The sequence below is a fragment of the Sphaeramia orbicularis genome, chromosome 12 (genome assembly GCF_902148855.1).
Source record: "Sphaeramia orbicularis chromosome 12, fSphaOr1.1, whole genome shotgun sequence".
In the NCBI taxonomy this organism is placed as follows: domain Eukaryota; kingdom Metazoa; phylum Chordata; class Actinopteri; order Kurtiformes; family Apogonidae; genus Sphaeramia; species Sphaeramia orbicularis.
The window spans coordinates 13,542,142-13,614,230 of NC_043968.1; the positions used below are offsets into that span (position 1 = coordinate 13,542,142).

The following is a 72,089-nucleotide window of genomic DNA, read 5'->3' on the forward strand; positions in this document are numbered from 1 at the left end:
GTTCCTCGGTAAAGACCAAACTGAGGAATCTGGGTGTCATCTTTGACCAGGACATGTCTTTAGAATTCTACTCCAAACACCTAGTCAAAAACTGTTTCTTCCACCTACGCAACATCTCCAAACTCAGATCTATGGTGTCCACAAATGAGCTAGAGATGATCGTTCACGCTTTTGTATCTTCTCCCTTAGACTACTGCAACAGCCTGTTTACATGCTTAAACAAGAAGGAGCTGGCCCGTCTACAGTTTGTCCAGAACTCTGCTGCCAGGCTCCTGACCCGCACAAACAGGAGAACCCACATCACTCCATCCTTAAATCTCTCCACTGGCTCCCTGTTCTATATCGTCTTCATTTCAAAATTCTTGTGCTAACTTTCCGGGCCCTACATGGCCAGGCCCCTGCATACATTGCTTCCCTGATCCAGCCCTACAGCTCGACTCGTAGCTTGAGGTCTTCAGGACAGCACCTGCTGATGGTTCCACACACCTGTTTTAGCACACTCGGTGACAGGTCTTTTAAAGCTGTGGCACCACGTTATGGAATGACCTGCCTCTACACCTACGGTCCATGGACTCTGTAGAGAGCTTTAAGAAACACCTAAAACCCTCCTGTTCAAAAAGGCTTTTTAGTCTCCCACCTGACCCAGGACCACCACAGACTGATTACACTCTATGTATTCATCATAACGTACTCCATGTCACCCCCCCCCAGTCTCTCTATATCTCTATCGCTCTCTCTTTCATCCTCCTTTACTCTCTCTCTCTCTCTTTAACCCCAACTGGTCCAGGCAGACGCCATCCTTCAGGAGTCTGGGTCTGCTCCAGGTTTCTGCTGTTAAAGGGAAGTTTTTCCTCGCCACTGTCACCAATCACAAGTGTTTGCTCCTGAAGGATTCTGTTGGGTCTCTGTAAACTTAATTTGATTCTGATTTGAATTGATAAAGCACTTTGTGACTCTGTCTGTGAAAAGTGCTCTATAAATAAAATTTACTTACTTACTTACTTGCTTATTTTTTGTGCTAAAACATTTGGAGTTGCCATTATTTACTGATTATCATGCTATTATTTCACTGGTCCGGCCCACTGCAGATTAAATTGGGCTGAATGTGTTTGACACCCCTGACCTAAGCCAATGGTGAACCTGATCAACGTCATGATATTTGTACACTTGGTCCAATGATTTATCACTTAATGAAGATAAAACAAAATTTATGGGTTTTGGTGGTGCTAGAGGAAATGATGATATAAAACTGAAAATTAATGAAATTGATACTGAAAGGGTGTATGAAACAAAATTTTTGGGAGTGATTATTGACCATAAACTCTGTTGGAAACCACAAATAGAATATATCAAACGCAAAATGTCCAAAGCTGTTGCGATCCTTTATAAAACTCGAGACTTGTTAAGCAAAAAACGTTTGCATATGTTGTATTGTTCACTTGTAATGCCATATATGTCATACTGTGTGGAAATATAGGGCAATGTGTATAAAACTAATTTAGACCCAATAATTAAACTCCAAAAAAAAAGCTATTAGAGTCATAAACAAAGCTGGTTATCTCCAACCAAGTAATCCACTTTTTGTAGAATCTGGTTTATTAAAATTTCTTGACATTGTATATTTAAAAACAATGGAATTTATGTTCTGTGTTAAAAGTAAACACCTTCCTTTTTGTATTCAGAAAATTTTTAAGTTAAGAGAAGGACATTATAATTTAAGAGGGATGTTTGTGTTTGAAAAATGTAAAGTAAACAAACGTTAAATATCACAGTGTTTCAGTTATTGGTGTCAAGCTATGGAACGAACTGAAGGATGAAGTGAAATTGTGTAGCTCACTGTTGAGTTTCAAAAAGAATTTAATTTGTCAAATTATGAAGGGCTATGAAAGTAATATGATTACAAAATGACTTATTACACTGAATGTAGTATAATTTAAGTTTAAGTATTTATCTGCTGCAACTTAAGGTGTGGACGTGGACTAAGGATGTAAATAGGAGAAGCAGAAATAAGCCTCCGGCTTCAGCTTCTTCCTTTTTCAGTTACAAAATGTGTTAATTTTATGTTTGTTTGTTTTTTAATATGTAGGTGTTTTGTTTTGTTGTTTTTTTTAATATGTATGTGTTTTGTATTTTTTGTATTTAACTGAAATAAACATTCATTCATTCATTCATTGTAATACTCATGTTCTTTCATAAGATCTTATGCTTCCTGTTGATAGTCAGTCAGCTTCTGCATCTCACTGTATGTACTTGACTCCTTGCAAGTAAAATCTTCTGATTCCAGAATCCAGTGACTCCGTCTTTTGTCTCACAGTATATCACAGAATTTTTCTATCAATGGGCCTTTGAGTCAGTATGTGGAACTTTTAATTTGAGTCTGTTCCCCAGTGAGTAATTTACAGTGGGACACCGCCCGCTATAACTAGTGTTTTCGCGCCTTTACCTCTTCCCTTTGGTTCCGGATCTCTGTGAGAGAGATAAGCAGCCATGGTCTAGCCTCTGCTAATTTAATTTTTCACTGAACTGGCTCGTTCAAACTGTATGAGGTGCTTATGATGTGCTGAAACACATTTCTGTATCATTTGATTTGTGTAAGAGCTTGTTTTACGGGGGTCGCTGACCGGAGGTTTTTGTGTCTTATGCCACTTTCGTCAGGTATGCTGTATTTGTTTTTTTTTAATAATTTAATGTATTAGCCTTTTACCCTTGGTCAAGGCAGACGGCCATCCTTCAGGAGTCAGGGTCTGCTCCAGGTTTGTGCTGTTAAAGGGAAGTTTTTCCTCGCCACTGTCACCAGTCATAAGTGTTTGCTCCTGGAGGATTCTGTTGGGTTTCTGTAAACTGGCTTAAAATTTGATTTGATTTGATCTATCTCTCCTTTATGTGAAGCACTTTGTGACATGTTGTTTTAACCCTTTCATGCATACTGGTCACTACAGTGGACAGCTATTCTACAGCTGTTCCCTTGTATATTCATGGATTTTGTTGTTCTTTTCGTTTTTTTGTTTTTTTTTTTTTTTTTTCACATATCTTTATTAAAGTTTTAAGACACTACTTATCTTTCTGACATGAATTGGTAACATTTTGTAGATCTCTCCTGAGCATAAACCCCCAGAATTACAAGCCCTCCCCATAGTTTTCCACATAATTTATCAGTAAATACATGTTTTTGTGCGTCAAAAATTAAACATGTGGTGTCCAGCAGAGTGGACATTTTTGCAACTTCATGATTTTTTTTTTTTTTTTTAATGTATTTTTCACATTTTAAAAATTATTTTATTATTATTATTTTTTTTTTTTTTTTTTCCAGAAGAAAATTTTTAATCGCATTGGTTGTTTTCATGCCTAAAGAGGAATAAAAACACTCAGGAAAAAAATTTGATTAAGGTTCTCATAATTCGTGCATGAAAGGGTTAAATAGTGCTATATAAATAAAGCTTTACTTCACGGGTGTCAAACTCATTTTAGTTCAGGGGCCACATACAGACTAATATGACACAAACTGGGCCTCCAGTAAAATATAAATAATAGGATAAGAACTTATAAACAATATCAACTCCAAAGTTTTTTCTTATATTTTTGGGTGAAAAAGTCAAATTCTGTAATGAAAATGTTTACATTATGAACTGTACTCAAACACAACACAAGCAAATATGAACAACCTGAAAATTCTTAAGAAAAATAAGTGCAATTTTAAGAATATTGCGCCTTAGTTTATCATTTCCACATGCACATCTCAGCTTACAGATCACAGTGGGTCTACAAAACACAAAACATTTAGTAAAAGGCAAAATGTTGGTAAAATTTCACATACTTCTCTTAAGACATTTCAGGTTGTTCACATTTTTTTTGTAAAAGGTTAGTCTGTAAATGTAAATATTTGTGTAATTTTACCTTTTTTACACTAAAATAAGGAGAGAAATTTGTGGTTTTCTTTATTATAGGTTATTATGATAGTATTTTACTGGTCTGACCCACTTTAGATTGAACTGACCTAAAATGATTTTAACATCATTGATTGTTAATAACTTCAGTGTAAATTTTGCATTTCACAAATTCATCCCACAGGCTGCATTGGACCCTTTGGCGGGCCAGTTTTGGCCCCCGGGCCACATGTTTGACACCTGTGCTTTACTTACTTACTTACTTACCTTTTGTTCCGGATCTCTGTGGGAGAGGGGCATGTTTTACAGGGGTCACTGACCAGAGGTTTTTGTGTCTTATGCTACTTTTGTCAGGAGCCGAAAAACAATAAACGAGACTGCCTCCAAAGTCATACGTGTGGGTCTCGTCCTTCAAAAAACACAACGCAGAGTCCGACATCACTGGTCACACAGGCCAAGTCAGGGTTCGGGTTCAGGTTAACCCTAACCCTAAAAAAAGATGTAAACAAGATGGATGCCCATTGGCCCCTCCTATGACCTCTGATTGAATTTAAATCCCACCGCTACTTCGCGCGAACCAGTTTTAACTCTGATTACGCAATTTGCCCCTGCTCACTCATGCATGAAAACCCGGGTCTGTAAATTTGGACAAATATCCACCAATCCCCTACCTACTGACATCCATACAAGAAAATTCCAAAAATTATCAAATGCGGAACTGGGGGTAATTTTTGAAAATGTATAGTTTTTTGTTTTTTTTTTATACACCCTGTAGATCAGGGGTGTCAAACTCATTTTAGTTCAGGGGCCACATACAGCCTAATATGATTTAAAGTGGGCCGGACCAGTAAAATGATATAAATAACAGGATAAGAACTTATAAATAATGTCAACTCCAAAGTTTTCTCTATGTTTTTGAGTGAAAAAAGTCAAATTCCATTATGAAAATGTTGTACTTGAACATAACATGAAAAAAATATGAACAAGTTGAAAATTCTTAAGAAAAAAAGTGCATTGTTAACGATATTACACATTATGTGCATCACAACTTAAAGATTTATTTTCAGAATAAGATTCATAAGATTTATTTTTCAGAATATTGTTAAAATTCCACTTACTTCTCCTAAGACATTTCAGATTGTTCATATTTGTTCAGGATATTCATTATTTTTTTGTAAAAGGATAGTCTGTAAATGTAACTTTTTTTTTTTCCTAATTTTAATTTTTTGCACTAAAACAAAGAGGAAAATTGGCAGTTTTCATTATTTATAGGTTACTAGGATGGTATTTTACTAGTCTGATCCACTTGAGATTGAACTGACCTAAAATGATTTCAACATCTTTGATTACTAACCCATAAAGACCCACTGCTACTTTTGTGGCAGTTTCCAAATGAGTTTTTCTCTATTTCTACCTTTCTTAAGTGATTTATCACAAATTTTTTTCATAATATTATCCTTTATATTTTGCATTTTTTGGTGTAAATAGTGTATTTTCCTATATTTAATTCACAGATCATATAGATGTTCATGAACTCTCAGAGTAAATTCAAAGTTAATTATATTAAAACTGGGAAAAATGTAGAAAAAGTGACTTTTTCAGCAAAGATATTACTAATTGACTGTAAAAACATGCATGTCCATCCACTGTCATTGATCCAACTCCATGGGTTTTACTGGTGAATCAATGCTGTAAAGGATGACGGTGTTTCCATAGTAACTACGGAGCCTCTGAATGTCCAAATGGGTCATATCTGATGACCATGAAAAGACGAATAACTGTATTTTACACCAATTATTTACATGTATTGATAGGTTTAATGGATCAGCAGGTGTTAGACAGTTTAGATCTGTAGATGGTTTGTGTCACCAGTGGGTGTTTGGGTCTTTATGGGTTAATATCTTCAGTCTAATTTTTGCATTTTACAAATTCATTCTAGGGGCCAGATTGGACCTTTCGGCTGGCCGGTTTTGGCCTCCGGGCCACATGTTTGACACCTGTGCTGTAGATCATTCTTTTTGGCCTCTCAGATTCCTATTTAGAATGCGGTGTTTATAATAGGATCGGTGAAACTTCAAATGAAAAATCATGTTTCAGAAAGCAATTCCTCTCTCCTTTTCATTCACGCTTGCACATATACCCCTTCTCCCACTCGTCTCCATCAAGTCTCCACCGTCATCCTCCACTTTACTGCCTGCAGGCACTCTAACTTGGAGTCTGAACTTATTATGCTTCTCCCCTCGCTGAAATTTTTTGGTGCACTCAGCTTATGAATGGAGAGGGAATGAGCTCATTCTACCTGCGTCAGCACGAGGAATGGAGGATGTTGCAGACGACTCGGTGAGCAAAGTGTAATGAGGAAGCCCAGCAGCTGCAGAGGTGGCCCCCCCATACTGTGGGACCAGCTTCTTCCTTTCAACCAATCAAGCATGACGTGATTTAACCCCCCCGCTGCTGCAGGTGAACTCCGTGAGAGCAGATTTATGAAAATGTTTAACTTTTCCTGTAGGACTGCTCAAGGCTGTCTGCCCACTCTCAGAGCCAATCAACCAAAACACTTCATCCCCCCCCTTCGTTTTTGTCTCTGAATATTATTCCTTTTCTCTCTTTTCTCCATTTTGCACACTATCACACCTTTGTCCTCGCCTCTGAGGACTAAGGAAATGGGGTTGACAAATCTTTCTTCTTAACAGGGATTGCTAGAGGGATTTTTTTTTCATTGATGGCTGCTGATTCTTTCATGCTGTGGTCAGGTAAGGCAATGTTCCTATATTCTGCTTTCTCCTCGCGGCAAATATCGAAGCTTAAATGCTTACCCATGGTTCTGGATGTGAACAGTGTGCTTATATTGCTAAACCAACATTATGCTCTATATGGCTTCTTAAATTGCTCACATTTTTCAGGTGTTTTTCTGGTAAGCAAGAAAAAAAAAACATCAACACCACACAACAGGTCTGTTTTCTGATAAATGGGCCTATGTGATGAGGTAGTTCCAACACAGAGAGCTAAAAACAAAGAAGATTGAGCAAGAGAATGGGGGAAAAATGACAAGATATGGTGTTTGTCTGATCCTCGAGAGGGGAGAGGTTTCATTACCTGGGGGACTTCAGACAGGGGTCCGTCTTGGCGGCAGCGGCGGCGGGTGTTATTCTTTCCTCTCACTGTTCACTGCTACATTCGCTTTTATGTTTAAGTCACTCAGGGTTTCAGCATTGGCACTGGGAGCTGGACAGCTAAGGAATCAGGGCTGATGGATGGGCTATGTCTGTCCAAGAGGATGGAGGGGTCACCGGGGTTCACGACGGTGGAGACACTTCCCTGCTCGGCCCCCATGACTTTTTAATTAACCTCTTTGGGAGGGCCAATCTCTTTCTTTAGAGGTAATCACAGTCTGGAAAGTCCCTTCATTAGGATTTCTGACCTCTGTGTGTCCACTACTGTCCACACTTTCTTTCCTTGGCTCATACGCCTCCGGTTCGGGGCCGTAATGTCACCGCCGCACAGGGCGAGGGCAGCAGCAGTGTATAGGGAGGAAATCTACCTGTCTGTGACTCAGAACCAAGATCTTTGGAAGTCTCACCACTTCTAAATTCTATTTCTATTTAAAAATTCTATTTAACCCATAAACACCCAAACCTCCGCCAGCAACCCAAACCATCGACTGATCTAAAATGTTTAATAACTTCTGATCCACTAATCCTGTCAGTCCATGTAAATAATCGGTGTAAAATACAGTTTGTCATGTTTTCATGGTCATCAGATATGACTCATTTGGATGTTCAGAGGCTCCGTAGTTACCATGTAAACACTGCCATCTTCAACTACACTGATTAAAGATAAATTTCGCTGAAAAGTCACTTTTTCTTCAGTTTCTCTATTTTTCATATAATAACCCTCAACTTAAATCTGATCTTTTATGAACATCTACATGCTCAGCAAATTTAATGTTGGGAAATAGTATATTTTCAGTGTAAAAAAACAAAAACATAAAATACAGAAGATAATATTGCAATAAATGGTGATAAATCACTTACGATGGTTAAATATAGAGGAAAATTCATTTGAGAATGGCCACAAAAGTAACACTGTGTCTTAATGAGTTAAAATAATTGCATAAGTCATTAAGTCAGTGTTTTGTCTAAATCATCAAATACTTAATTTCTCGTTTATCCACTAATCCGATCAATCCATGTAAATAATTGGTGTAAAATGCAGTTTATCATCATTTTATGGTCATCAGATATGACCCATTTGGACGTTCAGAGGCTCCGAAGTTACTATAGAAACACTGCCATTTTCAACAACATTGATTAAGGATGGATGTTGCTGAAAAGTCACTTTTTCTTCAGTTTTCTCTATTTTTCATATAATAACCCTCAACTTAAATCTGATCTTTTATGAACATCTACATGCTCAGCAAATTTAATGTTGGGAAATAGTATATTTTCAGTGTAAAAAACAAAAACATAAAAACAGAAGATAATATTGCAATAAATGGTGATAAATCACTTACTGATGGTTAAATATAGAGGAAAAATTCATTTGAGAATGGCCACAAAAGTAACACTGTGTCTTAATGGGTTAAAATAATTGCATAAGTCATTAAGTCAGTGTTTTGTCTAAATCATCAAATACTTAATTTCTCGTTTATCCACTAATCCGATCAATCCATGTAAATAATTGGTGTAAAATGCAGTTTATCATCATTTTATAGTCATCAGATATGACCCATTTGGTTGTTCAGAGGCTCCGAAGTTACTATAGAAACACTGCCATTTTCAACACATTGATTAAGGATATGTTGCTGAAAAAGTCACTTTTTTCTTCAGTTTTCTCTATTTTTCTTATAATAACCCTCAACTTAAATCTGATCTTTTATGAACATCTACATGCTCAGAAATTTAATGTTGGAAATAGTATATTTTCAGTGTAAAAACAAAAACATAAAATACAGAAGATAATTTACAATAATGGTGATAAATCATGTAAGGAAGTTAAATATTGAGGAAAAATTCATTTAGAATAGCTACAAAAGTAACACTGTCTTAATGGGTTAAAATAATGCATAAGTCATTAAGTCAGTGTTTTGTCTAAATCATCAAATACTTAATTTCTCGTTTATCCACTAATCCAATCAATCCATGTAAATATTGGTTTAAAATGCAGTTTATCATTTTTCATGGTCAGATGTGACCCATTTGGATGTTCAGAGGCTCCGTAGTTACTATGGAAACACCGTCATCTTCTACAACATTGATTCACCAGTAAAACCCATGGAGTTGGATCAATGACAGTGGATGGAGACACTTTTTTTATGTCTAGTTATTGATATCTTTGCTGAAAAAGTAACTTTATCTTGAGTTTTCTCTGTTTTTGATATAATAACCCTTACCTTTACTCCGAGCTTTAATGAACATCTACAGTCCATCTAAATCTACACTAAAATAGGAAAATACATAATTTACACTGAAAAATGCAAAACAAGGAAGATAATATTACAATCAATGGTAATAAATCACTTACGAAACGTTTAATATAGAAATAAATTAATTTGGGACCTGCCACAACAAAAGCACTGGGTCTTTATGGGTTAAATATTCTATATAAATATTTAAATTCTATTTAAGGCAAGGCAGGTTATTTGTATAGCACATTTCAGCAACAAGGCAATTCAGGGTGCTTCACACAGGACATTGAAATACAACGACAGGAAAAAAGAAACGCATTTAAAACATTATAAAAGAAACATGTAAAGGTAATTAAAAACAGCAAGTAAGAAAAGAAGACATAAATAAAAAAATTGAATAAAATTAAAAATAAAATAAAATAAAACACACTATTAAGAATTGCAGTGCAGAGTTTCGAAAGAGAATATAAAATTTCAAAAGTCAAAAGCCTTTTAGTCAAAGGCAGCAGTGAACAGGTGAGTCTTTAACCTTGACTCAACAGAACTCAGACTCTCAGCAGACCTGAGATTTTCTGGTAGTTTGTTCCAGATATACGGCGCATAGAAACTGAACACTGATTCTCCATGTTTAGTTCTGACTTTGGGAACACAGAGCAGACCTGCACCAGATGACCTGAGTGGTAATTCCTTACCTTACAATATTACTGTCTCAGAATTGTAATGGGTTACATGACTCCTGTATTACTTTTGAGTTACATACAGACTCTCGTCATAAATGGCGCATGCACAGTAGACCCCCCCCCCCCCCAATACAAGAGATAGGAGAGCCTTGGGATGCATATATTTGCGACCCGAAGTGCATGTGGATGGATAGCTTAATAAGTAATGCTATGATCTACAATGTTCGAATTCCAGCAGGAATGCTTGCACTGGTAGATAAATCCACAATTGATACAGAATTCTAACTAGTCATAGAAACGTTAGCTTACCTTGTCATGGCTGATCACATGGATCGTGCTAACTAGCTTCTGTAAAGCAGGGTTAGGGTTAGTAATGAACATACGTCCAGTGGACAATGGGCTGTCTTCTGCCGTCTGCACCTATTGGCTGAACACCAACAGGAAATAGAACTTTGATGCTACATTTTTTATTCCTTAAGGTCTCATGGTCTTGCTGTTTTTTTTTTATTTTTTTATTTTTTTATTTGAACAGTTGAATGAATTTTGAATTATGAGAACCTCAGACAATATTTTTTTACTAAGTGCTTTTATTCCTCTTTAGGCATGAAAAAAACAATGCAATTGATTTTTTTTTTTTTTTTTAATCAACGTATTTTTCATGGAGTTACAAAAATGTCCAATCAGCTGGACACCATGCATTTAATTTTTGAGGCACAAAAACCCACATGTATTTAAAACCTATCATCAGAAAGTGAAAACTATGAAATAAAACCTTTTTTTTTTTTTTTTCAATTATCTTTATTAGATTTTATTACTTTTTTTTTTTTGCAACAAATGGCTCAGTACAACACCTGGTCTATAAGAAAATTTAAAAAAAAAAAAAAAAAGGTATACTAATCCAAGATAAAGCAATTAGTCCACAGTCTGGAGTCATTATGAAGATAAACAAAGATCGACAATCAAGCAGTGACAGGTGAGATCAGTAGTGATCTAATTGTAAACAGGCACCAAAGATTTTCAGTCATTGATGAGTCTGAAAGCATAAAACCATTTTTTATGCAGCTAATCTGATGTTTTATCACATTTTAACATACTCTAGTACTAGTTATACTCACTTCATGGAGATAATATGCAAAAAAAAACCCAAAAAACTTTGATTACAAAAACTTTTAAATTACAGTTTAATAACAATTAGCTATTTATTTACACTAAAACATATTTCTGCAGATCAGGTTATGAATTGCAGTGTATGTGATGGTGTTGTGTTGGATGATACGAAACTAAATCAACAAAACCCATGAAAATACAAATGAACAGCTGTAGAATAGCTGTCCACTGTAGTGACCAGTATGCATGAAAGGGTTAAATAACGGGTGAAAAGTATGTTGTATACAAGCGCTATTGAACATGTCCCGAGTAAAATATTACTGAAAATTGATTAGTAATGCCTTACACTACTGTGTTACTGCAAAAAGTAATCCAGTACTGTAATGCATTACTTTAAAACATGTTATCTCACTGATCGCCGCACAAGGAGAGGGTTGGCAGCAGTGTATAGGGAGGAAATTAATTTGTATTTATTTATTTAGTTACAGGACAGTGTGTATTGGCATTAGTTACACAGAACAAGATGCAGGCACCAGATTTGCAGAGGAGCTCATTTCCATCTGTTGTCCTGAACAAACGATCAACATAATAAAACATCAAATGGTAACAAAGTACTAATATACAGGAGGAAAACCATTAAACAATGACAGATATAGGAAAATATGCTGAGGCGGAATGGTTACAGCCAAGTACATAGAGAGGGGCTTACATCTAAAAGTACAATAAGATGTCCCTAGAGCACAGGTGTCAAACATGCGGCCCGGGGCCAAATCCGGCCCACCAAAGGGTCCAGTCTGGCCCCTGGGATGAATTTGTAAAATGCAAAAATTACACTGAAGATATGAATCATTTTAGTTCAGTATAAGTAAGTAAGTAAGTAAGTAAGTAAGTAAGTAAGTAGTAGTAAGTAAGTAAGTAGTAGTAAATTTTATTTATAGAGCACTTTTCACAGACAGTCACAAAGTGCTTTACCAATTCAAATCAGAATCAAATCAAGTTTACAGAGACCCAACAGAATCCTCCAGGAGCAACACTTGTGATTGGTGACAGTGGCGAGGAAAAACTTCCTTTAACAGCAGAAACCTCGAGCAGACCCAGACTCCTGAAGGATGGCTGTCTGCCTTGACCAGTTGGGGTTAAAGAGAGAGAGTAAGGAGGAGAAAAGAGAGATAGAGATATAGAGAGACTGGGGGGGGGGGCACATGGAGTACTTTATGATGAATACATAGAGTGTAGTCAGTTCGTGGTGGTCCTGGGTCAGGTGGGAGACTAAAAGCCTTTTTGAACAGGAGGGTTTTGAGGTGTTTCTTAAAGCTCTCTACAGAGTCCATGGACCGTAGGTGTAGAGGCAGGTCATTCCATAGACGAGGTCCACAGCTTTAAACGACCTGTCACCGTGTGTGCTGCGTGTGCTAAAACAGGTGCGTGGAACCATCAGCAGGTGCTGTCCTGAAGACCTTGAAGTTCAGGTTCCACATACAGACTAATTTAATCTCAAGTGGGTCAGATCAGTCAAATACAATCATAATAACCCACAAATACTCACAACTCCAAATTTTTCTCTTTGTAAATGTAAAAATTTTCATGTCATTTTATTGTATTTACACCAGAACAAACTAACATTTCACAAAAACACGAAAAACCCAAGACATAAACATTTTGAAATGTCTGAAGTGTAATTTTAACAATATTCTGCCTGTTATTAAATGTTTTGTGTATTTGTGGATCCACTGTGATCTGTAAGGTAAATGATAAACTGAGACATAATATTGTTAAAATTGTACTTAGTTTTCTTAAGAAATTTCCGTTGTTCATGTTATTCACGTTGTTTTAAAGGATAGTTGGTAGATGTAAACATTTTCATCACATAGTTTTACTTTTTTGCTCTAAAACATAGAAAAAAGTTTGGAGTTGACAGTATTTATATTTTTATGTTATTATTTCACTAGTCTGGCCCACTTCAGATCAAATTTGGCTTAATGTGTCCCTGAATGAAAATGAGTTTGACACCCCTGCCGTGGAGTAAGAATAAGATATGAAAGAAAGAAAAAGAGGCAGAAAAAAAAAAAAAAAAAAATATATATATATATATATATATATATATATACACACACATGCATGACTCAGACCTTTGAAATTGTTGCCATTTCTAATCTCTGTTTTGTTCACTCAACTATTTCTTTGTTCTATCTATTCATCTCTGTAATTATCCCTGCTAGAATTCATTTCATTTCGCAGCGAGGTAACTTCATTGATCCCACTGTGAGACAGTCACAGTTTTATTCCAAATAAAGCCAGGGAGGTCTTGTCAGATTCCTTGGTACCTCCTTCCTGTTCTTTCATTTTCTCTCCTCTGCTTTTACTGTAGACCGTGTGGACTCATTATATACAAACAGCCAAGAAGCAGAGACAGAAATAAAAATTATTCAATTTCTCACATTAGACTTCTAAGGGACAAACAGTTCCCAGTGCCCCCGTTGGGGATACAATCCCCCTCGAAGTGATGCCCCAGAACTAACTGATCAAACGCTTCTCTTCTGGCTCTTCGCCTTTCTTCCTATCACTCTATTCTGGTTGCTTTCTTTCATGTTGGGGAACAGTGGCTTAAGTGGCTCTATTGGAGCTCTCTGATGGGCTCTCGAATGAAGCCTGTGTGAGCTTGGGAAATAAATTGCTCTGAAGCTGTAACTCCAGTGGCGCCCCCTGCTGTCCACGCTCCCATCTGTAAGGGCTTCGGTTGCGAGACAGGACAGACCAGTAAAAGCAAAAAAAAAGTACACAAGGCCGGCAGGGAGAGGTCAAGGAAAAAAGAGAACGGGATGAGTCGTGCAACATTCTCTGTTTGGAGCATTTACATTTTATTTCAGTCGATATGATGTTATTGGAGAGTCTTATACATGCTAAATGAACACTCAACATTTGATTTATTCACAGCGGAAGGAGGGGATGAACCAGAGACATGCATGAAGCCACAACTCCCCCATGTGGACAACCTGCAGAAAAACACCCTTAGACAATCCAACTCTTCCCCAGTGCTTGCCTCATCAGATCCATAATATGCAACCGATTTTCCTCTGGTATTAATATTTAATGCTTCATAATAGCTTTCTTTGGCTACACATCGTTCACGTATGCGCTTACATTCCAAGCAGGTAGTGTCACTGTTTTGTTCTCACAACGGCAACTCACATCTGAATTATTCATAATTCTTTAAGATTCTTGTTTGTCTGTGTCTTCTTGATACAAATGCAACCCAGCAGAGTCCTTGGGTTTTCCGTTCCACTTATCAGAAAAGGCCGGTTACGTTTGCAGAGTGTGCAAAAAACACTTGCATGCATCTGTGTGATTGCATATGGCTGCTTTTGTTTCCCTCGTAGATAATCTCAGAATCACATTTAGGTATTTGTCACAGCACCAGGAACTTAGTTTAGTATTTTCTGCTTATGTCATCATATCTTTGCATGTTTTTTTTTAATCGGGGTTTGGCTTCAGATCTGGTCTTCCCTACAAGGATTACGACTTCTAACATAAAACTGAAATATTACTGTGTCTTAATGAAACATATTTACTTGTGGAGGGTTTAATTTACACTTAAACATTATTTTCCCCGAGACTCACAGTTAGATTATGCAACATTTTCTTGTGTGCTGATGTATAGTTTGTGTTGGAGTGTGTTTTTTTAGGGTGTTATTCATGTATTGGTAACAGTGGTCAACAACAATTCATTGTTAAAGTTTTTTGAGCTGATTTAGGATCATTTTGGTGTGCTGAATCCAAAATCACATTAATTTTGCTCAGTCATGTCAACTTTCTGAACTATGCTACATATTGGCTTTTTAACATTTTTGCTTACATTTATGGGCATTTTCACATCATATGATACAAAATTCTTTCATATTTCTTGCAATAAACGAGTTCTGAAGATTTTACTTTTGCCGATTTATGATTAATGTTTTTTTTTAATATTACAGGTGAATGAAATGGCTTCGACTAGAAGATCTTGCAAAATAAGCCTACGTATTCTGCTACATCTGCGGTGAATACACCATCGTACCTAACAGGAATCAAGTCACAAGTTTCATAAGTGTGCTTACCAATCTTATTTTGGTATTAATTATTATATTTTGTGAGAAATCAAATTTTTCAAAATCAAATTAGCAAAAAAAACCTGACCTGATTGAGAAAAACAGATGTCATTTTTGGATTTAGCGGTGCAAAATGGTCCTAATTCAGTTGAAAAAACCTAGACAACTTGCAAAAAACATTTTTTTGTAACCCAGTGTAATTTACAAGCTAAAGGTATAGCCAGTGTTGTGCATGGTTGCTGCTGTAGTTGTCAAACATGCGGCCCGGGGGCCAAATCTGGCCCGCCAAAGGTTCCATTCTGGCCCACGGGATGAAAGTGCAAAAATGAACCTGAACAGTCCAGGTCGTCCAAATCATTTTGGTTCAGGTTCCACATACAGACCAATGTGATCTATAGTAAAAATAAAAACACAATAACCCATAAATAATGACAACTACAAAGTTTCTTTGTGAAAAATTCTGTGGAAAAAATTGAAGTGAAAAAATAATATTACACTGTGAAAATATTTACATTTACAAAACTGTTTTTTCACAATAAAATGCAAATAAATACATAATATAAACAAATCTGAACAACTCGAAATGTGGAATTTTAACAATATTCTTACTGTTACAAAAGGTTTTGTGCATTTGTGGATCCACTGTGATCTGTAGTTGTGTTAATAATAAGAGATGGAATATTCAAATTTTAGTTCCAAACTCCAAAATTTTAACAATATTCTGCCTGTTACCAAGCATTTATATAACACTGTGCGTAAATGTGCATGTATAAATAATAAGTCGAGGCATAATATTGTTAAAATTGCACTAATTTTTCGAATGAAATTTCTGTTTTTTCAGGTCACATCTTTTTTTAAAATCTAAACATTTTCATTATTTAATTGGGTTTTTTTGCACTAAACAAAAACAAAACTCGGATTTGTCATTATTTATAGGTTGTTAAGTCATTATTTTACTAGTCTGGCCCGCTTGAGATCAAACTGGGCTAAATATGGCCCCTGAACCAAAATGAGTTTGACGCCCCTGCTGTAAGGAACAAAAAGAACCAAATATAGACGCTGTCCTTTGAGTTTTTGTGGAGAAATCAAATAGTTATCATGGATGTAGGTATCCTCGTTTTCCTTGTTTTATTTCACACATAAAAACATAAAATAAAAAATAAAAGATGAATTTAAAAAAAAGAGACTTGGCCTAATATGTATTATATCACAGGTGTCAAACATGCGGCCCAGGGGCCAAAACTGGGCCGCCAAAGGGTCCAATCCGGCCCTTGGGATGAATTTGTGAATGCAGAAATTACACTGACGATATTAACAATCAAGGATGTTAGAATCACTTTAGGTCAATTCAATCTAAAGTGGGTCAGAGCAGTAAATTATCATAATAACCTATAAATAATGAAAACTACAATTTTTTGTCTTTGTTGTAGTGTTAAAAAAAAAAGTAAACTTACACCAAAATGTTTACATTTACAGACTAGCCTTTTACAAAAATGTGAATAACCTGAAAATTCCTCAGAAAAATAAGTGCAATTTGAACAATAGTACGCCTTAGTTTATCATTTATACATGTGCATCACAACTTACAGATCACAGTGGATCTACAAATACACAAAACATTTAATAAGAGGCAGAATATTGGTACGATTCCACATACTTCATATTTGTTTATGTTATGTTCAAGTACGGTTCATAGATGTCAATATTTTCATTACGGAATTTGACTTTTTTTCACTCAAAAACAGAGAAAAAAAACTTTGGAGTTGACATTATTTATAATTTCTTATCCTATTATTTATATTATTTTACTGGTCCGACCCACTTTATATCATATTAGGCTGTATGTGGCCCCTGAACTAAAATAAGTTTGACACCCCTGATCTATATTATCACCTTATTAACCCATGAAGACCCAAATATCCAACGGCAACCAAAATAATTTACTGATATAAAAAGTTAAATCACTGTTGATCCACTAATCCTATCAATCCATGTAAATAATTGGTGTAAAATACAGTTTGTCATCTTTTCATGGTCATCAGATATGATCCATTTGGACGTTCAAAGGGTCCGTAGTGAACGTGGAAACACCGTCATCTTCTACAATATTGATTCACCAGTAAAACCCATGGAGTTGGATCAATGACAGTGGATGGAGACACTTGGTTTATGTTCAGTTAAGGATAGATTTTGCTGAAAAAAATATCACTTTTTCTTCAGTTTTCTGTATTTTTTATATAATAACCCTCAACTTTAATTTGATCTTTTATGAACATTTTCATGATCAGTAAATTAAATGTAGGAAAATAGTATATTTTCACTGAATAAAACACAAAATACAGAAGATAATATTACAATAAATGGTGATAAATCACTTAAGGATGGTTAAATAGAGAGAAAAATTAACCATAAAAGTAACAGTGTCCTTATGGGTTAAAAAAAAAATGCATAAGTCATTAAGTCAGTGCTTTGCCTAAATCATCAAATACTTAATTTCTTGTAAAATTTTTGTGTTTCCTGTGTTACCTTTAACATATTAATAACAGACGGATTTTGCAGAGATTTCCACCAATGCACATTAGTTAATTAAACACATGTACCTGCAGTAATTATTCGATAGTATGTTTGAAAAGACTGTGGGTCAGTTTCTCCACATCTCCTTTTCACCTCATACATAATATATGTGAATCCGTCACATTGTGGTATCATTGATTTGGTCTGTTTCAAACAAAAGGCAATTAATATAACAAACTCTGATGTTGCCAATAAGTCCTAATAGGAATATCATTTGCATTTATGAACAGGATGATTGATTTTACTTGTAGAAAATACAGTTTCCACAATAGTGTGAAAATCTTGTATTCAAAATTATTTAGAAATACAAAGTAGGCCTGGTATGAAAAAATGTAAGGAAAGCAAACTCTGGCGGCAACAGATGAAATCAGATCAAATATATATATAAACGTGCCATTGCTTTACGCTGTCATGGAAAAGCGAAGCCACTTTTCAAACTTCTATGTTTTTACCCAGGATGCATCTGACAAAATCTGGTCAGCAACTGGCAATTACAGTCAATCAACCTCCCTGCCGCGGTGAAAACACCTGTGATCAGACGACATGTGGGCGTCACAGTGCAGATTTTCAACAGCACACATGTCAAACATCAGCCCATGGGTCAAAACCAGCCAAAGGCTCCACTCTGGGATAAATATGTGAAATACAAAAATTACACTGAAGATATTATCAGTCATTTGAATCCAGGTTCCACATTCAGCCCAATTTGATCTCAGGTGGGTCAGTTTGTAAAAATACTAGCTTAATTGCCTATAAAAACTGACAACTCTAAATTTTTGTCTTTGTTTTAGTGTTAAAAAAAAAGCAACATTACATGAATGTATTTACATTTACACACTAGAAAAGCACTTGGAGAGCGCAGACCTCCGCCAAGGCAGATCAGTGCCCCCCACCCCCCCATCACCACCAAAATTTAATCATTTGTCCCTTGTGCCAGTATCAACATTTCCATACAGGGTGGGGAAGCAAAATTTCCAATATTTTGAGGCAGGGATTGAAAGACAGTGTATGACCAATTAGTTTATTGAAAGTCATGAGAATTTATTTGCCACAAGAAAATTGACATAATAGAAAATGTTTTTATTCTATGTGTCCTCCTTCTTTCTCAATAACTGCCTTCACACGCTTCCTGAAACTTGCGCAAGTGTTCCTCAAATATTCGGGTGACAACTTCTCCCATTCTTCTTTAATAGAATCTTCCAGACTTTCTCGTAATAGTTTTGCTCATAGTCATTCTCTTCTTTCCATTATAAACAGTCTTTATGGACACTCCAACTATTTTTGAAATCTCCTTTGGTGTGACGAGTGCATTCAGCAAATCACACACTCTTTGACGTTTGCTTTCCTGATTACTCATATGGGCAAAAGTTTGTGAAAAGGTATGGATAATAGTGTTAGGTATGATTATGACATCAATATATGTTTGGTTTCAAAACAATTGACGTAGTGCCTGCTGAGAAAAAACAACTAAATGTTCATTGTAAATTTTGCTTCCCCACCCTGTAGGAAAGCAGTCCAAAAGGATTTTATGCCAAGTTGTTTTAGTGGGAGGTTTGTCATTTATTCAAGACATGAAAATATTGAATGAAAGTTTATTTGAAGTGTATTTTGTTGTCTTATAAGTTTGCATTGATTTTATCATATTTCAGACAGTTACAAAAAGGAAACTAGAAAAGCACTTGGAGAGCACAGACCTCCGCCAAGGCAGATCAGACCCCCCACCACCACCCCACCACCAAATGTAATCATTTGTTCCTTGTGCCAGTGTCAACATTTCCTGAAAATTTCATCCAAATCCGTCCATAACTTTTTGAGTCATCTTGCTAACAGACAGACAAACAAACAAACAATGCCAAACTCAAAAAAACTCAAAAAGCAGTTACGTGGTCAAAATTCAGTAAAAACACGATAAAAAAAAAAAATAAAGGAAAATTAACACAACACTGTAAACAACAGTAAAAAAAAATAGGACCAATGGCCCTGTAGCTTACCGGCCAAATTAAAAGCTTTGGGAAATGTATCCAGATGCCATTTATTATCGCCCAGTTATGTGTGTTTTTACATTACAGAAATAGCCCATGTTTTGGTCATATTCCAATCAGATCTGTAAAAAATTCAAATTCCAACTTGATATCATTGATACTGATTTATTGGATCAATCCACTTCCTATCTCTTACAATGGGAAAATTTTTCAAAGTCCACCAAATCCAGAATCAGATCCGGATCGAAATAATAACAATACCTTGTGTGACATCATCATACAGAAGCTGTATACCAAGTTTGAAGTCAATCAGAACTGGAGTTTCAGAGAAAAAATCGATTGAAATGTTTTCCCCATAAGAGCCCATGTTAAATTTTCCGTCAGTTCCCGGATCCAGAAGAAGATCCTGATCAGCATGTGGACGTTATGTTTTGGTCATCTCCCCATCAGGGGTTTACTGTAGAAATTTACACTGGATATCATTTATATTTACTGAGTTATTGCATCCATCCACTTCCTATCTCTTATAATGGGGAAATTTTTCAAAGTGGCACCAAATCCAGAATCAGATCTGGATCCAAATAATTTCACTAACTTTTGTTGACATCATCATAAAGAAGCTGTATACCAAGTTTGAAGTCAATCGGAATTGTAGTTTCGGAGAAGAAGACGATTGAAATTTTTGTAACGGACGACGACGATGACAGACGACGCATGACGACAATAGCTTACGGTCTGTCGGGCGGTAAGCTAAAAATGATACGATATACAGTGTAAAAACTAGAAAAGCACTTGGAGAGCGCAGACCTCTGTCAAGTTAGATCAGCCCCCTCCCCAAATCCTAAAAACTTCCTGAAAATCTGTCCATAACTTTCTGAGTTATCTTGCTAACAGACAAACAAACCCTGATGAAAACATAACCTTCGCCGTTACACTTAGCGGAGGTAACTATGCTTTCATAAAAATCGGAATAACCTGAACAAATATGAACAACCTGAAATATCTTAAGAGAAGTAGTGCAATTTTAACAACCTTCTGCCTGTTACTATATATTTTGTGTATTTGTAGATAGAGTGTGATCTGTAAGTTGTAATGTAAATGTATAAATGATAAACTGAGGCATAAAATTGTTAAAATTGCACTTATTTTTCTTCATAAATTTCAGTTTTTTTTATGGTTGTTCATGTTATTCACATTTTTTCCAAATGATAATGTGTTGATGTAAACATTTTCATTATATAATTTTACTTTTTTCTCTCTAAAACAGGGGTCTCAAACATGCGGCCCGGGGGCCAAATGCGGCCCGCCAAAGGTTCCAATCCGGCCTCTGGGATGAATTTGCAAAGTACAAAAATTCCACAGTCTTGAATTGAATTAAGCAAAAAATAAAATTAAATAAAAAAAAAAAATAGCTTGAATTAAGGAAAAATCTTGAATTAAGCAAAAAAAAAAAAACATCTTCAATTTAGTAGAAAAATCTTGAATTAAGCCCAAAAAATCTCAAATTTAGTAAAAATATTTAACTAAGCCAAAAAATCTTGAATTAACAACTTCAAATTTTTGTCTTTGTTTTAGTGCAAAAAATAACATTAAATTATGAGAAAATATTTACATTTACAAACTATCCTGAAACAATTAAATATGAACAACCTGAAATGTACAAAGAAAATTAAGCAGGTTGTTAACAATTTTCTGCCTGTTACTAAGTGTTTAGTGTCTTTGTAGAATCAATCCATAATGCACATGTAGAAATGATAAGTTGAGGAAGAATATTTTTAAAATTGCACTTATTTTTCTGAAGAAATTTCAGTTTTTTCAGGTTTGGATAGTTATAAAAGTAAGTATTTTCAGAATTTAATGGGGGTTTTGGCACTAAAACAAAGACAAAAATCTGAGTTGTCATTTCTTATAGGTTATGCTACACTGTAAGAAAAAAAAAAAAAAAAGTAAAAAAATGGTATTATTCCGGCAGCTAGGGTGCCGTTTGTTGTAATTTTTCCAGGTTATTATGCTATTATTTTACTGGTCCGCCCACTGGAGATCAAATTGAGCTGAATGTGGCCCCTGAAAGAAAATGAGTTTGAAACCCCTGCTCTAAAATATAGAGCAGTGGTTCTTAACCTTGTTGGCGGTACTGAACCCCACCAGTTTCATATGCGCATTCACCGAACCCTTCTTTATTAAAAAATAAAATATGATTTTTTTCAAATTCAAGACACAGGTATATGTTTTACTGGTGCACAAAATGAACTGTGCATTAACGTCACTGTGTTCAAAGAACAAAACCAATACACTGCATGAATTCACAACAAATTACATACCTTTTCACAAAGACATGACCTTTTTTAATACTACCACACTGAAATGGTTTTAATTTTTAACCTTATGTATTCCAATAATGAACTTATTGTATTTATGCTATTTATCATTTTTAACATTTTAACACACACCCATCACCTAATTTCCATCAAGCTACAGTAATAATGAATATTTACTGCAAATCAGTGTATCAATAGTGTATCAAAAAAAAGTTCTCATTATACCCCTTCAGTATTTTTGTGATCGTTGTTTTATTACGGCACTAGCTCGGCTTTAGCGTAATACGATTTCTCCATCCGTGACGGTGCGTCGGTTGTCACATGATTGCAGCTGACCAGTGCGGTGACCGAAAAATGTAAACAAACGCTACACATGGCTGCCTCCGTGGTTAACAGGAAGTAGCAAAAGTCATAACAACGATGTGGAAAATACTCAAATAATTCATCGTCAGACGAGTGGAAGAGATTATAAACATTTCTGGATGTGTTGTAGTGCTATAAGCAACAACAATACACCGCGTATACTGGATGTCAATCAGAGAAAGAGTCTCCGAAGCTGTTTGTTTACATACACGGACCTAGCCCGACACACACTCGACTCATTAGTCGGGTGTGTGTCCTGACCTCCGCCGAACCCCTGAGACTGACTCACCGAACCCCTAGGGTTCGATCGAACCCAGGTTAAGAACCACTGATATAGAGAAAAGTTTGGAGTTGACATTATTTCTAGGTTATCTTATTGTTTACTGGTCCAGTGCACCTAAGGTCATGTTGGGCTGTATGTGGCCCCCGAACTAAAATGAGTTTGACACCCCTATTCCACAGGATGAAAATTCAGTGTATTGTTTTAGTGGTCTTCTATATATATGCTTTCTTTCCCTGTGTTTGCAATCTGTAGAAAAATTACTCCATGTCACATATTTGTGTCTAATCATAAATGCTTTCAGACAAGTAGGGGGTTAAATATGTGATTAGTAGCTGTAATTACCAACAGATTCTACTTTGTGTCGTCTCTTTAAAAGGCATGAAACAGCATTAAGTTAGCAATCTTTCTACTTAAATTTTGTGAGATTCTATGAGTTTTTTTCCTTATAGTTTAACTCTGATCCACACTTAAACATAGTGGGTAATGGTAGTGCACTATGATGCTCCCGATGCTGAATAAAATGGAAACAAGAAGAAGAGGAAGGAAGGAAGGAAGGAAGGAAGGAAGAAGGAGGAGGAAACCCAGTCTGAGGTGTCCAAGAACAGAGACATGCTTCCTCTGTCGGCCATAAACACATCATCTAGGGGAGTTATTTTCATTTTCATATATGCACGGTAAAAAATAAATCAATCAATCAAAAAGCATGAAGGCGTCATTTCACTCCAATCTTTTCATTCCATCTTATTGACTAGAATCCTTTGCACAGGGCCTTTGTTTTTAAATGTTGTTGACCTCAACTATTGCACTTTAACGATCTGTCATGCTGTTTATTTCCTAACTTATTGTCTGTTTTAATTTATTGTTATTGTACCTATCTTTTGAACTTGTATTTATCATGTGTTACTGACCTCTTGGCCAGGTCGCCCTTGTAAAAGCGTTCCCAGTCTCAATGGGACTTCATCTGGTTAAATAAGGTTAAATAAAATAAAAAATAAAAAATAAAACCATCCATTTCTACAGCATTCTCTAGGTCATCCTAACCCTGCACATTAGTACCAAGGACTGAGAATTACAGCTAGGTTTTTATTATTATTATTACTATTATTATTATTAGTAGTAGTAGTAGTAGTATAGCAGTAGTAGTAGTAGTAGTAGTAGTAGTAGTAGTAGTAGTAGTTAGTAGTAGTAGTTAGTAGTAGTAGTAGTCATAGTAGTAGTAGTAGTAGTAGTAGTATAGTAGTAGTAGTAATAGCAGTAGTAGTAGTAGTAGTAGTAGTCGTAGTAGTAGTAGTAGTAATAGCAGTAGTAGTAGTAGTAGTAGTAGTCGTAGTAGTAGTAGTAGTAGTAGTAATAGCAGTAGTAGTAGTAGTCGTAGTAGTAGTAATAGCAGTAGTAGTAGTAGTAGTTAGTAGTAGTTAGTAGTAGTAGTAGTAGTAGTAGTTTAGTAGTAGTAGTAGTAGTAGTAGCAGTAATAGTAGTAGTAGTAGTAGTAGTCGTAATTGTAGTTAGTAGTAGTAGTAGTAGCAGTAATAGCAGTAGTAGTAGTAGTAGTGGTAGTAGTCGTAGTAGTAGTTAGTAGTAGTAGTAGTAGTCAGTAGTAGTAGTAGTAGTAGTAGCAGTAATAGCAGTAGTAGTAGTAGTAGTTAGTAGTAGTAGTTAGTGGTAGTAGTAGTAGTAGTAGTAGTGGTAGTAGTCATAGTAGTAGTTAGTAGTAATAGTAGTCGTAGTAGTTAGTAGTAATAGTAGTAGTCGAAGTAGTAGTTAGTAGTAATAGTAGTAGTAGTAGTAACATAACCCATACTTAGGACATTGCACTACTCACTTCACTTGAAAAGACTTGACATTATAGTTGTTATTGTCATGTGTACATCCTTCACATTTTGAATAATGGACAGGCTTTTTTGTGTCTTTTTTGCTTGACTGTTTTTATTTATGTTTTTATCCCGCCCCCAAAGGGGAGGCAAGGGGTGTTGTTTTCAGTTCGGTTTGTTTCTTTGTTTATTTTTTGTCAACATTTTAGCAGCAAAACTATTGGTTCAGTTCATACCAAATTGGGTTTATAGGTTGCCAGTGACCCAGAATAGATGTCATTACATTTTGGGAAAGTGAGGTCAAAGTTTACATTTTTTAGGAATTTTTACCTCCTCCAAGGAGGTTATGTTTTTGCTGGCATTGGTTTGTTTGTCTGTCTGACTGTCTGTCTGTCCGTGTGCAAGATAACTCAAAAGGTTATGGACGGATTTGGGTGAAAATTTCAGGAAATGTTGATACTGGCACAAGGAACAAATGATTGAATTTTGGCGGTGAATGGGGGGGGGCACTGATCTGCCTTGGCGGAGGTCTGCGCCAATCATCCCCCCCCCCCCCCCCCCTTTACTTATAATACAAAATTTCAAATGTCTATAAAAACATACAGTTTGTTTCAATTTACTTCAAACTTGGCACATAGGTAGAAGTAAGTGATATGCTGATATCAGCACATGCATAGATATGATGACATCAGCTGGACGATGCTAAAATAAGATACAATACCTGTGAGGGGCGGGGTTTGTTGTGTCTGGCACCACTTGTTGAAGTGTGTATTTTACCTGAGGACCTTACAGAACATAAAACCAAATTTTGTGGCACTGTACAATGGTATGTTACAATTTCAATTAAGCTTATTGAATAATAATAAATTATTATTATTATTATTTTTTTTTTTTTTTTTTTTTTTTTTTTTTAGCATCATTGTTATTGTTATTATCATCATTATTATAATCATCGTTATCGTTCTTATAATCGTCGTTGTTGTTATCATCGTTGTTGTTATCGTCATTGTTGTCATGATTATTATCACTGTTATCATTATTACCTCCACCAGGAGGTATTGTGATCACTTTGCTTTGTGTGTTTGCGTGTTTGTTTGTTTGTCTGTTAGCAAGATAACTCAAAAATTATGGATGGATTTTCAGGAAATTTTCAGGAAATGCTGATACTGGCACAAGGAACAAATGATTACGTTTTGGTGGTGATGAGGGGGGGCAGATCTGTCTTGGCGGAGATCTGCGGTCTCCGAGTGATTTTCTTGTTGTTGTTGTTGTTAGTAATTCTTCTTCTTTTTAATTTTATTATTATTATTATAATTATAGTTGTTGTTGTTGTTGTTGTTGTTGTTACCTCCGCCAAGGAGGTTATGTTTTTGCCAGGGTTTGTTTGTTTGTCTGTTTGTTTGTCTGTCCGTTGTGCAACATAACTCAAAAAGTTATGGACAGATTTTGATGAAATTTCAGGGTTTGTTGGAAATGGGATAAGGAAGAAATGATTAAATTTTGGTGGTGATCGGGGTGGGGGGCCCACGGGGGGGGCGCAGACCAGAAAATTTCATCAAAATCTGTCCATAACTTTTTGAGTTATGTTGCACACTAACGGACAGACAAACACACACAGACAAACAAACCCTGGCAAAAACATAACCTCCTTGGCGTGGGGTGGCCCACGGGGGGGGGCACTGATCAGCCTTGGCGGAGGTCTGCGCTCTCCAAGTGCTTCTAGTTATTATTGTTATTGTTGTTCTCGTAATTCTTCTTCTTTTATTTTATGTTATTATCATTATTATTATTGTTGTGCTTGTTGTTGTTGTTACTGTAGTTCTTTTTATTTATCATATATTATTATTATTATTATTATTGTTGTTACTGTAATTTTTTTATTTTATTATTATTGTTATTATTATTATTATTATTATTGTTGTGTGTTGTTACTGTAATTCTTTTTATTTTATTATTATTGTTGTTACTGTAATTCTTGTTTTTATTTCATTATCATTATTATTATTGTTGTTGTAATTCTTCTTTTTATTTCATTATCATTATTATTGTTGTTGTTATTGTAATTCTTCCTCTTCTTTTTTTTTATCCTTCTAGGTGCTGTGTGTGCCTAGGCCTTGTGTTTATTTGGTAAAGACACTAAAGCCTCTTATGTGACCCAGGCCCTGGAGGCAGGGCAGCCCGGAGGTGAAGCGGGGATTTCATTGGTCGAGGCCGTGTCAGGAAGTGTTGAACGACCAATTAGAAGGACGCAGGGATTTGTCAGCTGCCTTTGACCATCCCGACCTCACATATCCAGTCGGATACCTGTCAACACAATGCGCTCCCTCTGCAAATGTAATGACTTTAAGCAGCCTTTCCCTGACGCGCAGCAGCTGCTTAGTTGGGCTGAAACGCTGATTGAAATGACCTAGCACTAGTTATCCCGGGAGAAAAAAGTCTCTATTAAAGGTTTTATGTTCAGCGAAGTGAGCACAGTTCGTCCCTCCTATTATCTGCAGCAGACGGACACTGGGAATGACAGTTGGTGCCGGTAACAGGATGGAGTGGCTGCTCCAACGGTGCCATAAAGAGGCCGTGTCCAACTCTGCCTTTCGGTCGCTGCTGCTCATATCCTGTATGGTAAGGCTGTTATTCCTCATTAAAATGTTTCAGTGAAAACTTTTAAAAGAAAATAAAAAAAATGAAAAAAACGCCCAAGCCATCAGTAACAAAATCCTGGACTATTAGTTGTTTTTTTAAGCGTTATTTGTTTGGATTTTACACGCATCCGTGCCTGTGTGTTGTGATGGTGCGCTTGTGCAGAAGTAGGACAGATTATAAATTGGTCACTGCTTCCATGCCAAGGCCTAGTATACTCATTTATCTGTGACAGACAGCGCCAAATAATAAGAGGATAAATACTGAATCCAGTCCAATTCAAACATGGCAATCCCTTCAGGGTCTAGCAGATAATTAAATTGAGTTAACTTCCTCTCATCCAAACGCAAAATAACAGAAAACAGCCCAATGTCTGCAGAGTTTACTACAAACAACACACAGGGATGCTCTAAATATACTGTGGAGAAAAAAAAAAAAAAAAAACCCACTGCAAAATGATTACTTTTTTCTGATTTGATTTGAGTGTCAGTTTAACTCTTAGAGAGTTAAATTTTACTGTTTCACGCTTTGTATTTACTAAAATGCTTAATGCTTAATTACAATGTACTTAAATGATTTAAGTTTATTACATTGCTATAAAATGTTCAGTATATGCTACTAATTTGTAGACATAGTCGAAAGTACAAAAAAGTTTAGTTTAATGGAATTAAATCGCTCAGGTTTAGTCATGACCACACCTTTTTATCTCTGCATTGCATTGTGGGGATTGGGCATGTTGTTGAAAATGTGTTCTTTTTATATGCAGGGGTTCAGTGGGATTGTGATGTTAGTGTTAATTTGGACTTAATGTGTATGGCAGTGTTTATTGGCCTTTTTGTGTTTGTTTTTGTATTTTTGTAGAGCTGCACCATGAGTCAGAGCCATAGAAAGAACAATAGTGTTATTGTTCATTTCTAAAGGTTCTGCAGCTTCACAAGAGTGTATTCCCACCTGAATAATCCTCTGGTCCACTTATTTGATGTGGATCAAATGGGGATTGTATTTTGTCATTTGGATTGGATTGCATTCACATTGTACTTTTGGCAAGTGAACCAAAATGCGTGAACTCAAGCATGCGTGTAAGGAGCTGCACTAGCATTGGACAGGAAAGTCAGGGGCGGGGTTAACCAGAGACGGCTGGTGTTGATGAAAATAATCGTGGTACTCTTATATACAGTTATTGTTTTCAGAATATAAATTGCATTTTTACTGACACAAATTTTCAAAATAATGTTAACACTCAAGAAAAGCTCAGTTGGAGCCAGTTTCATAATACAGGCATTTCACCAAATGTCAATGGCACATTCAGTTTCCTCATTGCTCCACGTCTGTCCACAGCTCATGTCTGCTGCTGTTAGCTCTGATCACCCGTAAACCTCGGCTACTTCCAGCGGCTACGGTGGCTCGTCAAGCACAAAAAGGTGCAAGTTTCCTTGGTTTGGTTTCGAGGTCGGTTATATTCACACCAGAAGTGAACCGGCCCAGAGTCCGTTTGGAAGTGGTCCGCTTGTTTGGTTCGAATCAGAGTTTGCATGTTTGTATTCACACCTAAAAAAAAGTCCGGACTTTCTGGGGAAACAAACTCTGGTCCGTTTTATGTTTATGTTTATGTTTACGCATTTGGCAGACGCTTTTTTCCAAAGCGACTTACAGGGGAAAACCAATTAAATCACTCAAATTTTATTTATATAGCGCCAGATCACAAAAAAGTTATCTCTTGACATTTTATATATAGAGTTGGTCAAAACCAGACTCTAAGTCAATTCTACAGAAACCCAACAGAATCCTCCAGGAGCAAACACTTGTGACTGGTGACAGTGGCGAGGAAAAACTTCCCTTTAACAGCAGAAACCTGGAGCAGACCCAGACTCCTGGAGGATGGCCGTCTGCCTTGACCAGTTGGGGTTAAAGAGAGAGTAGAGAAGGGGAAAAAGAGAGCATAGAGATAGGGACTGGGGGAGAGGGGGAGAAGGGGGGTAGACACATGGAGGCGTTGAGGATAAGTGAGTGGTGATGATGAGGGCAGGGAAGAGGCCGGACCACCGCAGCAGGTCCAGAGATAATCGTGAAAGAATCTGTGGTTGTCCTGGGAAAAACCTTATTAATATTTAAAATGGAATGTTTGAAAGTGCTAGGACAGGAGTGCTCTCGGAAGAGCTGGGTCTTCAGGAGCTTCTTGAAGATAGGCAGGGATGACTCTGTTCTTGTAGCACTTGGTAGAGCGTTCCACCAACGTGGAACGACCCATGAAAAGAGCCTGGATTGTCTTGTACAAGGTCTGGGGACCACCGACTACGTTCCCCAGACGAGCGGAGTGGTCGTGGGGCGACATAAGCTTTTATTAGTGCACCTAAGTAGACAGGAGCAGACCCACGGAGAATTTTGTAGGCTAGGATTAAAGATTTGAATTTGATGCGGGCAGCTATGGGTAGCCAGTGTAACTCAATGAGTAAGGGGGTGACATGTGCCCTTTTAGGCTGATTGAAGACCAGACGCGCTGCTGCATTCTGGCATTCTGCATTCAGTTTTAAACAGACCAAACGTGGTAGGTGTGAATACACCCTAAGTTTTTATGCTTCACTTAATTAAAGTATGTAGGTGATGGCAAATTACACTGAGTTAACTTCTTGCCTAATTTCCATCAACGTCACAATGTATTAAGTTAAAGAATTATATAAAGCCATTTGTATTGCATAAGATTTTAATTGGTGATGGGACTTTTGGCTCTTTGAAGGGAGCCGTTCAAGCAGGAGCTGTTCACTGAAAAGAGCCGTTCAAAAACTGGCTCTTTATGTTTTTGCATTATTTTGAAACACCAATGTTTTAACCCTTTCATGCATACTGGTCACTACAGTGGACAGCTATTCTACAGCTTTTCTCTTCTATATTCATGGATTTTGTTGTTTTCGTTGTTTTGGTTTTTTTCACACATATCTTTATTATAGTTTTAAGACACTACATATCTTTTCTGACATGAATTGGTAACATTATGTAGATCTCTTCTGAGCATAAACCCTCAGAATCACAAGCCCTCCCCATAGTTTTCACACAATTTATCAGTAAATACATGTTTCTGTGCATCAAAAATTAAACATGTGGTGTCCCTGAGTGGACATTTTTGCAACTTCATGAAAAATAAGTCCATAAGAAGTTATTTATTTATTTATTTTTTTAATTTTTATTATTTTTATTTTTTTTTTTTTTTACATTTTTAAAATTATTTTTATTTTATTTTTTTTATTTATTTTTTTTTTTTCAGAAGAAAATTCTCAATCGCATTGTTTTTTTTGTGCCTGAAGAAGAATAAAAACACTCGGGAAAAAATTTTGATTAAGGTTCTCATAATTCATGCATGAAAGGGTTAATGACTAAATAGGCTACATGTGATGATTGACATTACATTTTAAAGGTGTTTAATTGGCGCGGCAGTAAGTTCAAATGTGTGGGCTAAATCCATGACATGAGAGGTGACATTAGGCAAATGCTGGAATTTGACCAAAAACATCAAGGTACATTATGTGGACTAGTCTGTAGCCTAAAAATGAAAAGAAATAAAACATTTTCTTATGAATAACATTTTATTCTCCTCAAAACCAGAACAATAAATGTGTGTAAACATACGGAAAAAATGGCACAAAACACAACAGTGATTAATCACTGCAGTTACTTAAATACCTGAACTATAGTGCAATTCTCCTCAGAACAAGAACAATAAATGTGTGTAAAAAAAAACGGAAAAAATTTGCACAAAACACAACAGTGATTAATCACTGCAATTACAGTACTTAAATACCTAAAAAAAAAACACTCCCTCCTTAAGAAAAAAAAAAATGAACGGCTCTTTACAAAGATTCGGTTCCCATTGTTCATTTCAAAGCCGTTCAAAAGATTTGATTCGTTCGTGAACGTCACATCACTACGAATGAATAATGGGTCAACAATGTAAAGTGCCTTGGGTGTCTAGAAAAGCGCTATAAATCTAATCCATTATTATTTGAAAATTTTAATTAAAATCAACTTGGAAATGAGTCCAAAGAACTGATGATATTAAGTCTAATGATTATACAAGTAAATGACATTGCAACAAATTTTAAGTTAATTTAACTCTGCATTGAGTGTGTTGTACTTAAATAGCAATTCCATTCAAATCAAGCATTTCAGTTTAATACACTCAAGTTTTCATGACTTACATTTTTTAAGGCAACCGGTTACCTCAGAATTTTTAAGTAAACTCAACTTATCCAGTCTTACAGTGTAAATATTCTCTAGGAAAAAAAATAAAAGAAACCACTGCAAAATGATCACTTTCTCTGATTTGACTCTTTATACACAATAAAAACAGTGTCAGTTTAACTCTTAGAGAGTTGAATTTAACTCTGATTTAGATAACATTTGGTCCCACTCAAAATTGATACTGATACAGAAATCAATCATTCCGCACAAGAACAGTTAATTTTATACGTTTCATTCTTGGTTGTATCTTCAAGATACAACTGCAGCATGAAATAATGAGTAAAATTTACTCTATGGCCAGTGTCAACACACATGATATGCAAGTCATTTTCAAAATCAAATTAGCAAAAAAAAACCTGACCTGATTGAGAAAAACAGATGTCATTTTTGGATTTAGCGGTACAAAATGGTCCTAATTCAGTTGAAAAAACCTAGACAACTTGCAAAAAACATTTTTTTGTAACCCAGTGTAATATTTGACCACTGAGACCTGCTGTATCAATATGGTACAAAGTTGAAACTCATATAAATAATGATATAATAATAATAATAATAATAATACACTATATTTATAGGCACCTTTCTTGGAACTCAAGGACACCGTACAGTAAAACAGGAGAATATAAAACAGGGGTGTCAAACTCATTTTAGTTCAGGGGCCACATACAGCCTAATATGAAATAAAGTGGGCCCGACCAGTAAAATAATATAATAATAGGATAAGAACTTATATTATCAACTCCAAAGTTTTCTCTATATTTTTGAGGGGAAAAAAGCAAAATTCCAGAATGAAAATGTTTACATCTACGAACCGTACTTGAACATAACATAAACATATGAAAACCTGAAAATTCTTAAGAAAAACAAGTGTAATTTAACCATGTTACACCTCAGTTTATCATTTATACATATGCATTACAACTTACAGATCACAGTGGATCTACAAATACACAAAACCTTTAACAGGCAGCATATTGTTAAAATACTACATACTTCTCTTAAGACATTTCAGGTTTTTCATATTTTTTGTGAAAGGCTAGTCCGTAAATGTAAACATTTTTGTGTAATTTTACTTTTTTGACACTAAAAAAAAAGAAAAATTAGCTTCTTTTCATTATTTATAGGTTATTATGATATTATTTACAGGTCTGGCCCACTTTAGATTGAACATCATTGATTGTTAATATCTTCAGTGTAATTTTTACATTTCACAAATTCATTCCAGGGGCCGGATTGGACCCTTTGGAGGGCCGGACTTGGCCCCCAGGCCGCGTGTTTGACACCTGTGATATAAAACAAGCAATAAAACAGAGTAAAAATGAAAGGCAGGTTAAAAATTGGTTCATTTTTCCATTTTTTTTTGCACTGTCCACTTCAAATTGGACAGTGGAATTGTGGTCATAAAGAGAAAGAGGTCCTAAACAGATATGTTTTGAGTTTGGATTTGAAGAGAGGAAATTGATATTTGAAAAAAAAAAAAAAAGTTTTGTTGCTCAGAAGACCCATTAAAGGCCCCATTTTCAAAGAACTGGAATTTTCTGTCATGATTTCATGGTTCAGGCTTTACAGGGTTATTTTTTCCAGATCTTACTCTGGAAATCTGTCTGGTATCTTAAATGCACTGAGATGTGTTTTTTGTTGTTTGTCTTGTTGTTGCTCCCATACATCCTCACCCCACCCTGGTCTGTGAAGCTCCTGGTCCTGACCGTGTCCATATATCTGGACTGTGGTCTATCGGGGTCCAGCTTTATTCAGCCTTCACAGGGAGCTATGTACCGGGCCACCACTCTGTCCTTCTCATTACAGTCCCAACGAGCAGGCGGCCAAGGACATTGGCAGGTAAAGTATGAACTGCTGGCTGCACAGCGCTCCAAATTGTAAACCAGAGGCTATCATTGCGAATGTATTGTACCCCCTTTTTAACCCAATGCCATTAATCTGTCCAGCCTGTGTGTGCACGGCCTGCGATATGAGTAAACATGATGTATAAACGCATTATGTCAGTCAGTTTGGGATAAGTTTGACGCTTCTGTCCAGAGCAGAGATACAATCTTGTCAAGCAGCAGACTAGTGGAGCGCTGTGTCTGCACTCTCATCTCCTTTGTTGGCATTTTAGCTGCATGTAAATGAGCTCCATCTATTTACCACGTGTCAAGACGGAGAGTAACCACAGTGCGGGTGCCAGATATGTAACACCTCCCTCAGAGCCACTGGTTAGAGATGGGGGCATATCTGGGCTGATAATAAACTATAACATTAGCATAGCTGCAGCTGAAGGTAAAGTTTATTATCGGAATTCTCCTCCAGTTTAACCCATAAAGACCCAAACATCCACCGTCGACCAAAACCGTCTACTGATCTCAACTGTTTAATACCTGCTGATGAGTAGGATGGGCAAACTCACTTCCTGGATCAAACCAGAAGTGACAAGTCTAGGAGTCATTATAGACTCAGACTTTAACTTTAAGTCCCACATAAAGAAAGTCACTAAAACGTCATTCTTCCACCTCAGAAACATAGCCAAAATAATGCCGGTTATAAATCGAAAGGATGCTGAAAAACTGGTCCATGCTTTTATCTCCAGCAGACTGGACTGCTGTAATGCACTCCTTACAGGTCTCCCAAAAAGCAGCACAGACAGACTTCAGCTGATTCAGAACTCTGCAGCTAGGTTATTAACCAAAACCAAGAAGAGAGAGCACATTACTCCAGTGTTGGTTTCCCTGCACTGGCTACCGGTAACCTACAGAATTGATTTTAAGATACTACTCCTCAGTATAAAGCTCTAAATGGAACCGGACCAAGTTACATTGCAAACTCTCTGATCAATTATGTACAAACTAGAACACTGAGGTCATCAAACGCAGGTTTACTAGCGACTCCCAGAAATATTACAAAGAAAATGGGGGACGCAGCCTTCTAACTATGCACCAAAGTTATGGAATACAATTCCAAAAGACATTAGAGAAGCCAGTTCACTGAATATATTTAAAACCAAATTAAAAACATTTTTATTCTCATTAGCCTTTGAAAGGAGATAAAAATGGGGTCACAATTCAGTAACCAGGAATGTGCGGTTTTTCATTTTTATTTTATTTTATTGTATTTCTGTTTTTATTTTTTTATTTTACTGTATTTCAAATTTCATCTTATTTCTTGCACTTCAAAAATTCTATGTATAATCAAATATTTTAATGTGCGCTGCTTTTATTTTTATTTATTGTATTCTCTCTTTCATCTTATTTCTTGCACTTCAAAAATTCTATGCATAATCAAATATTTTAATGTGCGCTGTTTTTATATTTATTTTTATTTTATTGTATTTCTAATCAAATCTAAATGTATTTTAATATTGTATTTTTTTCAATCAATGTGAAGCACTTTGGGCTACAATTTCTGTATGAAAGGTGCTATACAAATAAAGTTTATTTATTATTATTATTATTACCTGCTGATCTATTAATCCAATCAATATATGTAAATAATTACTGTAAAATATGTAATATATAAATATTCGGTGCCATAATGTCACCACCGCACAGGCCGAGGGGCAGCAGCAGTGTATAGGGAGGAAATCTACCGTTCATGACTCAGAACCCAGACCTTTGGAATTCTCACCATTTTTAAATCTTATTTTTATTTAAATATTCTATTTAACCCATAAAGACCCAAACCTCCACCAGCGACCAAAACCATCTACTGATCTAAAATGTCTAATAACTGCTGATCCATTTATCCTATCAATACATGTAAATAACTGGTGTAAATGCAGTTTGTCGTCTTTTCATGGTCATCAGATATGACACATTTGGACGTTCAGAGGCTCCTTAGTAACCATGGAAACACCGTCATCTTCTACAACATTGATTCACCAGTAAAACCCATGGAGTTGGATCAATGACAGTGACAACATATCAATAACAAAAGTATTTTGAAGAGATTTCCACAAATGCACATTAGTTTAACTAACACATGTACCTGCAGTAATTATTCTATAGTATGGATTTGAAAAGACTGTGGGTCAGTTTCTCCACATCTTCTTTTCACCTCATAATATATATGTGAATCCGTCACATTGTGGTATCATATTGATTTGGTCTGCTTCAAACATATAAAAATTGGTGTAAAATACAGTTGGTCATCTTTTCATGGTCATCAGATATGACCCATTGGACGTTCACAGTTACCTGTTACCGTAATTACCATGGAAACACTGTCATCTTCTACAACATTGATTCACCAGTAAAACCATGGAGTTGGATCAATGACAGTGGATGGACACACTGGGTTTATGTCCAGTTAATGCTATATTTTACTGAAAAAGTCACTTTTTCTTAATTTTTTTTCTTTTTTGATACAATGATCGTAAAGTTTACTCTGAACTTTTATGAACATCTTCTGATGAGTCAATTAACCTAAAAAAAATAGATGATTTTCACTGGAAAAATGCCCAATTCGGAGGATATATTATTATAAATGGTGATAAATAACCCTAACCCAAATGACAGTGGATGGAAACACTTGAGCTTAAGTATAATTATTGATATATTTGTTAATAAGTCACTTTTTCTTCATTTTTTTCTGTTTTTAATGTCCTCCTGAGACCCAGTAAGTACAACTTTGTTTTTTTTTACATTACATAATTGCCTTGATGGAAACTGTATGATGCCACAGTTTTTTCAGATCTATATAGTTTTTCATTTAATGAAATGTCCTTTGCAGCTGGACAGTTTTTTTTTTGTTATTTTTTTAATAAAGCTGTGAAACTCTTGTCCACTACAGAGCACAAAATGCTTTGCTGGGTCTCAGGAGGATGTAAGTAATCTTCAACTTCAACATCTGAGCTTCTGTGAACATCTATATAATTCAGTAACTTAAATATAGAAAAATACACAAATTTTCACTGGCTTAATGCTCAACTGCAGCTAAATATTATATCAAATCAAATAAATTACACTTAACCCATAAAGACCCAAACATCCACTGGTGAACAAATGCATCTACTGATCTAAACTGTTTAATACCTGTTTGATCCAGTAATTCTATCAATACATGTAAATAATTGGTGTAAAATACAGTTGGTCATCTTTTCATGGTCATCAGATATGACCCATTTGGACGTTCACAGTTACCATGTTACCGTAATTACCATGGAAACACTGTCATCTTCTACAACATTGATTCACCAGTAAAACCCATGGAGTTGGATCAATGACAGTGGATGGACACACTGGGTTTATGTCCAGTTAATGCTATATTTTACTGAAAAAGTCACTTTTTCTTAATTTTTTTTCCTTTTTGATACAATGACCGTAAAGTTTACTCTGAACTTTTATGAACATCTTCATGATGAGTCAATTAAACTAAAAAAATAGATGATTTTCACTGGAAAATGCCAAATTCGGAGGATAATATTATTATAAATGGTGATAAATAACCCTAACCCAAATGACAGTGGATGGAAACACTTGAGCTTAAGTATAATTATTGATATATTGTTAATAAAGTCACTTTTTCTTCATTTTTTTTCTGTTTTTAATGTCCTCCTGAGACCCAGTAAGTACAACTTTTGGGTTTTTTACATTACATAATTGCCTGGATTGGAAACTGTATGATGCCACAGTTTTTCAGATCTATATTTTGTCATTTAATGAAATGTCCTTTGCAGTGGACAGCTTTGCTTTGTTTTTTTTTAATAAAGCTGTGAAACTCTTGTCCACTACAGAGCACAAAAATGCTTTGCTGGGTCTCAAGAGGATGTAATAACCTTCAACTTCAACATCTGAGCTTCTATGAACATCTATATGATCTGTAAATTAAATATAGAAAAATACACAATTTTCACTGGCTTAATGCTCAACTGCAGCTAATATTATATCAAATCAAATAATTACACTTAACCCATAAAGACCCAAACATCCACTGCAACCAAAAGCATCTACTGATCTAAAATGATTAATACCTGTTGATCCACTAATCCAATCAATACATGTAAATAATTGCTCTAAAATACAGTTTGTTGTCTTTTCATGGTCATTCGGATGTTCAGAGGCTCCGCAGTTACCGTGGAAACACCATCATCTTCTACAACATTGATTCACCAGTAAAACCCATGGAGTTTGACAAATTACAGTGGATGGACACACTTGAGCTAAAGCTTGATTGATATATTTGTTAATAAAGTCACTTTTTTTTCAGTGTTTTCTGTTTTTGATATAATAACCCTCAACTTTAGTCTGAACTTCTATGAATGTCTACATGATCAGTGAATTAAATATAGAAAAATACACAATTTTCACTGTCTTAACCCATAAAGACCCAGTGCTACTTTTGTGACACTTCCTTTGTTTCTTAAGTGATTCATCACCATTTATTATAATATTATCCTCTGTATTTTGCGTTTTTTCAGTTTAAATCATGTATTTTCCTATATTTCATTTAATGATAATGTCGATGTTGATAAAAGTTCAGATTAAAGTTGAGGGTTATTATATCAAAAACTGAGAAAACTGAAGAGAAAGTGAGTTTTTTTTGAGCAAATATATCATTAACTGAACATAAACCAAGTGTTTCCATCCACTGTCATTGATCCAACTCCATGGATTTTACTGGTGAATCAATGTTGTAGAAGATGACGGCATTTCCATGGTAACTACGGAGCCTCTGAACATCCAAATGGGTCATATCTGATGACCATGAAAAGATGACAAACTGCATTTTGCACCAAATACTTACATGTATTGATAGGATTAAAGGATCAACAGATATTAAACAGTTTAGATCAGTAGATGGTTTTGGTCGATGGTGGAGGTTTGGGTCTTTAAGGGTTAATGCTCAACTGCATGAAAACATATCAAATCAAATGCAGACATTAACCCATAAAGACAATAAAAGACAATAAAAATTGTTTGTCATCTTTTCATGGTCATCAGATATGACCCATTTGGACGTTGAGAGGCTCCATAGTTATCGTGGAAACACCATCTTCTACAACATTGATTCACCAGTAAAACCCATGGAGTTTGATTCAATACATTTGCTTTTACTTTCAGCTATTGATATCCTCCTGGGACCCAGGAAAGTGAAAGTTTTGTCTTTTTCTGTTCCTTTTTTTTTTTTTTTTTTTACATTAAACTGCACAATGGAACAGTTTTTTCAGATAAATTTTTAAAATGATTTTTATTCATTATTCATTTTTAATGGAATGTCCCTTGCAATGGACAGCATTTGTTTTTAAGGTAAAACTGTAAACTTTTGTCACTGGGTCTCAGGAGGATATATTTGCTGTAAAAGTCCCTTTTTGCTCCATTTTAGCTTACCGGCCAATAGGCGTAAGCTATTGTCGTCATCCGGCGTCGTCATCGTTGTCTGTCGTCTGTTACAAAAATTTCAATTGTCTTCTTCTCCAAAACTAAAATTCCGATTGACTTCAAACTTGGTATACAGCTTCTTTATGATGATGTCAACAAAAGTTAGTGAAATTATTTGGATCCAGATCTGATTCTGGATTTGGTGCGACTTTGAAAAATTTCCCCATTATAAGAGATAGGAAGTGGATCGATGCAATAACTCAGTAAATATAAATGATATCCAGTTGTCAATTTCTACAGTCCAGCCCTGATGGGGAGATGACCAAAACATAATGGTCACATGCTGATCAGGATCTTCTTCTGGATCCGGGAACTTATGGAAAATTTAACATGAGCTCTTATGGGGAAAAAATTTCAATCATCTTTTTCTCTGAAACTCCAGTTCTGATTGACTTCCAACTTGGTATACAGCTTCTGTATGATGATGTCAGCACAAGGTATTGAAATTATTTCGATCCGGATCTGATTCTGGATTTGGTGCGACTTTGAAAAATTTTCCCATTACAACAGATAGGAAGTGGATTGATCCAATAAATCAGTATCAATGATATCAAGTTGGAATTTGAATTTTTTACAGATCTGATTGGAATATGACCAAAACAGGGCTATTTCTGTAATGTAATAAACACACATAACTGGGTGATAATAAATGGCATCTGGATACATTTCCCAAAGCTTTTAATTTGGCCGGTAAGCTACAGGGCCATTGGTCCTATTTTTTTACTGTTGTTTACAGTGTTGTGTTAATTTTCCTTTTTTTTTTTTATCGTGTTTTTACTGAATTTTGACCACGTAACTGCTTTTTGGAGTTTTTCGGAGTTTGGGGGAGGTTGTTTGTTTGTTTGTCTGTCTGTTAGCAAGATAACTCAAAAAGTTATGGACGGATTTGGATGAAATTTTCAGGAAATGTTGACACTGGCACAAGGAACAAATGATTACATTTTGGTGGTGGTGGTGGTGGTGGGGGTCTGATCTGCCTTGGCGGAGGTCTGTGCTCTCAAAGTGCTTTTCTAGTTTCCTTTTTGTAACTGTCTGAAAATATGATAAAAATCAATGCAAACTTATAAGACAACAAAATACACTTCAAATAAACTTTCATTCAATATTTTCATGTCTTGAATAAATGACAAACCTCCCACTAAAACTGATTGGAATATGACCAAAACATGGGCTATTTCTGTCATATAATAAATACACATAACTGGGCAATAATAAATGGCATCTGGATACATTTCCCAAAGCTTTTAATTTGGCCGGTAAGCTACAGGGTCATTGGTCCTATTTTTCTGTTTTTGATATAATAACCCTCAACTTTAATTAGAGCTTTTTATAAAAATCTACATGCAGTAAATTCAATATGGGAAAATACCTGACAATCACTGGGGGAAAAAAAGCAAAATACATAGAATAATATTGTAAGAAATGATGATAAATCACTTAAGGGAAAAAAAAAAATGCATTTGGGAACTGACCCAAAAGTAGCTGTAGGTCTTTATGGGTTTAAAAAGCTCCATAATGAAGGCTTCAGTTTCATGTTGCAGTTGATAACAGCTGGTAGCTTGTAGGCATTTCATTCTAATTTTCGTCTTTTTTAATCTCCCTTTCTTTTCTGTCCACATTCCTAACTACTGTCCTTTTTTTTTTTTTTTTTTTTTTTTTTTGCAGGGCGATCATGGAGAGGAGACTGGCAGCCAGTATTAACATTCTCTCCAGGACTTCCACAATGTAAATCCTATTTGACCCTGAACTTGACATTACTTAGCACTCATCTTGCCACATCCGCTCATAGGAGTTAAAATATTCCTCAAATGTACAGACACACACATACACGTACATTTCCGTCTGTTTTTTTTTTTTTTTTTTTTTTTTGTGTGTGTTCCGGTTACCTAGGAAACAACAACAACCGAAGGAAATGGGCTGCATCTGAACACCTTATCAGTTTTCCCCCATCACTGCAGCGTGAACGGCGGATAGCATTTAGAGCAGTCATATGTTTGTATGCACCGATTAACCTCCCCCTGCTAATGCATAATCACAAAGGGAACAAAACTAACAGGCCATGGAGGATAGAGAGGAAGCCGAATAGAAAATGCAGCGTTAAACCTGTTAACCAAACAAAGGTTTAGCCTAAAAATAGAGGAAGCGCTTGGATTAGTTTTTGGAACGAGGGTGGCGTCGGAGGCAGTCGAGGGTTTTATGTATGGGGATCGCAGGTGTGGAATGGATCCGATTCAGTCAGAACCAGACGTTAAACATAGACGTTCATGCTTAAATTTGGGTTATTAGTTTGTTTTTCTGGCATATTTCACAACCCACGAGGGAAATGTTCAAAGCACACAAGCAGTTTTACACTTCATACCATAAAAGCCTGTCGGGAACAGTTTGACAATATTGCTTTAAATCACTAGGGCCACAATCACTGCTAATAACAAACTGTTGTAGAAGGTTATATAGCTGTGTTCCTTTTAGAAAATATTGTTTAGTTCTTTTTAAAGACAGCTTCTTTGTGAGAAAACACACCGACACATGCTGGTATTTGAGGGCGTAAAGCAGGGGTGTCAAACTCATTTTAGTTCAGGGGCCACGTTCAGCCTAACATGATGTAAAGTGGGCTGGACCGGTAAAATAATAACATAATAATATATAACTAATATGAACTCTAAACTTTTCTTTATCTTTTAGAGTGAAAAATGTAAAATTACATCATGAAAATATTTACATCTAGAAATTATCCCTTTAAAAAAATGCAAATTACTTGAACAGCTATGAACAAACTGAAATTTATGAAGAAAAAAAGAGCAAATTTATCAATATTCTGCCTCATCTTCTCATTTATCCCATAAAGATTCCAATATCCACCATCGGTCAAAAGCACCTGCTGATCTAAACTGCTGATCCACTAATCCTATCAATCCATGTAAATAATTGGTGTAAAATACAGTTTGTCATCTTTTCATGGCCATCAGATATGACCAGGCTCTGTAGTAACCGTGGAAACACCGTCATCTTCTACAACATTGTTTCACCGGTAAAACCCATGGAGTTGGATCAATGACAGTGGATGGATACACTGGGTTTATGTTCAATTACTGATATATTTTACTGAAAAAGTCACTTTTTTTCCAATTTTTTTCTGTTTTGATACAATGACCTTTGAGTTTACTCTGAGCTTTTATGAACGTCTACATGATCAGTCAATTAAAACACAGAAAAATAGATGATTTTCACTGGAAAAATGCCAAATTCAGAGGATAATATTATTTAAAAAAGGTGATAAATCACTTTGAAAAGGTTAAATAAAGAGAAAAAATAATTTAAGAACTGCCACAAAAGTCCCACTGGGTCCTTATGGGTTATATATGTGCAGTACAACTTACAGATCACAGTGAATCTACAAATACATAAAACATTTATTAACAGGCAGAATATTATTAAAATTGCATTTATTTCTTTTAAGACTTTTCAGGTTGTTCATATTGTTCAGGTTATTCACATTTTATTGATAGTTTAAGGATAGTTTCTTAATGTAAATATTTTCTTAATTTAGTGTTTTTTTGCACTAAATCAAAGAGAAAAAATTGGTGTCATTATTTATAGGTTATTATGATATTATTATAGAGTTCGATGCCCTAACTTGCACTTTGCAAATTCAAACCGCGGGCCGGATTGGAACCTTTGGCGGGCCGGTTTTGGCCCTGGGCCGCATGTTTGACACTTGTGATCTATATGATCAGTCAATTAAACATAGAAAAATAGATGATTTTCACTGGAAAAATGCCAAATTCAGAGGATAGTATTATAAAAAAAAAAAAAGGTGATAAATCACTTAGAAAAGGTTGAATAAAGAGAAAAAATAATTTAGGAACTGCCACACAAGTCACACTGGGTCCTTATGGGTTATACATGTACATTGCAACTTACAGATCACAGTGAATCTACAAATACATAAAACATTTATTAACAGGCAGAATATTATTAAAATTGCATTTATTTCTCTTAAGACTTTTCAGGTTGTTCATATTGTTCAGGTTATTCACACTTTTTGTGAAAAGATAGTTTGTAAATGCAAACATTTTCATGCAATTTGACTTTTTTTTTTACACTGAAACAAAAAGAAAAACATGGAGTTGTCATTATTTATAGGTTATTAGGATAGTACTTTATTGGTCCCGCCCCACTTTAGATTGACTTAGACTGAACGTGACCCCTGAACTAAAATGATTAATATCTTCAGTGTAATTTTTGCATTTCACAAATTTATCCCAGGAGCCGGATTGGACCTTGTGGTGGGCCGGTTTTTGGCCCACAGGCCGTATGTTTGACACCCAGGCATGACACCTAAGGCATGATAATGTGTCGCACTTCACATTATATGTAGAATAGACTTCATTTTGCCATTTGCACACATAAATCGCAGTATAAGTAGGCTACATTGGAATTCTTTAAACAAAAACAACATGCAAACACAGCGAAAACATATAAAAGCAGTTATTGCACAGACAGACACAAATACACACTGTAAAATTTTTAAAAATTAAATAAATAATAAAAATAAAAGTACTGTGAGGTAGAACAAGTTATTGCACATTCAATTAAAATATTACATGTTTTTATGTTTTTTTTTTTGGTCTTTTAGGTACTTTTGGAAAGGTGAAATCCAAGATGCAAGTGAATTTCTGATGGTAAGCTTTGTGAAAATGTAAACAGAGCTGCAGATAATTCCATGTTGAAACCACAAGCAGAAGTTTAAGACGTTATTGTCATTCCAGGTTGTGAAAACAAAGACCTCCAGGACCCGACACGTCATAGATTATGTGAGGTAAGTATTTTCTGCAATGTAATGGTCATTGGAAGTCATTGTAAATCCTTTTTTATTATTAAAATGAGCTTTAGCTGTGCCAAAATTAAAGCTTCCGTGTAATTAGGATCAACCCATTCTTTGCTCAAAATTTAATTACTTCAGAGCTTACAAGTACTTTCTAGTTGCCAGCAGTGATGTTCTGCAAAAGCACCACATTAAACAATTTGTTTTATTTTGGTGCTGCTTATTCAATGTAGAACTGTAAATATTACCTGAAGATGTAGCACAATAGAGTTTAATTGCTTCGGCTTCAAAATAATTTTCAACAAAAACATCCTCCTACAACAGCAAATCAACGAACATTTTAAATGTGTGTATTTTATTTAACCCATAAAGACCCAGTACTGCTTTTGTGGCAGATCCTAAATACATTGAACCTTTCTTAAGTGATCTTTAATCATTTTTTATAACATCATCTTCTATATTTAGCATTTTTCACTGTAAGGCATGTATTTTACTACATTTAATATCCTATACTTAATTTAGGTGCTCAGATAGAGAGAGAGAGAGGAGAGAGAGAGAGAGAGAGAGAGAGAGAGAGAGAGAGAGAGAGAGGAGAGAGAGAGAGAGGAGAGAGAGAGAGAGAGAGAGAGAGAGAGAGGAGAGAGAGAGAGAGAGGAGAGAGAGAGAGAGAGAGGAGAGAGGAGAGAGAGAGAGATGGAGTCAAAGATTATTACATTAAAATGAGAGAAAACTGATGAATAATTGACTTTTTTAGCTGAAAGTAAAAACAGGTGTCTCCATCCACTGTCACTGATCCAACTCCATGGGTTTTTAACTTGTGAATCTGTATTTTACACCAATTATTTACATGTATTGATAGGATTAATGGATCAACTGGTATTAAACATTTTAGATTAGTAGATGGTTTTGGTAGCCAGTGGCTGTTTGGGTCTTTATGGGTTAATGTCATTGACATGACATGACATACAGGGTGGGGAAGCAAAATTTACAATATTTTGAGGCAGGGATTGAAAGACAGTGTATGACCAATTAGTTTATTGAAAGTCATGAGAATTTATTCGCCACAAGAAAATGTACATAATAGAAAATGTTTTTATTCTATGTGTCCTCCTTCTTTCTCAATAACTGCCTTCACACGCTTCCTGAAACTTGGCCAAGTGCTCCTCAAATATTCGGGTGACAACTTCTCCCATTCTTCTTTAATAGTATCTTCCAGACTTTCTCGTAATAGTTTTGCTCATAGTCATTCTCTTCTCTACATTATAAACAGTCTTTATGGACACTCCAACTATTTTTGAAATCTCCTTTGGTGTGACGAGTGCATTCAGCAAATCACACACTCTTTGACGTTTGCTTTCCTGATTACTCATATGGGCAAAAGTTTCTGAAAAGGTATGGATAATAGTGTTAGGTATGATTATGACATCAATATATGTTTGGTTTCAAAACAATTGACATAGTGCCTGCTGAGAAAAAACAACTAAATGTTCATTGTAAATTTTGCTTCCCCACCCTGTATGGTATGATGTGATATGATATATGATATGACATAATATGATATTATATGGTATGACATCATATGTTATATGATATGATATGATATATGATGTGATATGACATCATATGATTTATGATATGATATGACATAATTTGATATATGATATGATATATGATATGATATGACATAATACGATATATGATATGATATGATATAATATATGATATGATATGACAACACAATATAAGATATGATTTATGACATGATATGAAATTATATAATATGATATATGATATGATATGAAATTATGATATATGATATGAAGTGACATTTTTCGCTGCAGTTGAGCATTAAGCTATCAGTGCTGCATATTGGGTATTTTTTGTAAAGCTGTATCTGTATTAATCTTGTGGATTTCCTCCAGCGAAAACTGCATATTTTACAATCTACAATAGATGTGAACATTTGAGAATGGCTTATAATCATTTGGGGTGAGGATGAGTGCTTCGTGCTCTGTGGCCCCTGTTGAATAGAAATGTTTAAAAGCACTTTCCCTGAGTGTTCCCGCCGGAGCCTACCTCTGTTATTTTGTGAACTGAGGGGTATATGTAGAGTATGAGTCATATCCGTAGTATATAAACAAAGGTTATGCCCTGTCAGAGTCTAGAGTAATGTTTTTGTGTGGCTCCCTTCAAGGTCTGTCCACCCATATGCAAACCCAGAAGTCCTCAGCTTCCCGGTGGAGGACGGCAGTCTGGCGTACATGAAGTGGATGGATGAAGCCATCCCAGATGACTGAGTGATCATTAAGTCAAAGTCAATCTCCGCTCGGCCTGCAGCCAAACACGGAAGCTGACTGTGGACGCACACACACAGGCTGCTGTTTAAACTGTGTGGACTGAAGGGTTCAGGAAATGGACCGATAGACAACAGTTAAAACAGGACGGTAGGACTTTTTGTAGTCTTAACCCTTTATCGGGCAAGTGACTATTTTTGGTCATTTCCATATACATTACAAGACAGTGACAGCAACAGTTCCAGTGAGGACAGTGAGTCAACAATCTGAGGTCCAATGTGGTCTCCAGGGTCTGTAAGGTCCACCTCTGCATGAACAGTGAGTGGACCTGCTTTGTTAGGTACCATGAAGTAATGGTACTAATGTAAGGAATGATGTTCAAAGGGATAATGTGGATGTGGACAGGGGTCTTGTGTTGGTCTAATGTTCTAAAAGTGATGTTCTAATGTTCTAAAATACATGTTCCTTTCACCTTACATGTGTTTCCTTGTATTTTTTTATATTTACTTCTTGGATTTTTTATAGGGATGTCCGATATTGGCTTTTTTGCCAAAAACCGATATGCCGATATTGTCCAACACTTAATTTCCGATTCCAATATCTACCGATACCGCTGCCGAAATATGTGGGATATTAAACTAATTTTAGGTAACATCACATATCTCCTATCATGGAATTAACACATCATGCCTAATTTTATTGTGATGCCCCATTGGATGCATTTTCAAATGCAACAAGGCTTTCAAAATGTAAACACTGTCTGTGGAAAGAATACATACTTCAACTTAAGTTGTGGAAAAAATGCCATATTTATGTATTTTCTCTCCCTCCCTCCATGAGTCTACTACAGTGTGGCAACTCTACTGTACAATTTTGAAAACTGCACATTTCTTTCAGCTACAAACAATGCTTCATTTACACGTCGGTAAATGCCGGTGAAATCAAGGCATTATTTTATCAGTTTTAATGATAGGCAAAAAAAACGATAACGATATTCACCGATATTACATTTTTAGTCCAATATCGGGCCGATAATATCGGTGGGCCGATATTATTGGACATCCCTAATTTTTTATTTATTTTTTTGTCATTTAAGGGGTAAGGGACCAAATGTGGTAACTTCATTGGAGCACCACATTATGTAACAAGTGTTCAGAGAACGCAAACCTCCGCCAAGCACCCTGAACGGTGTGCATGTGCAGATCGACTATTTCTTTTTATATTTAACAGTTTCAAGGTTGTTCCATACAGCAGAAAAAGTTGAAGCTAGGTACCAGTCATGTGTATGTCCAATTATATTGAATTCCAATCAATATTTGTTGAGTAGTAAAGAAAAATGTGTGGTAAATGGGATTTTCAATGTTAAATGTAAATGTCCACAGAGTCCACATTCTACAGTGGATGTGGACAATTTTGTGCCAGATACAAGATATTGTTATAAGCTATGGGTGGATCAAATTGGAGGTTAATTGGAGTCGTTTTGAAATTTTTTTTAAAAATTTTTGAAAATTGCTCAATGACGAGATAGGAAAATTGTAGATTTTGTGACCTTGCTGTGACCTTGAACTTTGGCCCAAAATTTAATGGGTTCATCCCAGGGCCTAGGCCGATCTGTGGGTAAAATTTGGTAAAGATGGTTGGAATAGTTTTCCCGTAAAGTTGCTAACAAACAAACAAACAAACAAACAAACAAACAAACAAACAAACACAAAGCAAAGTGATCACAATACCTCCTGGCAGAGGTAATAACTGTGCAATAAATAATAATATAATAATTTTTTCACGTCATTATCCAATCCAACTTTATTTCTAAAGCACTTTAAAACAACTGCAGTGGACCAAAGTGCTGTACAGAAGAATAAATAAAACCAAAACAGAAGAATAAAATACAGAATAGATGTAAATACATAGAAACTGTACAAAAAAGAAAAAAAGTGACATACAGAAGAATAAATAAAGCTCAAATAAAAGAATAAAATACAAAAATAGATTGAAAAGCCATGCAATTAAAAACAACAAAATGAAGAAATAAAATAGATCAATAAGAACAATAAACCACTACCGAATAAAAACAATAGAATAAAGATAATACCCTCAAACATCTCACATGGTTTCAAAAGCCAAGCAGAAAAGATGGGTTTTAAGAAGGGATTTAAAAACAGACATTACGTCATAACACCACATTTTGTAATAACTTAATGCACTTTGCAGCAGTTATTACAGAATGTGAGTGTAGCACTTTTTTTTAAAAATATATAATAATTTGGTACATTATGTAATAAACTATCACAAAAACATTGAAATTGATGCTTTAATTGGAAAAACAATCATACCAGCAGGACAACATTCAGCATTCTAGTTTAACTAAAATGAATCAAACTAGTAGAATGTGTCATTAGTCAAACCTAAATCAAATGTAAATGTTTTTATTATAATGGAATGTGTTTGTAAGCATAGAGACAAAAGCTGCACTAATTAAGTATTACTGACAAGAAAATTACCGGTGCACTGAGAATTTGGAAGACATATACACAGGCAATCTGGATTATGTTATGCAAATATTATACATGATACAAAGCATAAAAAACACAAATATAAAAATAGAGCAGAGAAAAATCTTTATTCCAGCTCCGTTTATGTGTTGATGCAACAACAGGATATTATTGTTATGCAATGGACAGAGTTTATTTTTTATTTTTTTTAATATATGGGTATTTGTGTTGTGAGTTTATTGTAGTTTTTTTATATGGGTATTTTTGTCATGAAATGGACAGAGTATATTTTTGTTTTTGTTTTTAAATGGGTATGGTTATGAATTGAACATAGTTTATTTTTGGTCAGTATATTACTGCTAAGAAATGACAGTTTATGTTTGTGCATTATTGTTATGGAATGGACAGTTTACTTTTGGTTTTGATATGCGCATTATTGTCATGAAAAGGACAGAGTTTATTTTTGTTTTTTAATATGTGTATTATTATGAAATGGACAGAGTTTTTTTTTATATATATATGGGTATTTGTGTTATGTAATGGACAGATAAAGTTTATTTTTGATAAGTACATCACTGCTAAGAAATGACAGTTTATTTTTGTGTATTATTGTCATGAAAAGGACACACTTTATTTTAGTTTTTGATATGTGCCCTATTACTGCTATGAAAAGGACAGAGTTTATTTTATTCTGAAATGCTGCTGCAGAATGGACAGTTTATCCTTGATATGTGCATAGTCAGAATTTAGTCTGATATGTGAGGATTTTGAGTTACTTAGGAATTTAGGGTAGGTTAAACTTCATTCCGCTCCTTTTTGAATGTTTGACTTTCTTTTATAGAATTCTTTTGTTGTTTGATTTTAATGCGATATTCAAAATAAATAAGCAAACAAACAGGGAATAAAAGTAAATAAACATCAAACTGCCTATTAACAAAAACATTTGGACTATTTCCAAAGAATCATCCAACTAGTTTTTTAAACTGAATTTTAATTAAACTAGAATGCTTAGTGTTGTTCTGCTGGTATGATGGTTTTTCCAATTAAGGCATCAATTTAAGTGTTTTTTTTTTTTTTTTTTTTTTTTTTTATGGTTCATTACATAATGCACCAAATTATTACATTGTCTTTAAAAAAAAAAAAAAAAAAGTGCTACATCCTGCATTTTGTAATAATTGTTGCAATATGTAATAAGCTATTACAAAATGCAGCAAAGTTTATTACAAAATGCGTTCAAGAATTTTATTACAAAATGCAACGTTATTACATAATGGGGTGAATAATTATTACATTATTAAATATTGCACCATTATTACATAATATGGTGCTACATTCATTAACCTTGATTTTCTGCATAACAATAAAAAACGTAGAAAAATTTGTCAAACGTAATAAATTCTCATTATGTTCTCCAATAACAAACTAAGGTACTTTTGAATTCCAGAGTATTTCTATGAGGGAACTATAAAGGGTTAATTCTCCAGTGTATTGGAGACTTGGATCTAGTCCTTTTTTTTTTTTTAACCAGAGCTATTTACAGCAGTCGATGGTGATTGGCTGGCAGTTGTCATCATGTAACTAGACAGAATATAGTAGGTTTAATACCTGTGACAATACAACATGTTAAGCCTACAGGTAACCATAGCAACGGTTTCTGCTTTGTTCTATGGCACCAGGTAATTGTCAAAGGTGACGAGGATCAAACCATGAGATTCATAGGTTCATGTCTTACATACCTGACAGAAAACAGGTTCCCTTTTCAGTGTTACGATGTTATAAATACATTTAAAAAGTGACTATTTTACACAGTTGCATTTTTTTTTTTTTAATTTTACATCAAGACAAGGCACAGGTGTCAAAACCAGGCCGCAAGATAAATTTGAGTGAAAAAATTTACACTGAAGACATTAACCCTTTCATGCACGAATTATGAGAACCTTAGTCAAGATTTTTTTCTTCAGTGTTTAGCCATGAAAAAAACAATGCGATCGAGTTTTTTTTTCTATGGAGTTACAAAAATATCCATGCATTTAATTTTTGAAGTAAAGAAACATGTGTTTAAAACCCAATATCAGAAAGTGATTTGAAAACAATGAAATAAAAACATTTTTAATGCTGCTAATCTGATGTCTTCTCACATTTTAACATATTCTAATGCTAGTAATTACTCACTTCATCGAGATAATATGCAAAAAAAAACCTTCTTGTCTAACAAATAACTGGTTTACACTCAAACATGTTACTACAGATCAGGTTTATCAAGAACAGCAAAGTTACAGTAATTATCTGAATTACAGTGTATGGGATGGTGCATAAGTGTCCACTGTGTTGGCTGATATGGAACTAAAACAACAAAACCCATTAATATACAAGAGAACAGCTGGAGAAGAACTGTCCACTGGAGTGGACAGTGCATGAAAGGGTTAAGAGTATTAACCAGTGGCGGCTGCTCGTCTTTCAGACAGGGGAAGCTCATTGTCGGCTTACGTTAAAAAAAAAAAAAAAAAAAAAAAAAAGAATTAAGAAAATGCTTATCGTACCAAGTAGGCGTCTTTTCCAGGGACTGGACCAGTGTCCTCTCAATATCCATCAGACCTAGGCTGCTTAGATTGCCTTGGCCCATTGTGTTGTGGGTGTTAAACTTCAGCCTTTATAAACTACAGATGCTCCTTTCACTCCGACCTAGCCGACAGTTTGATTGATTTAACTATCTACAAGACGATATTAAACTCGAACAAGAAATGATTAAATTATGGAACTGAAACAAGAAAACGCTGAAATTATGTTAAATTGAAACAAGGAAGTCCAATGAGTGTGTTTTATTTACAGTGCAAGAAATGAACGAGTAATTTCGTAGTGGCTTCCCTTTCTCTTTCACAGCAGAATGTGTGACGGTATTAAACTGAACTGTGTCAGTGAAGGAGGAGATCTGAAAACAGCTGTCAATCAAACGGGATTCAGCCTTTCGACTGATCCTCCAATCAGCACGTGGGATTCTGGCGTCCAGCCCGGCCGAGCTCCGCCCACAGCTCCATTCACCCCCAGAGACGCCCGGCGTCCGGGGGCAGGACAACATCGTGGCATTTGTCCAATTACCGTCCAGTTTTGAGGCAATGAAAAAAACTGTTCCACTCAGTCCCATTGAAGCCCACAGACGCCCACAGTCTACGGACAAATGCACTGAGCAGAGATGGAGGAGAAAACAGAGACACGGGAATGGAGGAGAAGTGAACAACATCGAGTCTGTTGGTTTGTGATAAAGCTGATTCTGAACGAACTCATCTTTGAGATGAACGTGTTCTAATACATTTGTAGTCAATGAAATGTCAACACAATCGTACATATTTAACCATTTAATTTTCATAATTTTAGGGGAAGCAGGGCTTCCCTTGCAGTCTATGAGAAATCGCCACTGGTATTAACATGTTAAAATCATTTTAGTTCAGAGGTCACATTCAGACCAATATGATCTCAAGTGGAATAGACTACTAACATAATAACCTATAGATAATTCCACAGTTTTCTCTATAATAGAATAGAATAGAATACAATACAATAGGCTTTACTATCATTACACCAGTTGTGCAACAAAATTGCAGTGTAAAAAAGTAAAATTACATGACGATGTTTAGATTTTCCAACCTATTTGTTCACAAAAACTGTAACTATCCTGAAATGTCTTAACCTCCTCAGACCCAGCTATGGGTTTTCTGTCCACATTTGTGGACAAGAGTTCCACAACTTTATACAAAAAAAAAAGAAAAGAAAACTGTCCACCACAAAGGACATTCCATACAATTTTTAAAAGCTGCTTCTGAAAAAACTGTTGCATCATGATGTTTCTAATATAGGCACTTATTTAATAAAAAACAGAAAAGCTGGTACTTTGCTGACATTTCCTGGGTCTTAGGAGGTTAAGAAAATTAAATGCATTTTTACCAATATTCTGCCTGTTACGAAATGTTTTGTGTATTTGTAGATCCACTGTGATCTGTAAGTTCTTAATGCAAAAAAAAGAAAAAAAAAGAAACTGAGACATAATAGACATAATATTGTTAAAATTGCACTTGTTTTTCATAAGACATTTCAGGATATTCACATTTTTTGTGAAAGGATAGATTGGAAATACAAATATCTTCATGTAATTTTCCTTTTTTTTTTTTTTTAACACAAAAACAAAGAGAAAACTGTGGCGTTATCTGTAGATTATGTTAGCATTGTACTGGTCTGATCCACTTCAGATCATATTGTTCTAAAACTGAGACACAATATTGTTAAAATTGCACTTGTTTTTCTTAAGACATTTCAGGATATTCACATTTTTTGTAACAGGATAGATTGGAAATACAAATATCTTCATGTAATTTTACTTTTTAACACAAAAACAAAGATAGAACTGTGGAGTTATCTGTAGGTTATTATGTTAGTATTCTACTGGTCTGATCCACCTCAGATCATATTGTTCTAAAACTGAGACATAATATTGTTAAAACTGCACTTGTTTTTCTTAAGACATTTCAGGATATTCACATTTTTTGTAACAGGATATATTGGAAATACAAATATCTTCATGTAATTTTACTTTTTTTTTTTTTTTTTTACACAAAAACAAAGAAAAAACTGTGGCGTTATCTATATGTTATGTTAGCATTGTACTGGTCTGATCCACTTCAGATCATATTGTTCTAAAAGTGAGACATAATATTGTTAAAATTGCACTTGTTTTTCTTAAGACATTTCAGGATATTCACATTTTTTGTAACAGGATATACTGGAAATACAAATATCTTCATGTAATTTTACTTTTTTTTTTTTTTTTTTTTTTACACAAAAACAAAGAAAAAACTGTGGCGTTATCTATATGTTATGTTAGCATTGTACTGGTCTGATCCACTTCAGATCATGTTGTTCTAAAACTGAGACATAATATTGTTAAAATTGCACTTGTTTTTCTTAAGACATTTCAGGATATTCACATTTTTTGTAACAGGATAGATTGGAAATACAAATATCTTCATGTAATTTTACTTTTTTTTTTTTTTAACACAAAAACAAAGAGAAAACTGTGGCGTTATCTATACGTTATGTTAGCATTGTACTGGTCTGATCCACTTCAGATCATATTGTTCTAAAAGTGAGACATAATATTGTTAAAATTGCACTTGTTTTTCTTAAGACATTTCAGGATATTCACATTTTTTGTAACAGGATATACTGGAAATACAAATATCTTCATGTAATTTTACTTTTTTTTTTTTTTTTTTTTTTACACAAAAACAAAGAAAAAACTGTGGCGTTATCTATATGTTATGTTAGCATTGTACTGGTCTGATCCACTTCAGATCATGTTGTTCTAAAACTGAGACATAATATTGTTAAAATTGCACTTGTTTTTCTTAAGACATTTCAGGATATTCACATTTTTTGTAACAGGATAGATTGGAAATACAAATATCTTCATGTAATTTTACTTTTTTTTTTTTTAACACAAAAACAAAGAGAAAACTGTGGCGTTATCTATACGTTATGTTAGCATTGTACTGGTCTGATCCACTTCAGATCATATTGGTCTAAAACTGAGACATAATATTGTTAAAACTGCACTTGTTTTTCTTAAGACATTTCAGGATATTCACATTTTTTGTAACAGGATAGATTGGAAATACAAATATCTTCATTTCATTTTACTTTTTAACACAAAAACAAAGATAGAACTGTGGAGTTATCTGTAGGTTATTATGTTAGTATTCTACTGGTCTGATCCACTTGAGATCATATTGTTCTAAAACTGAGACATAATATTGTTAAAATTGCACTTATTTTTCTTAAGAGCTTTCAGGTTGTTCATGTTATTCACATTTTTAGAGGATAGTTTGTAGATGGGTGCTTCTATGAAACTGGTCCCTAAAAATTCAAGACTAATGTTATGAAGCAAGTTTGGAAGCACTTTGGGTCTATTTTAAAAAGAAATACTTACTGAGGTAAAAAGAGGAACTATTTTTCATACATCCAATGCTGTAACTACATTCTCAGTGCGGTTCCTGGAAAAGCCAAGAACACTTCAAATTAATCTCTCCAGTACATTAGTGCTAGTGCAACCTATAGAGTCTTCATTTATTCATCATTAGCAGCAGGATAGCTACGCACAGTAACATTTGTCTACCAGTGTGGTACTAGAGAAGAAGTGAATATGTACTTGACTTTAAATAAATCTTTTTTTTTTTCCCCAACTATATTTATTGAACATTTTCAATGAACACGACAGACATATCAATTCGTAGCAGTCAATGCACAATCAAGAATGACATATATGACTGTCAACACCCATCCCTTCCCACCCAACCCACAGGCCAAAAAAAATAAAAAATAAAAAAATAAAATAAAATAAAAATCAATAAATAACTAGAAAAGCACTCAGAGCGCAGACCTCCGCCAAGCGCAAAAATTCCCCACATAATCGGTGATACAAATCCTACATTTATTTTTTAAAAAGATCCGGATCAGTCTTTGCGATTTGATAGAACACTTATATAAATTGTGAGAAAATCCGCAATCTGGATCAGATCCGGATCAGTCTTTGCCATTTGATAGAACACCCCATTGTAAATCCCTGAATCAAATTGCATGAGATTTGCACAATTCCCCCATATTGTGATTTCCACCATAAATATTAGTCCCATATTTATTTTACCTATATTTTAAGATTCCTTGACCATGAAAACATACCATTAGCAACTGGATTCATAATTATATCCTTATTAGTTCAGTAGTTATTCACGAAAATCACATTTCTCGTAATGGCGGTTTTCTTCTGGATCTAGCTCCTTAAGTATTAAAGCTACATGAAATCCGGTGGCATACTCCCGATGCGGAACTGACTGAGCTACACGATGGCGCTTGTCAGAAATTTCTACCTTTAATATTAAAGGCACAGTAGGCCAAAAAGTAAGGGCACCCCCATTTTTTATATAAATTGAGATAAAATCCGCCTTCTGGATCAGATCCGGATCAGCCTTTGAAATGTGATAGAGGACCCCATTGTCAATTCCTGAGTTAAATTTCATGAGTTTTGGTCAATAATTAAGCGAGATATTGGGAAACGAGAATTTTGGCCCCATTTACCATAATGTTAACAAAAATTTCAAAGTGATCCAGAATCCAGGATTTCTTCCGGATCACCCCCAAAAGTTAATCATTTCTTCCTTATCCCATTTCCAACAAACCCTGAAAATTTCATCAAAATCTGTCCATAACTTTTTTGAGTTATGTTGCACACTAACGGACAGACAAACAGACAAACAAACAAACCCTGGCAAAAACATAACCTCCTTGGCGGAGGTAACTAGAAGCACTCAGAGCGCAGACCTCCGCCAAGGCTGAGTGCCCCCCCCCCCCCCCGTGGGCCCCCCCACGCCAAGGAGGTTATGTTTTTGCCAGGGTTTGTTTGTCTGTCTGTTTGTCTGTCCGTTAGTGTGCAACATAACTCAAAAAGTTATGGACAGATTTTGATGAAATTTTCTGGTCTGTGCCCCCCCCCGTGGGCCCCCCCACCCCTGATCACCACCAAAATTTAATCATTTCTTCCTTATCCCATTTCCAACAAACCCTGAAAATTTCATCCAAATCTGTCCATAACTTTTTGAGTTATGTTGCACACTAATGGACAGACAAACAGACAAACAAACAAACCCTGGCAAAAACATAACCTCCTTGGCGGAGGTAAAAATAAGGAAAAACATAAAAGAAAATCAAAAACAGAAACCATAAATAATGATAAAGGAACTCAAATCATAAAAGTAAAGAGTTAGTATAGTACACAGAAATAAGAGAAGAAAGGAAAAGACTACACATAATTTCTCATTCCCTCTTTTCCTCTCCTTTCCCCTCTTTCTCAATGATGCTTAATCATCTATATTCTGAGGAAAATTTGAAGCAGGAGAAACACCAAAAATTGCTGCGATAGGATTAGGAGCAACAAAAAAAACATATGCTTCAGTTAGTGTGTTAAATATTTCTGCCCAAAATGGTCCCAAGTTAGGACATGCCCAGAACATATGTGAAGGATCGGCAGGAGAGAGATGGCATCGGCCACATTCGTCACCTACAGAAGGGGTAAATCTTGGCTAATTGTGAGTTAGCACTGAATTAATCTATGCCTATGTAGCGGCTGTACACATGCATTGCCAAAGAGTTCTTTCCACACAATCCTTTTTTTCCTTGTTCACCAGTTTATTCTGGCACATACAAAAAAAAAAAACGTCAAATGAAAAACCCGCAGTCCGTCTTGGGCAGGAAAGAAAGACAAAACTGCTGCTATTTTTTTTTAACCAACATTGTAAATACAAAACAAACAAAATACATACCTGGCACACATACAAAAAAAAAAAAAAAAACATACGTCAAATGAAAAACCCGCAGTCCGTCTTGGGCAGGAAAGAAAGACAAAACTGCTGCTATTTTTTTTTAACCAACATTGTAAATACAAAACAAACAAAATACATACCTGGCACACATACAAAAAAAAAAAAAAAACATACGTCAAATGAAAAACCCGCAGTCCGTCTTGGGCAGGAAAGAAAGACAAAACTGCTGCTATTTTTTTTAACCAACATTGTAAATACAAAACAAACAAAATACATACCTGGCACACATACAAAAAAAACCCATACGTCAAATGAAAAACCCGCAGTCCGTCTTGGGCTAAAAATAAAAAAAAATAAAAATCACAGTTAGCTAACTCCACGAACACACACAAAAAACATTGCAATTAAAAAAAGACATACTCAACCGAAAGCCAATCATGACACCAACACAACACCCACCCAAATATGACATAAAGAAAACAAAAAAATGTAAAATAAAGACAGGACCAACATGCGTGCACTCACCAGGAAAGAAAGACAAAACTGCTGCTATCTCCTGGGGTGTACGACCCCAGTTTGAAGGGGTGTGGGGTTCATGTCCCCAAAATAAAATTGGAATTAGCACAACAAAAGTCAGCAATGGCAAGTGGAATCCTACACTATATACCTTAACTCTGTTACACCTAGTACAAATCCAAGACAGGTGAACAAGGCTCAGTGCGGAATTCCACTGTTGCGCTTAAAACTGGATGGGACGAGAGTCTTAGCATTTCAATTCCAGAGCATCTGAAAATGTTAATGTTTCTGACCATATACGTTTGTAAATTATTGAAATACACCCTCTAATGGTAGAGTCGACTTTAAATAGATCTTTAACAGTTTTAGACATCAAGATTTACTCAGGTCTTTGGAAATGAATAAACACTTATGACGTCCTTTCCAACAGTATTAGAGGGAAATGTGATCAGCAGCACACAGGATGTCAGGGCGGCTTACTGTACATGTACCCAGGGTGCAATAAATTATGGATCTGTGAGCCTGTGGCAGGGAAACATTTGGTTGGATAACATGTACACAGGTGTTAACATTTCTTTTATGGATGTGAAACATATGGTTAGCAACACTGAACTATTACCCTTGTGTATATACGCACATCTACAGCACCTAAAGGCCAACGCTGCCTTCATACTGCTCTGATACAGGTCGGTCCACTTTTTTTACTAATAAAACATTTACTACCGTCTTTTATAACCTCTATAGAATAAGCACAGCACTAGTGAGAGTAAATTAAGATGACTGATGTTACTGTAAGTGTTGACAGTTTCATGCTCTGTTTGTCTCTTGAGTCACTTATTTGTACAAATGAATAATTATAATTATTCATAATAAAATATAATAAGGTTTTAATACTTGTTATCTGAAGAGATATGATGTTTACAGGAGTTGACTGATTAACCCTTTAACCCTTTCATGCATAGTGGTCACTTCTCTTGTATATTCATGGATTTTGTTGTTCTTTTTGTTGTTGTTGTTGTTGTTGTTGTTTTTTAAACATATCTTTATTAAAATTTTAAGACACTACATATCTTTTCTGACATGAATTGGTAACATTATGTAGATCTCTCCTGAGCATAAACCCCCAGAATTACAAGCCCTCCCCATAGTTTTCACACAATTTATCAGTAAATACATGTTTCTGTGCGTCAAAAATTAAACGTGTGGTGTCCAGCTGAGTGGACATTTTTGCAACTTCATGAAAAATAGGTTCATATGATTTTTTTTTTTTTTTTTTTTAATGTCTTATTGTTATTATTTTTTTTTTTTTCAATTATTTTTATTTTATTTATTTATTTTTATTTATTTTTCAGAAGAAAATTTTCAGTCGCATTATTTTTTTCATGCCTAAAGAGGAATAAAAACACTCAGGAAAAAATTTTGATCAAGGTTCTCATAATTTGTGCATGAAAGGGTTAATGACTACCATTATGACAGGCCGCCTAGATTTCTTTAAGTCGTTTTTGCAATAAAAGTATCAGAAAATGTCTTTTTTTGCCAATTCTTTTTAGCACCTTTTTTCAGGAAGAACTGAACTTTCAATATCTGTCCATTAATTACACTGGTCAACAACAAATTTATTGTTTAAGTTTTTTGAGCTGATTTAGGATCATTTTGGTGTGCTGAATCCAAAAATCACATTAATTTTGCTCAATCAGGTCAACTTTCTGAACTATGCTACATATTGGCTTTTTAACATTTTTGCTTACATTTATGGGCATTTTCACATCATATGATACAAAATTCTTTCATATTTCTTGCAATAAATGAGTTCTGAAGATTTTACTTTTGCCAATTTATGATTAATGTTTTTTTTTTATATTACAGGTGAATGAAATGGCTTCGACTAGAAGATCTTGCAAAAATAAGCCTGACGTATTCTGCTACATCTGCAGTGAATTCACCATTGTACCTAACAGGAATCAAGTCACAAGTTTCATAAAGTGTGCTTCCCAATCTTATTTTGGTATTAATTATTACCAAATATTAATGTTAATTAATGTTACCAATTTGGTCCAGAATGCAGCAGCGCGTCTGGTCTTCAATCAGCCTAAAAGGGCACATGTCACCCCCTTACTCATTGAGTTACACTGGCTACCCATAGCTGCCCGCATCAAATTCAAATCTTTAATCCTAGCCTACAAAATTCTCCGTGGGTCTGCTCCTGTCTACTTAGGTGCACTAATAAAAGCTTATGTCGCCCCACGACCACTCCGCTCGTCTGGGGAACGTAGTCTGGTGGTCCCCAGACCTTGTACGAGACAATCCAGGCTCTTTTCATGGGTCGTTCCACGTTGGTGGAACGCTCTACCAAGTGCTACAAGAATAGAGTCATCCCTGCCAATCTTCAAGAAGCTCCTGAAGACCCAGCTCTTCCGAGAGCACCTCCTGTCCTAGCACTTTCAAACATTCCATTTTAAATATCCTAATAAGGTTTTTCCCAGGACAACCACAGATTCTTCCAGGATTATCTCTGGACCTGCTGCGGTGGTCCGGCCTCTTCCCTGCCCTCATCATCACCACTCACTTATCCTCAACCGCCTCCATGTGTCTCCCCCTACTCCCCCCTTCTCCCCCTCTCCCCCAGTCTCTATCTCTATCGCTCTCTCTTTTTCCCCTTCTCTACTCTCTCTCTTTAACCCCAACTGGTCAAGGCAGACGGCCATCCTCCAGGAGTCTGGGTCTGCTCCAGGTTTCTGCTGTTAAAGGGAAGTTTTTCCTCGCCACTGTCACCAGTCACAAGTGTTTGGTCCTGGAGGATTCTGTTGGGTTTCTGTAGAATTGACGTAGAGTCTGGTTTTGACCAACTCTATATATAAAATGTCAAGAGATAACTTCTTTTTGTGATCTGGCGCTATATAAATAAAATTTGATTGATTGAGTGATTTAATTGGTTTTCCCCTGTAAGTCGCTTTGGAAAAAAGCATCAAAAAAGAGAAAAAAAAAAAAATATATTATATTTTGTGAGAAGATCAAATTTTTCAAACTCAAATTAGCAAAAAAAACCTGACCTGATTGAGAAAAACAGATGTCATTTTTGGATTTAGTGGTGCAAAATGGTCCTAATTCAATTGAAAAAGCTAGACAACTTGCAAAAAACATTTTTTGTAACCCAGTGTTATCATTATTATACATAATAAATGTTTAAAATGGTGTGTTACAGCAACAACAACAAAAAAACAGACTTGAATTTTTATCATATTTACTATGAAAAATAACTGTAAATGTGCGCAATGAAATTTAATAGACATTATAAAAATAGACTTTCAACTATTTTACATCTGGTCAGACATTTTCGTTTGTCTAGATCACAGGTGTCAAACATGCGGCCTGGGGCCAAATCTGGTCTGCCAAACAATCCAATCTGGCCTGCGGTATGAAAGTGCAAAAATTAACCTGAACAGTCCAGGTTGTCCAAATCATTTTGGTTCAGGTTCCACAGACAGACCAATGTGATCGCCAGTAAAAATAACAACACAATAACCCATAAATAATGACAACGACAAATTTTCTTTGTGAAAAATTATGTGGGGAAAAAATGTAAGTGAAAAAAATAAGATTACACTGTGAAAATATTAACATTTACAAAACTATTCTTTCACAATAAAATGCAAATAAATACATAAATAAAAACAAAGCTGAACAACCCGAAATGTGCAATTTGAATAATATTCTGCCTGTTACTAAATGTTTTGTGCATTTATGGATCCACTGTGATCTGCAGTTGTGTTAATAATAATAATAAGAGATTGAATAATGTAGAAATTGTTCAAATTTTAGTTCCAAACTCCAGAATTTTAACAATATTCTGCCTGTTACCAAATGTTTATGTAACACTATGTGTAATGTACATGTATAAATAATAAGTTGAGGCACAATATTGTTAAAATTACACTAATTTTTCAAATGAAATTTCTGTTTTTTTCAGGTTATTCACATCTTTTTTGTACAATGTAAATATTTTCATAATTTAATGGGGGGGGGGGGGGGGGTTGTACTAAAACAAAAAGAAAACTTGGATTTGCCATTATTTATAGGTTATAAAGTCATTATTTTACTGGTCTGGCCCGCTTGAGATCAAACGGGCTAAAAATGACCCCTGGTCTAGATCATTTTGTGTCCATGTTCCAGCTTGATATTTTTAGTTGTTTCTAGTCATTCACTGGAATTTCCGCCTTGTGGGACTAATAATATCTTATCTTATCTAATTTTATTTTATCTTATCTTTTCTAATCTAATCAAATTTTATCTTATCTGATCTTATCTTATTTTATCTCATCTCATCTTATTTTACCTTATATTATCTTGTTTTTTCTAATCTAATTTTATCTTATCTTATTTTTTCCTAATCTTATCTTATCTCATCTTATCATTCAACAATGAATTAGACAAACCACAAAAATACAGATAAAAACAGCGAAAAAAAATCAGCAAAACTCAAAAACACAGCGAAACACATTAGCAGAACACTCCAAAACAGCACCATCACTATTTTATCAAATTATTATAAGAATTCAGTGCAAAAACATCGCTCAAACCTCCCTAAAATGCTGCTAAAAGTAATAAAAATCTTCCATCTCTCTCTCACAGACTGCACTCTTCTCCACCCATCTCCACCCCCCCTCAGCCAGTGTGGGCCTCTACCCTAATGTGTTCTACAGCAATAGAAAGAGAATAGAAAATAGAAAAGGGCAAGTTCACAAATTTTGGAAGAAATGCCTTAATGATGTGAGTGTTGTTATGGGAAAAATGATAAAGTTGTTTAAAAAAAAAAAAAAGGAAAGACACCCCCACAATTCATATACACACACTTACAGCATGTACATAAACACAAACATACACACATACTGTCCACCAGCCCCCCTCCCGCACTTTCTCTAAGACGTTGCCCTCGTAATATGAGCCATAAACATTTGCCATATTTGACTATTTTTATCTGAAACCTTATTACGTCCGCCAAGGAGGTTATGTTTTTGCCAGGGTTTGTTTGTCTGTCTGTTAGTGTGCAACATAACTCAAAAAGTTATGGACAGATTTGGATGAAATTTTCAGGGTTTGTTTGAAATGGGATAAGGAAGAAATGATTAAATTTTGGTGGTGATCGGGGGTGGGGGGGCCCACGGGGGGGGCCACTGATCAGCCTTGGCGGAGGTCTGCGCTCTCCGAGTGCTTCTAGTTCTTGAAGTTTATTTTGCATATGCTGTATCTTATGTCTCGACTCAACAATACCTCATTTTTTTTCCCAGATAAAAACATTTTGACACAGTCTACATCAAATTGCCTCTTCAATAGTTTCTTTTCCATTGGACATCTGCATAAAACCTTACCGATATTTACTAAATGTCAAAAAAACAGAAGTGCATCATGTCGGTTTTTCCATTTTGATTTGTTTATTTTTTAATCGCGAGATGACACGAGAAGTCATTCCATAAACATGGTAACAAACATAAAAATGGCGTTATATTACAGCAGTGGCGATTTCTCATAGACTGCAAGAGAAGCCTGGCTTCCCCTAAAATTATGAAAATTAAATGGTTAAATATGTACGATTGTGTTGACATTTTATTGACTATAAATGTGTTAGAACATGTTCATCTCAAAGATGAGTTCGTTCAAATCAGCTTTATCACAAATCAAGGGACGCGATGTTGTTCACTTCTCCTCCATTCCCGTGTCTCTGTTTTCTCCTCCATCTCTGCTCAGTGCATTTGTCCGTAGACTGTGGGCGTCTCTGGGCTTCAATGGGACTGAGTGGAACAGTTTTTTTCATTGCATCAAAACTGGACGGTAATTGGACAAATGCCACGATGTTGTCCCGCCCCCGGACGCCGGGCGTCTCAGGGGGTGAATGGAGCTGTGGGCGGAGCTCAGCCGGGCTGGATGCTAGAATCCCACGTGCTGATTGGAGGATCAGTCGAAAGGCTGAATCCCGTTTGATTGACAGCTGTTTTCAGATCTCCTCCTTCACTGACACAGTTCAGTTTAATACCGTCACACATTCTGCTGTGAAATCAGAGAAACCACTACGAAATTACTCGTTCATTTCTTGCACTGTAAATAAAACACACTCATTGTACTTCCTTGTTTCAATTTAACATAATTTCAGCGTTTTCTTGTTTCAGTGCCATAATTTCATCATTTCTTGTTCGAGTTTAATATCGTTTTGTAGATAGTTAAATCAATCAAACTGTCGGCTAGGTCGGAGTGAAAGGAGCATCTGTAGTTTAAAAAGGCTGAAGTCTTACACCTGCAACACAATGGGCCAAAGATATCTAAGCAGAGAGGACACTGGTCCAGTCCCTGCAAAAGATGCCTACTTGGTACGATAAGGTCACTGACCATTTTCTTATAAAGGAATGGAGGGCTGAATGTATGTTTAAATAACTTGACTTTTTTTCTTTTTTTTTTGTTTTGATGTAAGCCGACAATGAGCTTCCCCTGTCTGAAAGACGAGCAGCCGCCACTGGATTACAGATATATTCGTTATTATTATATATTACCCCTCTATCTCGTACTAAATTAAAAAATGATCGGGTTTCCTGGTGTGTCCACACATACTGCGACATGTTTCTTCTTCTTCGCTTGTTGAAACATACATCAACATCCATTTTTTTAATTCACCTGACTAATTGCGAAAAAAGGTCTTTCCATTGCAGTTTTACGTGATATACCATTTGCGCTACGCCCGAAAAACCACCTCTTGCCAGTGCAAAAACTTTTAATCGAAAAATTTGACTTTTGGCAAAATTGTCGTTTTTCCATTGGGTCAATTTTTATGCGCAAGTTATATTCACGCAAATTGAGGGTCATTGGAAAAGCGACTAATGACAGCATGTACCACATTACTGTTGGTTGTAATACTGGATGTAGGAGGTATGCGCTCACTGAGGTAAGCCTCAGTCTGCACAAAGTGTTTCCGGCATCAGGACGTGACAAAGGAAATGCAGACATGGATGAGCTGGGTGTTGTCTCAGTGAAGCCAAAATAATCCTCACCACCATGTTAGGGAATCCGAAACGTTTGGTTGCAGAGTGTTTTGGTTTGTTTTTTTTCTGCCTGTGTGTGAATGTGGGTGCCTGTTTGTCATCTGTTTCACTACATACTGCTTTTTTTGCTGATGCGCTGGTATCCATGTGCACTTGGAGCATGGAATAACTGCCTACTGACTCATGACTGTGCATAAATAAAATAAAATTCGGTAACACTTTACTTGATGGACTAGTTTATAATGCATTAAGCGCACATTCATTAGACATTGTAATGCATTTACAATGCATTATAAAAGTCATTACAACAGTTTATGATCATGTACAACAACTTATACCAAGGTATTATAAGTGTAGGCATAATGTATTATAAATTCTGCTTTCATAATGTTTTATACATCCATACCAAAGCAGTGTGAAGGAATTTATTTTTTTAGGTGGAGAACTTTTGTTACGTTTTGTCACTGGTCCCTATACCCATCTATTTTAGGGATTTCATATTTATTAAAAAAAAAAAAAAAAAAAAGTATGTGTATGAATTAACAAAGATTTAGAGCTGCCACATTATTTTTCATTTATGTACAAAGCAACGTGTAACACTTCTATTTACTGTCTCTGTTCTTTTAATGTTTTGCTTTTGCAAAAATAAAGAGTTATTAAGAACACTTGGATGTATAATTTTTGATTTACACTTTACTTAGAGCCAGCAGATACTGCTCATATGTCATTACACTTATGTTATAATATCATCAGTCATCCTGTAACTTATTATTGATGTTTCTAAGGCATTATTCAGTTTCAGAAACTACATGTCACAGCAGTTCTCTGTGTCTTTATAACTGGCTAGAGTTATGATGGTTATAATGTGTTATGTAACCCAGGACTTGAGATTCTTCCTACAAACATCGTTGTCACTTTGGTATGGATGTATAAAACATTATGAAAGCAGAATTTATAATACATTAGGCCTACACTTACAATACTTTATTAACCTTGGTATAAGTTGTTGTACATGATCATAAACTGTTGTAATGACTTTTATAATGCGTTATAAATGCATTATAATGTCTAATGAATGTGCGCTTAATGCATTATAAACTAGACCTTCAAGTAAAGTGTTACCTAAAATTCATTCATTCATTTATTTGTTTTGAGCAGAAGAAAAAAATTAATATTTTTTGTGTACAAGGAGCTAATATCCGAGCAAATACATTAATAAATAAAGATGTATAGCATAGATACTAGGAGTGTCTATTTGCAAGAATCTGGCGATATGATGCAAATCACAATACTGGGATCACGAGACGATATATCACGATATATCATGATACTGTTAAAAAGGCAATTTTTTTTTTGTTTCTTTTTTTAAATGATTATTTCCTTGAAGAATTAAATTACACCAGAAATATGCACAAATACTAAACACATTTTTATTCGATCCCAACAGGATCTGATGCTATATCACAAAATTTTCCTGTGTTCAAACTTAAATTATGTTTTACAGACATTATAGTTTAAGATCCTGCTCAAATGTTCATATTCTATTAGTTCAGAACTAACATCAGAACATTATTTTTGTCCCATCAAAGGAACTAACATCTGCCTCTCACACTGGAAAAAGTGCTTTTAGGATACTTCAAATGACCATTATTTAATAGAACAGTGTTAAATGATAAATAAAATATAAACAAAAACAAAAATTAACCTCCGCCATATCTGCATTTGAATAAATACCTAAAATTATCAATACAGTACTTTTTAATATCGACACAGTATCATGAAATGAAATATCGCGATATATTGCAGAACCAATATTTTCTAACACACCTAATAGATACATTACTAAAATTACAAAAAAGAGCTTTAAAGTAGGATATTTTGAAGCAACTAATAATTTATTTATTCAACTTAATACCTTTAAATTGCCGGATATTGTATATATAAAAATATTGGAGAAGATTTATAAAGTAAAAAATAATTTCGTTCCAAATACTATTCAAGAGTTCTTTAAATTAAGAGACAGAAACTATAATTTAAGAGGTCTTTATATTTTTGAATTTATAAAAGTGAGGACAAATGTGAAGTCCGGGTGTATTTGGGTGAAATTATGGAATGGACTTGATGAATCTGCCTTGCCTTGCCTTGTTGTAATGCCAAATGCAATTCACTCTGTCTGCAAAACAAATCCACCCATGGGTATAAATAAAGTAACCTTGAACCTGATGTATATTACGCTTAGTAACTATCTAAATCACAGGTGTCAAACATGTGGCCCGGGGGCCAAAACCGGCCCACCAAAGGTTCCAGTCCGGCCCGCGAGATGAATTTGCAAAGTGCAAATTAGGGCATCAAACTCAAAAATAATATCATAATAACCTATAAATAATGATAACACCATTTTTTCCCTTTGATTTAGTGCAAAAAACATTAAATTATGAAAATGTTTACTATCCTTAACAATAAAATGTGAATAACCTGAAAAAAAATGAACAATCTGAAATGTCTAAAGAAAATTAAGTGCAATTTTAACAATATTTTCCCTGTTACTACATGTTTTGTGCCTTTGCAGATCTGCTCTGTAATGCATATGATAAGTCGAGGCATAATATTGAATGATTGATGGATTTATTTTGAATATGAATGTCAAAACAGAAGAAAAGAAATAAACAAAACACTTAAACATAAGACATATAATACACATTCGAAAAGGAGTGAGAAGTTCAACTTATAAACTCCCACCCCTTCTCCTTATATAATTAATAACATTACAGTTAATATTGGCAAAATTGTATTTATATTTCTCAACAAATTTCATTTTTTCAGGTTATTAAGTGCAATTTTAACAATATTCTGCCTGTTACTAAATGTTTTGTGCCTTTGTAGATCTGCTCTGTAATGCATATGTATAAATGATAAGTTGAGGCATAATATTGATAAAATTGTACTTACATTTCTTAACAAATTTCTTTTTTTTTTCAGGTTATTCACATCTTTTTTGTTTGGATAGTTTGCAAATGTAAATATTGCCATAACTGAATGTTATTTTTAGCACTAAAACAATTTGGAGTTGTCATTATTTATTGGTTATCGTGCTATTATTTTACTGGTCCGGCCCACTACAGATTAAATTGGGCTGAATGTGGCCTCCGGAAGAAAATGAGTTTGACACCCCTGATTTAAATGATAGTCTGAATAATTTATAATATAATATATTTCAACAATAATCACATATCAACAATGGTAATGGGAGTGGAATACACCAACATGGTAAACAACGACAAGCACATACCAACAAAGGTAAGAAAGAGCCGAGGATGGAACGGCCCAGTTATTAATAATGATAAAAATAAAATAATTAATAATCTAAAACCTGTAATTTGACTATGTGCTCACTAGATGGTGGTGTTTCCATATACCTAAAACATACTGTATTACATGATGTTATGTAATGTGAATCACAAGTTACATCCACTTTGCACAAAAAAAGGTATCTGACAGTCAGAGGGTGTGCAGAGCTGGTGTAATTTTTCCTTGTCTCTGGAGTGTTTTTTTTTTTCCTCTCTTTCTTTTTGTACGTGGCTCACTGCTTCTTCTCTCCTACCGAGCTGTAATTTGAAAGGTGTGTCAGTGCATCCTTTCTCCTCCACCACGGAGACAAAAAGCAGCATGCAGGAATAAAAACCAATATGTTACAGACTGAGCAAAGGGCAAGTGAGTTTTGGAGCTTTAGACATCATCCAAAGTCCTCCTTAGAGAACAGATAATAGCTTTTCACTATCTCAAGTGTGACTGAATGAACAAAGGGAATAAAAGAGGATGTATACTGCTTTAATTAACGAACCTTTGTACTTCAGTATATACCCACTGGACTCTATATTCTGTCCAGAATGTAGCGCTTGTATAGAATGAATATGATCCAAGTTGTGTAAACAAAGACATACGGCTGGCTCTTGTTTTTCCTGTGTGTCATTAAATCCTCCATGGGACACAGAGTTAGGAACAGGATAATTAAGAATAAGCTGTAAGAAACAGACGCTGATAACACGCTCCCACTGTGCAATTCAATAAACTGGGGATAATGACACCCATGTGCACACAGCGCTGATTCAGTTAAGCCAACAGTGAACTAGCACTTATTTTAGCAATTATTTTGAGGGAATGTAATTGGTAACGACGGCAAATTGGCAAGTGTTTAGCAAAAATTTAAGCTTAAACATGTAGATTCTGTTGATAAGTGAATGGAGGCTAACAAAACCACCTGGAAAAAGAACATAGCTTTGGCATAGTTTAAATCACACAGCCCTCAGTTATACACAGATGGACTTAAAGGCTGGTATCAATGCTTGTAGAAGTGTATTGACCAATGTATGTTGAAAAATAAGCTTAACTTAACGGAGTGATATTTTGCTTCTTTTAATTGGAATTATGCATTTTGAAACGTTTCCCTGTGGTCTACATGAACTGTAAATGCTCTGCTTGGGTCTGAATTCTTCATTAATTCAACTCCACAGGTCCATCTTCAACCCTATTTCTGAGTAATGACACCAGAAAGGTCACTTTGAGCATACTGGCTGAATCCCAGTTCACCCCTTGGCCCCTCCCCCTGACTTCTACCCCTCCGTTTTGCTCGTACACATGAAGGGGTAGTGTGTTGTCCCGATTCTCAATTAGACGGAGGGGAAGGGCTAAGGTGGACGGCTGTACAGCCCTTGAAATGGAGATTTTCCAGGACCACACTACGAACGGAGGGGTAGGAAATTCTGTTTGAATCATTGGCAAGATGGAGGTAAACGCAGCCAAAAAGTGCAGCAGTGTGATGAAAGAAACTATGCATTTTCCTTGGACAGAACTTAACCATTTGATTAATCGTTTTATGCTGTTTCAATGTGTTATAGATTGCATTTTTGCGGTTAATAGTTGATAGCTGCAAAAAGATGACCAAAGCCCATGGAACAGAGATGGTTACAGCTGCTGACGACATGGGGAATACTTTTGGAAACAAAGTTTTTGCATTTGTTTATAGCGGCATCGATGACTGATGATGATGTAACAGGTCTGGAAGGGTTGTCCCATTTCATAGGGGAATGTTTCAACCCCTACCCGTTGCAACTCCATTTCAAGGGGTAGTGCCAAGTGCAAGGGCCAAGGGGTAGGGGTAAGGGGGAGGGCTAAGGGGTGAAGTAGGATTGAGACTTGACCTGAGATCAGAGGTGATTTCTCACAGACTGCAAGGGAAGCTCAGCTTCTCCTAAAATTATGAAAATTAAACAGTCAAATTTGTACGATTGTGTTGACATTTAATTGACTACAAATGTGTTAGAACACGTTCATGTCACAGATGAGTTCGTTCAGAATCAGCTTTATCACAAATCAGCGGACTCGATGTTGTTCACTTCTCATACATTCCCGTTGCGCTGTTTTCTCATTCGATCTCTGCTCAGTGCATTTGCCCGTAGATGCTCAGCGTCCATGCACTTCAATGGGACTGAGTGGAACAGTTTTTTTCATTGCCTCAAAACTGGACAGTAATTGGATAAATGCCACGATGTTGTCCCGCCCCCTGACGCTCAGCATCTCTGGGGGTGAATGGAGCTGTGGGCGGAGCTTGGCTGGGCTGGACGCTGACATTCCACGTGCTGATTGGAGGATTGGTCGAAAGGCTGAATCCCGTTTGATTGACAGCTGTTTTGAGATCTACTCCTTCACTGACACAGTTCAGTTTAAAACCGTCGCGCATTCTGCTGTGAAATCGAGAGAGAAACCACTACGAAATTACCTGTTCATTTCTTGCACTGTAAATAAAACACACTCATTGTACTTCCTTGTTTCAATTTAACATAATTTCAAAGTTTTCTTGTTTCAGTTACGTAATTTAATCATTTCTTGTTTGAGTTTAATATCGTTTTGTAGATAGTTAAATCAGTCTTTCAGTTGGCTAGGTCGGAGCCGACAGTGAACTTCCCCTCTCTGAAAGACGAGCAGCCGCCACTGCCTGAGATTGTTGCCTCACTGGAACAGTCACTGTCTTGTACCAAAAATAGTCACTTGCCCAATAAAGTGTTAAAACTAAGAGCCCAGACTCGTGGCGTTTGGTCTTTTGTTTTTTTCAGTCCAACAAGGTCCAAGTGGTGTAAGGTGACGGTGTGAAAAAGGGGCCACAGCAGGATAAACGTATGGTGTAAGTGGGAGGAATATTTTAGCTGTCAACAGTTTACTAATATGGTGGGAGTAAAGGCCCAGTGAGCTGCTCCAAAAGGATAAAAACCGCTCTTTCCTGGGGAGGTGCAGCATTATTATACAGCACCAGTAGATATACTTCCAAGGGCAGATAATCTTTTTAACTTGAATGCATATTTTAGAATAAAATTATACACGGTGTCCTAGAACTTCATCATCTGGAATTTTCCATTATTTATTGTATGCACCACTTCTTGTCTTAAAATTGTACTTTTCAACTTCCAATCTGTGGAATAGCTAACCAGGGGAGTGTAGAAGGCTGTGCACCTGTTTTGCATGAGCCCACAGTCGTGTCGGAAAATATAATTAAGTTCGACTGAGAAGCAGTGGCATTTGAAAAAAGAAAAAAAGTGACAGTGGGTGCAGGGTTGAACATAGGAGAGACCTTTTCAAGATGAACTTTGGAGTTTTAAGATGTGGAGTTACTGGTTGTTTAGTGGGGGCTGCTTCATAAATGAGTAAAAGCAAATGCACTTACATTTACAGTTTTAGGAAGTTGGCTGTTTTTCAGGCCAAGTAGGACCCTTTTGTAAAATTCATGGTTTTCCTGCTTGTAGGCATGCTTAAGGATATGCACGTTTGGAGGCACACATACATTTGGACATTGGAAAAAGAGGACGTTCAGCTGCAATGGACATGAAAAGCACAAAGAAAAGCACCAGAGGATTCTACATTTCTTCCACTTTTCATTTCAGAGTAAAAATTATACAGAGCGTGGTTAACCCTTTAACCCCTGAGACATTATTTCAGGTAAACGTGCTGTGAATTTGCATTTGTACAAGTGTCATAAAAGCTGCTGTGGGTATGTGCTTGTGGTCCTTTTCTTCAGCGGTTTGGTTTTACTGTGTGTTTTAGAGTCAAAACAGGGTGAAAAAAAACAAAAAAAGACAAAAAGAGGAATTGAAGTTGGACAGGTTTTTACTAAATAAGGCACTCAGAATGTACAGCAATAAGAGATTTAGGATGTTGAACATGAACTGTGAACTGCAACACACTGAACAACAAGTATTTTCATTTTGGTCCAGTAGTTTTAGTTTTGGGGCTCTTTTTTTTTTTTTTTTTTTCTAAATCAGTCCGGCTGCTTTTTGGCACCTGGTTGAACTCCAAAAAGCAGTTACAAGGTCAAAACTTGGTAAAATCACAGTAAAAAAAAAAAAAAAAAAAAAAAAAAAAAAAAAAAAAAGGAAAAAAAAAGGAAAAATCTACCCTCAACACTGCAAAAAACAGTTAAAAAAAAAAAAAGCCCAAACTGTCTATTTTTATAGTGAGTCAGTCTTACTCACTGTTTTGTATTTTAACCCCCATTCCACAGGGGGCAGGAGGTGAACTGAGCATGCTCAGATGTCTATGGAAAGAACAAGGTCTATCCTATTGGCATGTTTTGACATTTAAATTACTGAGCAAACGGTTGAATTGCTATGAATATTTAATGTAAATCACATTCGGAACGCTCACCACAGACACGTCAGGTGTTAAAGCAGTGGTTCCCAACTTTTTTTAGCTCATGACCCCATTTTAACATCACAAATTTCTTCAAATCAGAGACATTTTTTTTTGTTGCTAAAACTAATTTGTTTTTGATCATGTAATAGTTTGCTATACT

The 72,089-nt window shown here is 35.5% G+C and overlaps 1 pseudogene; it reads left to right on the forward strand.

Moving 5' to 3' along the window:
- Window positions 1–6,153: 6,153 nt before the first annotated feature.
- On the forward strand, window positions 6,154–46,116 carry LOC115430418 (protein CutA homolog; annotated as a pseudogene).
- The last annotated feature ends 25,973 nt before the right edge of the window (window positions 46,117–72,089 follow it).